Below are 70827 nucleotides of genomic sequence, written 5' to 3' on the forward strand. Positions count from 1 at the left end.
TAATTCCGTTGACTTAAAAGAAACTGATAATATGATAAGCATGTCTATGAAGGAACTCATTTTATAACATATTTGATTAAATTTCTCCTTAAACGTTTTTGGCTAAATGTGTTGGAGTTGAATCTTTTGACTGAAATGAATTAATAAGAAGAAGAAGTGAAGTGCTTTCAGGAAGAAGAAGCAAAAGAGGAATTGCAAGTTCCGGAGGAAGCAAATGTTCGTAAAGAGAAGAAAGAAAAAGAAGATGATAAAGAACAGAGAGTTTATGCCTAAAGGAACAAGATGAGCCAACAAAGGGAAAATCTGAGGCAAAGAGAGTTGTGTTATGACTTGTGACAACCCGTCCCGCGGACCCTAATAGCCCACTGCTAGCTGCTCCAACGGACCGTCTGTGGACCCCACTAGCCCACCGCTAGCCGGCCCAACAGACCCCAAGCTGGCCATGCAGGGCATCGATCCTAACCCATTACTGTGGTAATCCACATCCACCAGTAGGTTATTGGTGCGCCAGGCGTTCTTCGAACCCTGGTCCTCACCCTTTAACAACCTTCCCACAGGACAAGTTGCCACCAATTGATCAGCAGGTCAATTGGTGACAGCTTGTCCTGTGGGAAGGTTGTTAAAGGGTGAGGACCAGAGTTCGAGGAACGCCTGGCGCACCAATAACCTACTGGTGGATTGGGATATCCACAGTGATGGGTTAGGATCGATGCCCTGCAGGGCCTGCTTAGAGTCTGTTGGGCCGGCTAGCGGTGGGCTAGTGGGGTCCACGGACGGTCCGTTGGGGCAGCTAGCGGTGGGCTAGTGGGGTCCACGGGACAGGTTGTCACATANGGACCCCACTAGCCCACCGCTAGCCGGCCCAACAGACCCCAAGCTGGCCATGCAGGGCATCGATCCTAACCCATTACTGTGGTAATCCACATCCACCAGTAGGTTATTGGTGCGCCAGGCGTTCTTCGAACCCTGGTCCTCACCCTTTAACAACCTTCCCACAGGACAAGTTGCCACCAATTGATCAGCAGGTCAATTGGTGACAGCTTGTCCTGTGGGAAGGTTGTTAAAGGGTGAGGACCAGAGTTCGAGGAACGCCTGGCGCACCAATAACCTACTGGTGGATTGGATTTCCACAGTGATGGGTTAGGATCGATGCCCTGCAGGGCCAGCTTGGAGTCTGTTGGGCCGGCTAGCAGTGGGCTAGCAGGGTCCACAGACGGTCCGTTGGGGCAGCTAGCGGTGGGCTAGTGAGGTCCGTGGGACGGGTTGTCACATGACTCTACGCACAACAAACTGAGTCAAGAGGTAATTGACCATTGATTTGGTTTGTCCAATAAGGAAATTTTGTTGGTTAAAGACTGGCCAAGTGTTGGGCCCGGATTAAAGTATGTGTATGTGTGTGTGTAGTAAGTAGTACGAACTACTATAAGTATGTATGTTTGTGGTGAAATTGTGAAATGCATCCGAATCCAAGAATCCAATGTAGAAAATCAGTTTCTCTCTTCTCTCGTCCAAGTCGTTTATGTCTTTGTATATAGATCAATAATCTAAACCAAAACAAAGAAAAGAGAGAAAGATCGGGAGAAACGTCTCCTTTGTGCTTTTGTTTAAACATAGGACAGAAATAGAGCACAGTTGAGAATGATGGAGCTGACCTGGGAAGAGAGTGGAGACGATTCAAAAATATGTTTGTGTAACCTCAATACATCCATCTCTGGCCATAATCGTTTTTCTCATGATTGTTAAATTAGGGCTTATCTTGGGCTTCCAACTAAAAACCAATTGGCAATTAGTGGATTGATGCTAACCTTTTATATATTAATAATAGTCCCTCCAAACTTCCGATGTGGGACTTGGATTGTATCCCAACAATCTCCCCTTCAAACCAAGGACCACATGTGGGATCTTAACACGCCTCCTCAAGATGATAACTTTATCTTGAACCAATTCCACTTGAGGATAACTTCATCTCAAACCGATTCCACTTGGACCGATAAGAAACTCCTTTTTGGGCTCCCTTACTTGGGTTAACAAGAGGTATGTCCGTATCCACTTTTCTAGGTCCACTAGAACTTGAAAATTGGGCTCTAATACCATGTTAAATTAGGGCTTATCTTAGGCTTCCAACTAAAAATCAATTGACATTAGTGGATTGACCCTAACCCTTTATATATTAATGATAGTCCATTCAAATTTCCAATGTGGGACTTGGATTGTATCCCAACAATGATCTCATCCATTATATAACTATTGGCTAGTGTCTATGTTAAGTATTATATAATAATTAGCCAATGGTTAATAACCATTGTAACATCCGCAAACCAAATTGGGGATTTGGGGAAGGGGTGTCGATCGACACTAAGAAGAGTGTCAATCGACACCATCAATTTTGTTTCGACCAATTCGATTTGGATTGTTGATTTGGGCCGGTTTGGTTTAAGGAAAACTATTAAACCGAGAAATTTAAGTTTTTTTGTTGACAGTAGGGTTTTGGAAAAGTTTGGTTGTCGCCGTTTCTTTGTTTTTGAGAGAAAAGAGAGAAAATAGGTGTTCTTGAGGTTCTTGGAGGATTAGTGAGATTTCTTGGCTGTTCTTGAGAGATCTGAGGCTAGGAAGGTGTTAGAAGCTTGCTAGGGAGGGTTGGATTCGTTGTTGTTGGTCAGAATCTTCCTGCAAAGAGGTGAGTGCATGACCATGGCTGATCTAAGCCTGAGAATCTTTTGTTTTGCTTGTTTTGTGGCTGTTTTTGTTGTTTTCTTGTGTCTTTGTGGTTGGTTGTGGGGTTCTATGAGTTTCCAGGAGTTTTGGATGAGTTTCGAACGATTTGGAGCTTTTGGGAAGCGGATCTTCGACTTTCGGCTTCGTGCAGATCGTGTTGCAGAGTCGGTGTCGATCGACACCAAGTAGGTGTCTATCGACACCATGTTGGAGCTAGTGTTGATCGACACCAACTTGTCTGTTGCGTGGTTTCCTGGTTTGTTGTGTTTGTTTGTTGTTTGTTAAACATTGGATCTCAGTTGCTTGTGTGTATAGCCTAGTAGATGGGAGGATTGCCTCACTAATTATTTGTGATAATACTTACGCATCTCAATTGTTGTTTGTGGTGTGCAGGTATGTGACGTGGAATCATGGCGATGAGGAGGATGATGATCTAGGGTCTTGTTTGTGTGTTGTTGGATATATTGTTTATGTTGGAACCTTGGTTAGAGTTATTTTAGTTTGCTGGATAGAATGGTTAGGAATGTTATTGTATTGATGGTGTATTGGTTTTGTATTATTGGTATGTTTTCGCTGTGCATAATGGTTATTGTTGGTTTAGTGTTGAGTTGTGGTTTGGGTTATTTAATTAAATAGTATGGAATACTTAATTATATATTGTATTTATTATTAAAAAAAATGGGTCGGGTCGTTTCAGTTTGGTGTCAGAACTCTTACGGTTATAGAATGGTTAAGTGGATGGTTGTATTGTATGAAAAAAAAACAAAGAAAATAAGAGTTTGTTGTATTTGATAATTTTACTCTGAACTTTGCAGTTCGTGGAAAATTCAAATGCATGTTTAACAAAAATACCAAACTAAATCTTGGTAATTAAGTTTCTTATACATATAAAGTCAATATAAAGCCAAACACGTTTAGTTTGGTACAATAAAAAAAAACTTTAACTATTTGTTAGTAATAGAAAACCTAAAAGTCTAGTGGTCCGAACCGAACATATTAGAAATTAAACACTCTAGTTGCCGTATGTGGTGTATAGGACGGCTTTGGAAACCTAACCTTCTCTGACCTACGGAGCCTTCGCTTTTTAAAAACTTCAAAGTCGAATTTACCGAAATTGGTCGCCGCTCTACTAGCCGAACGATCAACCTTTATAATCCCAAGCTTGGTAAGGTCTTCAGACCATTGTGATCTCATCTTCCAACGATTCAGGGTGTTTACTCCCTGTAAGTCTTACTAACTTCTCTTCTTTCTTTTTTTCTTATTAATGATTACTTGATTAGTTTCTTGAAGTAGCTCTTGATTTATTTTAGGATTTTTTAGAGTGTCTCGTCGGTTGCTCATAATATTGGTCCAAGATTACAAGATCGAATAGCTAGTTACTCTGTAGCCTTATTGAATTTTTGGGTTTTCTATTGAAAAAGTTAGAGAGTTTTGTTGATTCTGTTTATGGATTAGATTATTCTGTTACATGAGTATAGTAATAGTTGGATTTGGACGTAGTTAGTGATTATTAAAGGTTTTAGGATTTTGCAAGAAAAGTGTAGCCTGTTAACCTTAGATTTTCAGAATTATTGAGTCGTTTGAGGGTACTTGCTTCTAGTGATCCATTGAGTGTAAGTTGTTGAATTTTGGTTTGTGATGCTAATTTGACGTTCTTGGTTAGGGGTTTTACAGAAGCAGAACCGTAACGCTATATAACAAGACGCCTATTCTTTAATATCTAGTATAAGGATGCAGAGTAGGGTTTTTCAGTTGGAAGAAGGTAAAGAGATTATTGTAGTTACTGGCGGCCGGACAGGACTAAACAAGGTGTCTCCTTCCAAGTTGCTTCCTCTGCTAGGATTTTTTCTAGCGTTTACTATTATTTTCTTATTCATTAGTGTATCCACAATCAAGTATTATGGTATCAAAAGTGTAGTGACCTCAGTCACTTCGAGTATTGTGCCTTGCAACGAGAGAAGAAATGATTTGGATAAATGGATTAAACGTCCTGCGGTTCTCATGCATAATATGAGCGATGAAGAGCTTCTTTGGCGCGCGTCTATCACGCCTCATAGAAAAGAGTATCCGTTTAATAGGGTGCCCAAAATCGCGTTTATGTTCTTGACAATGGGTCCTTTGCCGCTTGCACCGCTTTGGGAAAGGTTATTAAAGGGTCATGAAAAGTATTACTCAGTGTACATCCATTCACAAGTGTCTTCTTCAGCCATGTTTTCAGCTTCCTCTGTTTTCTATCGTAGGCATATACCAAGTCAGGTATTTACTGTTAATCTACTTTGCATGATTTTGGTTTTGTATATCTTGATATTGTAATTGGATTATCTTCATAATTGGGTAGGTTGCAGAATGGGGAAGAATGACAATGTGCGATGCGGAGAGGCGGCTTCTTGCAAATGCGTTGCTCGATATCTCAAACGAATGGTTTATTCTCCTCTCCGAGTCATGCATTCCCGTCTTCAACTTCACGACTATCTACCAGTACATAACCAAATCAAAGCACAGCTTTATGGGTTCATTTGATGATCCAAGTCCCTATGGCCGTGGCCGCTACCATGGAAAAATGTCCCCTGAAGTTACCATAGACCAATGGAGAAAAGGGTCTCAATGGTTTGAGATTAACCGGGAGCTTGCGGTTTCCGTTGTCAAAGATATCTTGTATTACCCTAAATTCAAAGAGTTTTGTACTCCCGCCTGTTATGTGGACGAACACTATTTTCCAACAATGTTGACAATTGAGAAACCAGCGGCCTTGGCCAACCGAAGTGTGACTTGGGTCGATTGGTCGAGAGGTGGTGCCCACCCGGCTACATTTGGAGCACAAGACATCAATGAGGAGTTCTTTTCAAGGATCCTCAAAAGTGATAACTGCACCTACAATGGTCGCTACACGTCCATGTGTTCTCTCTTTGCTAGAAAGTTTTCTCCTAGTGCTTTGGAGGCTTTAATGCAAATTGCTCCCAAGATTCTGAGTTCTTGAGTACGCAATGTCACTAACAAAACTCATGAAATGTATGTGTAACTAACTAACTAAGATGAATCATAGCTAGTAAGCAGAGATTGAAGGTTAGTTTTGGTGGGAGGAGAGACCATTAAATTCGACGTGTATTTCGGCGAAGTTATAACTATGTATGATCTTTGGTGATATAAATCTCGAGAAAAATGTAAAAAAAAACATGACTTATTTAATATTTGTCAGAAAAAAATATAAACTTTTTCATTGCCAAAAAAAAATATTCAAACTAATTTATAGCTGATAAAAAATACATGAAACATTCTAATTTTCTGATTTTCCACTTATCATGTTACAGTTTTTAACAACATTGATGCAATCGTAAACACCTTTATAATTACAATCTTATGGAGAAATTTTATTTTAAACATAGCTCTAATCATAACAATTTTTTTTAAAGATATTTTAACCTCAAATTCAATCGTTGTTTTCTCAATTTCAAAGTTTTGTTATAATTAGAAATTTAAAAGAAAGAATAAAGAGCTAACAGTGTATTCGATAACGTTAACATTGTTGAAAATCGTAACAATGATAGGTGGGAAATTGAAAATCGGGATAATTCATGTAGTTTTTTATCAGTTATAAATTAGTTTGAACAATTTTTGCAACAAAATAAATTAATTTTTTTCCTTACAAATATTAAATAAGTCATGTTTTTTTGGCATTTTTCTCATAAAATCTAGCTTAGTCGTATGTTGCTGTCTGGTTTTGTGGCAGTACATCAAACATCACTACCATAGTTTAAGTTGCTTTTGGTTTTGTGCCACATCAATAATATGAACTAGGTAACAACCCGCACATAGTGCGGTATAAAATAATTATTTAATGTTTTTACTGTAATTTCTATTTACAAAATCTATTATATTTATAGGTAATTGAAATATTTAAAATTAGATTGTGTAGTATATAACTATAAAAAATATTTGTATAATAATTAAAATTTAACCCGTGAGAGTTATTATAATATCAATCTTATATTATTATATCATATGAACAAAGAGTTCTTAAAATTCATTTTAAAGATTTTATGAAAATATAATTAAAGGATATAATTAAATTAGAAAGATAATATAAAAATTTAATTTTGGGTGTTAATTGTATTTTTGGAAAAATACAATGGTAAATAAATGTAAATATTTTTAAAAACTGATGACAAATAAATGAAAGAGTGTCCTGAGCTCTGTAATGCTGACACCTCAGCTTTTTTACCAAAATGTTCCTCTATTAATATATAAGGGATGCTCTTTCGTGAATGAGAAAATATTTTTTGAACTATATTTTCCCGCATGTTAATATATTAAATAATTTTTAATGTATATAGAATGTCTCAAAATGATATTTTATAATAAAAAAATTAAGAGTTAACCTGCAGGACAATATTTATTTATATATATATATATATTAAGTTATTAACGTTAAGTTTTTAGAATTTTTAAATCTAGTATTAATTATGTTTTAGATTTAATTTTTAGAGTAAATGTAATTTAGTAACTTTAGTATGTAATTAAAAATTAAAAGTGTCAAAGAAGATTAACACTTGTTTATATATAATAATAATGTTAAATTTATACAATTTTATTTACTATCAAAATTATATTATTAAATTTTTGGTATTTTTAGACTTCATCCATAGAACATAAGTAATTTAGTAGTACTAGGATCGGACCCGTGCTACAGCGTGGAGGAATATTTACAAAGATATATATGATTCGTAACATAATGAAATATGCTACATATTAATAATAGTGAAAAAAAAGAAAATCTCTCTCGATGGCGATTTCAAAGGCGATCCGTTTCCAGGTTTGAATGTTAGATTCCGACAAGATTGGGGGCGAGGAGTGGATCTCCTACGATCTCTGATTGGTAAGGAGGATCGGAATCAGATCGGAAGTCTGATTTTGTTCGGGCGAAGCTTGATTCTGTTGGTGGCAGATTATGGGTTTTTTGGGGGATTCTTTGTGTTATTCGATCTTCAGGATCCGCATGGGTGGATTTCATATACACATTTATGGGGGAATGGAAAAATGGAGATTGTGGTATTGATTGTGGTATCGGTTGGGGATCTGTGGATGGTTTCGGTGGAGCTCACAATCAGGGGATCTGAGGCTTTGCTTTTAAGTTTTGATATCTTAGTTTCGTTTGGTTGGAGTGGGAGTGAATTCACTTCTCCGGATTTGGGCAGGATTGTTTCTTTATTGTTAGAATCGGGTATCATTACAGAAAATATTGTTTTAGGTGGAATTGATTTATGGATTTCGAAGGATTTGGAGTACGAGGGAATAGTGTTTTTGGTCTCTGTTGGGATTTTGTTTACGTCTTGGGGGTTTAGTTCACGGGATTCTTATCGGATTCGGTTGGGGATTATGCTTTCCATATACTGGTTTGAAAGGTGGATTCTCTTGATTTCTTCTCACGATTGTTCCCAGGATTCTCAGCTAGAAAGTTCTGTTCTCAGGCCTGCAGGGGCATTGATGGTGCGTTTGGGGACGATCTGGTTAGTAATTGGAGTAGATATGCTTTGATTCGTTTTTCTCTTTGGCAAAGGGGTTGGTGTTGAGCTATTTAAGCAGAGGCTTGCGGTTTGTTTACGTATCATCTCACTCTGTTTTGGCTATTCGCTTTTTCTTGCTGGTCCTTTTTCCTTCAATTCTTTCTGGGGTTTTTTTGCGGGTGGTTCTACTCTTCTTTCTCTTGTGCGAGATATGGCTCAACTGGCCTTCAGCAAGAAGAATGCTTCGTTGGTGCGTACCGACACTGTGTCCATCTCCAATTCGGTCTTGGCTCAGAGAATTGAGCAGTTCTCGATGACCCTTATTGGCAGGCTCATGAATCCGGTGTGTCAGAACATGGAGGCCCTGTTAGCTAATTTCCCAAAAATCTGGAAGTTAGAGGAGATGGTGGTTGGCGCAGACTTAGGTCAGGGTGTTTTCCAGTTTAATTTTGAGGCAGAAGAGGATATTCTATCAGTCTTGCAGAATGGTCCATACCATTTTGATGGTTGGATGGTCTCTCTGGTTAGATGGGAGCCAGCCATTTCTTCCTCCTACCCTTCAGCTATCAATTTCTGGGTTAAGGTGTCAGGGATTCCAATGCATCTGTGGGAGGTAGCTACTCTTGAAGCTATTGGTAAGAAGCATGGGAGGATTCAAGAGTTTGATGAGGAAACGGGCAGTCTTTGTGTGTCAGTTAATGGGTTCAATCCGCTGATCTTCAAGATGGTGGTGCCTTTTGCAACTGGGGATGAGATTGTGGTCTCACTTGAGTATGAGAAATTGAATGGGGTTTGTGATCATTGTTCCCGGATCACCCACGATTCAAAGGTTTGTCCAGAGATTCTTAAGGTGACCACAGCCCAAGGTGTGGAAGTGCAGAGGGATAACCGTGGTAGTCAACGGCAATTTCCAATGGTAAAGCAAGAACAACAGCATAATGTTGGGGGTTGGGAAAAGCCTAGGAAGCATGCTAAGAGGGCTCTGAACTTTCAGTCTGTGGATTCTCGTGATTATGGGTATTTCCCTCAGCAACGTTTTGGTGGTAATAGTTCTCACGGTAATGGTTCTCACCGCTCTCGTCAACAAGAGCGTCTACATGGCCAGGCTTGGGGTCAGAAGAGGAGTTTTGGAGAAGTCGCTGGTCGTGAAGATGGTTCTAGTCGAGGTCCGCAATCAGGGCTTTGGGGAAGTTTCGGGTAAGGCTCCTGGTTTTATTTTAAACCGAAAGGGTGCTGGTCCGGCTTGGCCCAAACCTCTTTTTATGGTTAAACAGGCAGCTGTTGTGGAGCATGGGTCGCTGCGGTTGGATAATATTCTGGGGGATTCCAGCTCTAGTGATCCACAAGCGGTCAAGGAATTGGAGGGAAGTTCTCCTAAGGGCGATGAGGGGGCTTCATTGGCTATGGATTTTGAGGTCGATAATGATGATTTGCTGGAAGATGGAGAGTTTGACGATTTGGGTAAGTCTGTTCATAACGTGGATAATAGGGCTTCTCCATTTCAGGGCATTGTGGATAATACGGATCAAAGTTCTGAGGCTAATGTTGATCAAGGTATTGATTCCCAGGATGTGTATGGTAGTGACCCGCAAGGTAATTCTTCTACTTCTGTCTCGGTTGAGCTAGCTGTGGGGGTTGTTCATAAAGCTATGGCAGTATTTTCTATAGATGGGTCAGGTGATCACAAAAGGAAGAATTTTAATAAATATGCTAGGAAGAGTGTTAGTGGTTCTAGGGTACCTAATTTGGCTTCAGCTTCTCCTGCGAAACGTTTACTTGCTAAGGCTTTGTCTAAACCTGCAGGTGAAGGGAATAAACAGAAGTTAGTGGGGAAACAGGGTAACAGTACAGTTGGCGGCAAACCTTCGGATGGGGGACATCAAGGAAAGAAAGGGATGGGGGCTCTCCCGAAACCGCCGGCTAGAACGTGAAGATTCTGAGTTGGAACTGTCAGGGCATAGGGGTGGATCTACAGAAGGATATTTGGGAGATTTGTGGAAGCAGCATCGGCCAGATATTTTGTTTTTATCAGAAACTAAAAAGTGTTTTTCTTATTTACAAAAATTTCAAAAAAATTTTGGTTATAATAATTTGTATACTGTTGACCCCCATGGTTCTAGTGGTGGGTTAGCTTTATTTTTCAAGGATGAAATAAAACTTTCTATTTTATATGATAGTAATCGAATTATTGATGCTCACGCTTCCTTTGGTCAACAATTGGTTTATTTGTCTTTCGTTTATGGGGATCCAATCCCGCAAAATCGGGCAAAGGTTTGGGAGAGGCTAATGGATATTGGGTCTTTCCGGATCGATCCTTGGTTTTTGATTGGTGATTTTAATGAACTGGTTGGGAATCACGAGAAAAAAGGTGGGGCTTTACGGCCTGCTTCCTCTTTTGTGCCTTTTCAAACAATGATTCGGCACTGTGGTATGCTTGAATTCCCGTGTTATGGAGAGCAGTTATCTTGGAGAGGTAATCGTTGTAATAATCAGGTGGTTCGGTGCCGCTTAGATCGTGCTTTAGGAAATGAAGATTGGCATTGTTTTTTCCCAAATTCGAGGGTCGATTATTTGGAGATGGTTGGGTCTGATCATTGTCCTATTTTGGCTACTTGTCTGAAAACAGCCCCTCGCCAGTTTAGGCAGTTTCGGTTTGATAAACGCTGGTTGGGGAAGGATGGACTTCTAGGGGCGGTAGAGTCCGGTTGGGCGCGCACAAATAACTTTCGGGTCCCGGCTTTTGTGGATAAAATTAGGAATTGTCGAAACTCGATTTCGTGGTGGCGAAAAAATAATGTGGCTTCTGGTCCGTCCCTTATCTCTTCACTTAAGGCTGCCCTGCAGGAGGCAAAGATGGATGATTTGATTTCTCAGGATGAGATTCGGGACATTGAGAGAAAACTAAAAGAGGCTTATCGGGATGAGGAGTTGTACTGGCAACAGAAGAGTAGGAAATTTTGGTTACGGGTGGGGGATAAGAATACAAAATATTTTCATGCTTCGACTAAGCAGAGGAGGGTTCGGAATAAGATTGTTGGGTTATTTGGTCCGGATAATGTCTGGGATGAGTCACCTTTGGGAATAGAGACTATAGCCTCCAGATATTTTGAGGATTTGTTTAAAAGATCTGATGTAAGTGGTATTTCAGATATACTTCAAGAGATCTCACCTATCACTACAGATGCTATGAACCGAAGTCTAACAAGGGAAGTTACGGAGGCGGAGGTTCGGAAAGCTTTATTTGCTATGCATCCGGAGAAATCTCCAGGCCCTGATGGTATGACGGCTTTATTTTTTCAACGATTCTGGCCTTCTTTAAAAGGAGATTTGGTGGCCTTGGTTAAAAACTTTTTCAGGACGGGTGGTTTTGACCCTCGCCTCAATGAGACAAATATTTGTCTCATTCCTAAGGTGGATCAACCACAACGTATGACGGAATTTCGGCCTATCAGCCTTTGTAATGTGAGCTATAAGATTATTTCGAAAGTTTTATATTTTCGGCTGAAGCGGTTTTTACCGTTGTTGGTCTCAGAGACACAATCGGCCTTTGTGTCGGGCCGGTTGATTACTGATAATATCCTAGTGGCCCAGGAAATGTTTCACGGGTTAAATACTAATCCACGCTGTAAGTCGGAGTTTTTGGCTTTTAAAACGGATATGAGTAAAGCGTATGACCGGGTTGAATGGGATTTTTTGGAAGCGGTGATGATTAAATTAGGTTTTGATAGGCGGTGGATTTCATGGATTATGTGGTGTGTTTCTTTGGTGTCGTATCAAGTTCTCCTAAATGGGCAACCTCAGGGATCCATTTTACCAAAGAGGGGTTTACGTCAGGGTGATCCTCTTTCTCCCTATTTGTTTATTCTTTGTACAGAGGTCTTGATTGCGAATATTAAAAAGGCGGAACGGGAGAAGAGACTTACAGGAATTTCAATTGCTCGGGATTGTCCCTCGATCTCACATCTTTTGTTTGCGGATGATAGTCTGTTCTTTTGTAAGGCAGAGGAGTCTGAATGTAAAGTGGTAATGGATATTATAGGTAACTATGGGAAAGCTTCGGGTCAAGAGGTAAACTTAGAGAAATCGTCCATTATGTTCGGTAAGAAAGTGCCGGCTGATGTAAGGTCTCGGATTAAAATAGTTATTGGTATCTCCAGAGAGGGTGGAATGGGTTCTTATTTGGGTATTCCTGAGAATCTACAGGGTTCGAAGACTGAAGTTTTCAGATATGTTAATGATCGCTTAGATGATCGAGTTAATGGCTGGTCGGCGAAGATTCTATCAAAAGGAGGTAAAGAGATTATGATAAAATCAGTTGCGTTAGCTCTTCCGACACATGTCATGTCATGTTATAAATTGACACAGGAGTTAACGTCCAGTCTTACGAGTGCTATTTCAAAATTCTGGTGGAAGTCTAATGATAAGGCCAGAGGTATGCATTGGGTAGCTTGGGATAAATTGTGTAAGGATAAATGCGATGGGGGCTTGGGTTTCCGTGCTCTGGAAGAATTTAATGATGCAATGCTGGCTAAGCAGTATTGGAGGCTGATCCATTATCTGAATTCGTTGATGGCTCGGGTGATGCGTGGTCGATATTTCAGGAGAAAACATCCTCTATTGGCGACTAAACCTTACTCTCCATCCTTTGCATGGAGGAGCATTTTCTCGACAAAGGGATTAGTGGAAAGAGGGGCAAGGTGGCTCGTAGGGTCGGGGAGTAACATTTCGGTTTGGCGAGATCCGTGGATCCCGGATCATCAGCCAAGACCGGCGAATGGCAGGGGGAGAGTACTTCATCCTAACCTGATGGTAAACCACCTAATTAATCCCCTAACTTTGGATTGGCACTTGCCTATTTTCGAGGAGTTTTTGGATCCAGCAGACATTCAGCTTGTACGGAGTCTGACGGTCAGTAAGTCTTTGACTTCGGACAGAGTGATTTGGCATTACACTAAGTCCGGTAAGTATTCAGTAAAATCTGGTTATAGACTAGCACGGGAGTTACATAAGGAAGTCGTGTACGGGCCGACATGCACAGCTTTACGGGCACAAGCATGGAAACTTGATGTCCCCTCAAAGGTCCAACATTTTTTCTGGCAGGTGGCGTCTGGGACACTTCCTGTGAAGGAACGGCTCGCGCACCGGGGTGTCCGATGCGATGATATGTGTCTGCGGTGCGGTTCAGAGGTGGAGACTATCAATCACGCTCTTTTTAAGTGTGTTTCGTTCGTGTTTAATTTGGGAGTTATCTTCGGTCCAGTTGTCGCTGACTGGCTTTCCTTTTGGATCTGTGTACTCTAATTTAGATTTTCTTTACTCCAACACCTTTTCTAATTCTGGGGGTTCAGGCATTGGTTATAGGTTGCCTTGGATATTATGGACAATTTGGAAAGATAGGAACAACAAGGTGTTTCAAGGAATTGAAGCAGAGCCTATGGATATTATAAATCAGGCGTTAAACGATAAACTTTTTTGGGAGGAGGCCAAGTCTTTCTCTGCGGATTATTTGGTCCCCCAGCCTCCTCTGGAGGTAAGGAATTCTTCGAATTGTTGCCAGGTTGATGGCTCCTGGAAAGGTTCGGATCCTTTGGAAGGTTTGGGATGGTGGTATGGTACTAATGATGATAAGATTATTTTTTTGGGAGCTCGCAGTTTGCGACGTAGTCTTGATATGGGCTATGGAGTCTCTTCGTGCGGCAGGGATAGATTGTCCCAATTTTGAGTCTGATAGCTCAGAGTTGGTGGCGATGGTGCAGGCTCCCGACGACTGGCCAGCCTTCTCGCATTTGTTGGAAGAATTCCATTCGCTAAGTTCATCCTTCTCCTCCTTCACTTTGACCCAGATTCCGAGGACTTCTAATGTGCGAGCTGATTGTCTGGCGCGCTCTTCTAGATCTTTAGTTTTTGCACTTACTTTTGTAAACTCTTCACTTCCAAATTGGGCAACCAATTCTGGAGTCACCTTTTAATTTATTTAAATGTTTGGTTGAAAAAAAAAAAATATATGCTACATAACTATAATATATGGTCGATTATAAAGAATCATATTTGTGTAATAAATTTATATAAAATAGTATATTAAAAGATGAGTATATATTCGTAAAAAGAATTTTTTCAAAAGTTGTAAAGATTGCATTCGTACAAATTACACACTCACAATGTAAAGATTGCATTTGTAAAAATTACACTCACAATGTATGTTAAGGAGTAACATAAAATAACCCAGAGTAAGTAGATTGTATTAAAAGTTTATTCTTAAATAAGTAATATAAAAAGTATGATACTGTTAAGCTAAATTTTTTACATGTTTTGTCCCGTTGAAAATTACATATATACCTTCAAAAATGAATTTAAATTAATTAGTCCAATGATTTTAAGATGTTTTGACCCATTGAAAAACTACATATATATCTATAAAAATAAATTTTATTAACTACTCCAACAATATATCAATGATGGAGAAATCGAAATATGATTTGTCATAAAGAGCAAAGAATAGACTTAGAAAATACTCTATATCAGAAGAATTAATTTTTATATATTCATAAAAAAAAATTATTTGTGAACAGAAATATATTTATCACTGACTATATGACGGATAGTTTGGATAAATTACTCTACAATTAAAAACTGGATTTATGTATTCAATTAAATATTATGAATATTTTGAATTGATGTTTCAAACAAATACAACATTAGGAATGCATTAAATTTGTTTGGATCTTGTGATCATGGTCTCTCCTTTCTTTAACCCCCTGATTTCCTAGGGCATATTTTAAAAAGTTAACTATAACTTTAGATATAAGAAAAAATGAAAAGGATATATATATATATATATATATATATATAACCTGAAAAAATCAATATAAATTATAATTCAGTTTGAAAAAATCAAAGGATATATATATATATAACCTGAAAAAATCAATATAAATTATAATTCAGTTTGATAGTTATAATTTAGTTTCATATACGTATATATCCGTATCACATAAGAACATATGAGTTTGATATAATAACAATTTTAGATGTCCCTGCAAAATACTAAAAAACATTAATTTACATAATAATGGATTAAAAAAAAACTTATTGCAAACACATAGATGGGATGATGAAAGCTACATTATTAAACAAATAGCTATCAAAAATGCTAGAAAATTTACAAAAAGTTATTTTACCTTAAGAGAAATGATTTGCTCTACATGACTACACACCTGAAAAAGATTCTAAGATTAAAAAGATTAGATAAGTCATATGTACTAAATCCTAGGATCGGCCCTGTCTACAGACCTGAAAAAAAAATGAGATTAAAAAGATTAGCTACCCCATATGTACTAAACAGTAAGAATAATAAATCATTTGCTTGCAAATTAAAAAAAAAATTGCAAATGATAAATTCTCTATGATATTGATGAACAACTATGATAATAAAAATGATAAGCGTCGCTGTAAAGATGCAAATGATCGATTATCAATTATCAATTTATAGGCTAAAAAGAGTGGCTAATCATTATCACAAATTAGAGTATATTCTCTTAATATATTCTAATATTAATTTGTTGATTAATTTGGTAATCAAATTTAGAGATATAAAAAAATATTTAAGAAATTAAAATGTGTCATAAAGTTTTGAGAACACTCTTTGTTTTCTTACAGGATTTGTTTGTGTTACCAATTTACAATTACCAATCATTTTTTAATTTTCTTTTAATATTTGACATCACCAATCAGTTGTATGGAGTTCACATGGGTACTAATAAACCATCCCTATAAAAAAACACATTTCCAATTCACCAAAAACTTGTGCCGATGGTTCTCTACCCAATCACTATCAGTTTACACGTTTGCGCAGTTTTTGACTTTTTCTATTATTCGCTCACCGACTAATACACCAAACGGCGCCGCAACGGTAGTTGAGAAACAAACAACCTTTTAAAGGAGTTCAAAACCATGTGGGAACAACATAAACCGTCGATTACCAAAAACATGTGAAGGTCCAACACTAAAGAAGAAACAGCTGTTATTGCTTATTCCCCAGGCTGGAAAACAAAAACAAAAAATACAATTAGGACAGCCTGCCCTAACTCTTCTCCGCGTCTGCCCGAACCTCTTTATATACTCTCACCTCCACTTCATGTTTACTACAAAACATTCTCATTTCACTTCCTTCTTCAATCTTCAGCAATTTTTGAATCATATATTCCAATACTTAGAAAATGGCGATTTCCAAATCTTCCTTTGTTCCTCTCATGTTTGCGATGTTTTACCTATCTGTTACCATCGTCTCTGCTCAATCAGTTGAGTCTCCTGCACCTAGTCCTACTTCTGGATCCGGTGTGATTTTGCCTTCGTTCGTTGTAGCTGTCGCGGCTCTTATTTTTGGCTCTGCACTTAGCATCTAAAACTCTTAAGTATATGAGACTTTGATTCTATTTCTGTATACATTTTTCTCTATGAGACTATTGTTTCCATTTGTTGACCATTTTATTTATTTATGTGGATGTTTGCTATGTATGAGTTGATTCTCTAGGATTATTATAATATATCTCGATAATACTAAAACTATAAATAATTAATATTGTAATTGAGAACCTCTCATACGAAGGAAAAACGGCTTTTTCATACTTTGACATTTCCAATATGTTCGATTCATACATCGGACTATTGGGTATGCGGAAACATACATTGACTCTTAAATTATTTGAATTACATACTTGAATTTATAGTTTTGTGCTTAAATATACATAAACGTGATTAATTAGTAACTATGTTAATTTTGCCATTAGGCCAATCTGACGGGAATCCGTGTGAAGAAAATATCAAAACGACGTTTAGACGAACTACTTAACCAGTAGGAAAATAACAACTTTTATAATTTAATGAACAAAGAATCATTATATTTTGTTTCTTCTTCTTTTTCAAGAAAAAAAATACCATCGTTCATTTGCTGTTCATTTTAACTCGAGAACAATGTTCTTTTTTTGTCAACCATTGGGTCACAACAGGCTGGTCTATTAGCAAAATCCCTATATACGTATGACTTACCATTGGTCACTGCACTAAGTTCACTTCACGACTCGAGAACAATGTTTTAGATCCAGTTTTTTTTTCTCTCTCTCTTTTAACTCTTTGGTTTTCCCAGATCTTCATGGAGGGTCTGAGTTATCGATGGTGCAGCGCTTGGCTTCTCTGCAGTGGTTGCTAGTTGTGGTTATTTGTGAATCAGATCTGTAAAAGAAATTGATGATTGGGTATCTAGGAATTTGTTTGTAACACCCGCGAACCATTTTTTTGGTATTTTGGTGAGGGTGTCGATCGACACCACATGAGGTGTCGATCGACACTGATTGTTTCTGGTTCGACCGGTTCGATTTAATTATCGATTTGGACCGGTTTGGTTTAGGGAAAACCACTAAACCGCGATATTTAAGTGTTTTGTCGACCAGAAGGGCTTTGGGGAAGTTCTTTTGTTGCCGCTTTGTTGTTTTTGAGAGAAAAGGAGGAAAAGTGTGTTCTTGAGCTTTTTGGTGATTTTTGGTGAGATTCTTGGCTGTTCTTGAGAGATTGGAAGCTAGGAAGGATCTAGAAGCTTGCTAAGAGTGAGGGAATTCGTTCTTATTGGTCAGAATCTTTCTGCAGAGAGGTACAAGCAAAGTGTGATCGTGAAATCAAGGCAATGAAGAGGAGGATGTTCTAGGGACTCGATTGGATGTTGTCTGGTATTGCGAGGTTGCTAGAGTTGAGTCATTAGAAACATTGCTAGGTTGCTGGTTTCATGTTTTCTGATGATTGGTTATTGGATTATTGATTATCTTGTTATTGGATATTGCGATGCTATAGTATTGGTTTATTTATTGGATATTATTGGATATTGTTATTCCGCTGTTGATTGTGAATGTGGTTAGATGGCTAGTGGGTATGGGACCACTAGTTATAGTTTAATTATTATATTAATATATTTATTATTTGAAAAAAAAAAAGGTCGGTCTTTTCACTTTTCTTATGAAATCTAAAAATTAAATTGGAAACAAAAACAAGCTTGACCATATGGATTTAGTAGCCCTAATTCATTTTCACCCTCCGTCTCCGTCTTCATTTTAGTAGTTCTCAGTGCCGCCACCTCTGAAAAGTAAAGTGAGAAAAAGGTCACCGTCAACCATGGAGAAATAGGAAGAGGAGAAGAAGAAGAAACACAAAATACGATACATTACATGTTTACTAAAAGACAACAAATGGTTAATGTCATAGCGGTTAAGTACCTCGCTAGATACTGATCGAGTCCAGACTTCTACAATTTTGTTTTTCCGAATGATGCCATTTTGGTATTTTCTTCACAACATCAGATTGGTCTAACAGCAAAATTAACAGAATTACTAATTAATTACGTTTTTGTATATTTAAGCACAAAATTATAAGTCCATATATGTGATACAAATATTTTAAGAATCAATGTATGTTTCCTCATACCCAATAGTCAGATGTATTAATCAAACATATTGAAATTATCCAGACATGAAAAAACCGTTTTTCTCTCATACGAATCACTTAAATTTTGGTCTCACGGCATCTGTTAGTGTTATTAAATTTGCATTAGATCCTGTTTCTTTCTTTTTTTGTTGGCTAATATGCGAAGCATATTCTGCACTCTATTTTCATTGTGGTTGGCGATAAGAGATAAACTCGGTGAACCAAATGAAACCAGAAAATATCCTCTTTCAGAAAAAAAGACCAGAAAATATATCATTTTAGTTTGCCATTAATCTTGTACAGTTTGAACCAAATTTTGTGGTCGCTTTCTTGGAAATATAAACACACTAGATTGCTCAATTTTTAGCTCGATAGATTTAAACAGCGAATGGGTAATAGTAGTACATAGAAGATCGACTCCACCAAGACTAAATTGTTACTTGTAAGATTTTTGAGAGTAGTTAAAAGTTAGAACTAAGAAATGTTTTGGGCTTTTAGTTACCAAATAAAACAAATAACGTAAACAATATTAAAACGATTGATTAAACCATAAGATAAATGTAACATGTTTCAGGAAATTCATTAGGAATAAATTAAAACTAGAAAAATAATTCTTGGATTAAAAAACAAAAACTAATTGGTTGGCAAAATAATTTCAAAGTTGGTATATTTATCTTGTATGAAAATGATAAAATGAAACTAGTACGCCTTTGAGTTTGGTTCAGTTTGGTTTTCGTTGGATTTTATTTTTCTCATCCCATGACTTAATGTAGTATATAAAAAATAGAAAAATATCTTAAAATAACAATAAATATTTATTAAGTTTGATCATCTTTAACGAATAACTAAATTTTTTCGGTTCTCTCTAAAAACTTTTTCTCTCCCTTCTCTCTAAAAAGTAAATTTCATATCTGAGTTCATCGCCTCTCCGGTCTGCCCTTCCGGCGCCGGAGAGGGCTCCTTCCTCTTCCTTTTAGCTTCTTTGTTCCTCCCGACAGCGCCTTTCTCATCTGTAAGGTGGTCCTCCGTTTTTCTGGCCACTCGGGTTGGTGGTTTTCGGTGAGTTGGTGGCGCGTGAAGCGAAGCCTCCTTTGGTGGTGACTGCTGGTGAAGGTTCAGTGAAGTTGCTTGAGGACGGCAATGAATCTGTGACTAGATCTAGCGGATCTGGTTTGGAGTACTCGTGTGTCAGTCTTCTTCCCCGATGGGTTCGATGGCTTTAGATGAGCAGAGAAGTTTCTTCTCTTTCCAGCAAAAGCGGTGCTTTGCAGGTTGGGTTTGGTGTCGATGTCAGGTAAGGAGGGCGGCGCTTAATTGAAGGTTTTGGATCTGCTTGAGGAACGCAGAGGTGGGTAGATCTCTTCTCCGGCAACAGAGGTGTGGCTACGTCTCCCAACCGATGCGACTGTGGCTTCTTGTTTAGCGGTTCGAGAAGCTTCTGATCAAGTCGCGGTGGCTCGCGGTGGAGCTTCTCGGGGTTCAACCGCCCATTCAAAGCTGCAGTTCGCGGCGGAAGTCGGCTGGGAGTCAGGAGGGTTAAGTTGCGGTGTTTCAGTGGTTAACTATGGAGGTTGGCAGCTTCTGGGCTCTCGTGGGATTCCGAGATACAGAGGATGGATTGGACCACCACCGTCTGTAAACCGCCACGATTCTTGTCTCCACCGGACCGGATTGAAGAGTTGCTACCTGAAGGAAGCGGTTGTCGCCGGAGCTAGAAGGAAGGTGTTAGATCTGATGAAGCAGGTTGCTAGGAATGGGACTTGACTTCGCGGAGCCTGAGATTGGACGTTGGAACTGGCCGGAAGATTTGTAGCAGGTCAGGTGGGTTCGCCGGAGAAGAGAACCTGATGGATCTTGGTTGCTTCCATCAATGGTCTCAAACTGGTGAATCCGCCGCAAAGCCGTCGATCCAACCACCAGTGTTACTGTTCAAGCATCCGTCTCAGGTCATTCAGCAGGATCCGATCCTTCTTTCCGGCAAAGGCTTAGATGTCGTTTTTCTTCTTTTGTATCTGTTGGACTTTAACATGTAATCCAAGGCCAAGCCCTTTTTTTGGGAAGACTCATTTAAAAGTTATAAATATAATGATAATTAAAAAAAAAAAAAAAAAAAAAGTTTGATCATCTTTATTTGTTTTTTATTCAATACAGTAGGTAGAACCGTAGAAGACACTCCTTACCTATGGAGTAAGTAGAAAGATGAGACATGAAGATGATCTTGATGGGCATAAAGTGGTTTGGGTTTTTCATGCAAGCCTCTTCCTGAGTTCCTGTGGTGGTTGTTGAAGGAGAACTTCTAGTGAAGGAGATCTTGGGTTCTTGGTGGTGTCTCTTAAGAACGACTGGTACCATAAGTGTTGTAAGTTGATTCATAGCTTAATCCTACAAAAGAGAAACCGAGAAGAGCTTAGAAGAGTAAGTAACAGAAGAAGACGTTGAAGGGAAGAAGAAGCGTTGGTCGCAGGAAGAAGAAGAAGAAGAAAGGAGAAAAAGGCCTTTGGACCATAAAAGTGTTGAAGCCCAATGTTAATGGGTTTGGTTGTTTTATCCAATGTGTTTAGGTTAGAAGTAGTATTAGTATAAATATGTTGTATTGTTGTAAGAGACATGCATGTGAGATTAAAGAGAAAGAGGTTGTAGTGGCTAAACCTAATCTCTAAGAGATCCATCAAGAACAAGTAACAATGTAGACATACAAGAGAGATCTCTCTAATTGTTCTAGAGGGTTTGTGAGTGATAAACAAATCAAGAACAATGGAGAGATGAGATGAATCTAACCTCTAAAGAGAAGTGAGGTCAAGATTCCACCATCAGCTACCACAAAGAATTTTACATCGTACCTTCAAGAGCATCCAAGAAGGCGAGGAGGTCTCTGGAAGAAGCTGTGGAGATAGTGCGGATGTGAAGACAGAGTTGTGGGGTGATTTCTTTTCTTGTTCTGACATGGTGAAGTGAAGCTTGAAGACGCTTGTAGAAGTTGAGAATCTGTGTGGTTCTCCAACTGAAACAAGAAGAAGCCAGAGGTTAGAGTAAGACTAAAGCTAATATAGGTGTAAGGAATCAAACAAACAAAGTCGGACAGAGCCGAGGTTGATGATTCAAGAAACCAAAAAAAAAGGCTAAGATTAGAGAAAAACCTTTGTGAAGAAAAAAAAAAGGCTTGCAGCAGAAGAAGCTGAAGCAAAAGAGGAAGAGAGGCACCACATCAATGGTGTCAAAGAAGAGTGGGGCTGAAGTAGAGAAGAAACTCAGTCACCAAGTGAAAGAAACTGCAGCCATGGAAACAAATTCTCATCAGGTTAGTGTGCATAAAACTAGTGTTCAAAGATCAACAATACTCAAATTCAAAAAGAGATGGATTGAGAAAGAAGGTTGAGGCTGAGAACAAACCTATGTAGCATCAAACCATGAGGGAGAGGGAGATTGTTGTGGCTGAAGCAGAAGAAGAGAAGCTCCACATCTGTGATGAAGGATGAGAACCGCAAAGGTTCAAATTCTGAAAGGGATAAACCAGCATCAAGATGATCTTAAACCTGCAACGGGTTTGAGAAGAAGGACTTCACTTTGAAAGGTCTAAAGCTGATTAATGAAGAGTATTCTTCTGGTGAGAAGCATAGAAGCTCAAATCAAAAGAGAAACTGAACCTGTTGAATCGAAAAGTCGATGACATGGCTCAGAGTATTGAGAAGCAGAAGACTGTGAGTGAAGTTGAAGATCAGAGAGGTATGCTCTAGTTTTTGGACATGTCATGTTTGATTAGTAAGGTTGTGCTAGAGATTCTGAAAAACCAAACAGACCGAGGTTAGTGAGAGCTTTAGGTGATGGTGGAGAGAACCAAACAGACTAAAGTCAACCGAAGTGATGGTTCACAGAACGCAAAAGACACAACTTGGTGATCAAAGTAGACTTAAGGTAAAGAAAGAGAGAATGCATACATGTGGTTGAGAGAGAGGCACAAACTACTGTTGGATAAGCAGAGATCAAAGTAAAACCAGAAGGAGTGCTCACCTAAGAGTGAAAGGGAGCAACAAACTGGTTAGAAAGAGAAAGATCAAAGCTGAAACCAAACAGAAGAACAAAGAGAGGACAGATATATTTGCAAAAGGAGGAAATTGGATCCACAAAGATTCAGACTAAGAGGGAGATTCAAAGAGCTAGCTTGCGAATGAGCTAAGTCGACATTGTGAAAGAAGAATGATTGAAGATGTCGGAGGAGAAGCAAAAGCAAGGCAAAGCAAAAAGAGAGAATCCACTCCAAACACAAGAGAACGAAGAAAGCTCACCTGGAAGGGAGCTGAAGAAGGCTGCAAGGAATGGCCTATGAAGACGTAAGGAAGCTTGCGGAGGAGTCGTGATGAACGGTCATGGATCAGACTTGCAGGAGACGGAGATAAAGCCACAAGGCTGAATTACCTGCAAGAAAGAAGAGAAACATGGAGAGAAAGCGAAGGAAAACTGTCAAGAGGTGACAAAGAGATTCGCAAAAGAATAAGCTTACCTGAGAGGAAGCAGAAACAAATTGCAGAAAGAAGAGAAAGAGATCGACAGAGGCTACAAAGGAAAAGAGACACAAGAGAGTTTCCGCCCCATAGCGCCTGCAGAAGACGGAGGAAAGAAGAAAAAAGCTCAATACATGGAGAATAAGAGTAAGAGGGAGATCTAAGGCAGAGGTATGCACAAAATAAAATAATCTGCAGGGAAAGAGTCTCAAATTGAAAAGCTCATGAAGAATGAGACGATGAGGGAGCAAGTGAACTTACCATGAGCCTTGCTGATGTCGTGAGATGATTCGTCCAAGGGATGAAAGAACTTTCCAGAGAACAACCAAGAGCGAAAGAGAGAAGGGATTCAAATCCCTAATTTAAATTTTTGAGGATTAAGCAAATAAATCAAGAGGGAGTGTTGGAAGTTGATTCATAGCTTAATCCAACAAAAGAGAAATAGAGAAGAGCTTAGAAGAGTAAGCAACAGAAGAAGACGTTGAAGGGAAGAAGAAGCGTTGGTCGCAGGAAGAAGAAGAAGAAGAAAGGAGAAAAAGGCCTTTGGGCCATAAAAGTGTTGAAGCCCAATGTTAATGGGTTTGGTTGTTTTATCCAATGTGTTTAGGTTAGAAGTAGTATTAGTATAAATATGTTGTATTGTTGTAAGAGACATGCATGTGAGATTAAAGAGAAAGAGGTTGTAGTGGCTAAACCTAATCTCTAAGAGATCCATCAAGAACAAGTAACAATGTAGACATACAAGAGAGATCTCTCTAATTGTTCTAGAGGGTTTGTGAGTGATAAACAAATCAAGAACAATGGAGAGATGAGATGAATCTAACCTCTAAAGAGAAGTGAGGTCAAGATTCCAACAATAAGCCAGATGCTTTGAGATCTCTATCAGCGACATTGTTGTCGAAATCAACGTAACTGAGTCCGAATCTTACTGTAAAGCCATTGCAGGATTCGTAATTATCCCCAAGACCAAGCAAAGTATCCTTTCACGTTGACACCCTTCTCCCTAAAAAAAAGAACAACCATTAAATGCTTGCGTCTGACTTATCATACTGACATGTATTTGTTATATATGTAAAGGAAAATGGAAGAAGAATATGATTCACTCACTTGATGACCTTACGGAGAAAACATAGATGACTGCATAGATAATCAATCCGCTTGTAATCGTGAAATGCCTCTGTAAAGGTTATGTTACAGTTCTCGGTGACATATATTAAAGGGTCACCGTATTTGATTTTGAAATACTCCATTACGTGATAAATGCCTTTTGGGTGGTAATAACTGCCGTTATTGAACTGAGAAAAGGACGTATATCTTATATGTTATATGAGAAAGTTTTTTTCTAACTTTTGCTAAGAAGATGATATTTGGCTTACTATATTTTTGATACCTGTATTTTTTGTTTGGACCTAATTAACTATGGTTTGGACCTAATTAATTAACCACAGGTCCATAAACCAAAAAAAAAAACCATCAACATTTTCTTCCTCCCTTTTTTAATCAGAAACATATGTAGCCCCAAGAATCTACTAGAGCCATCTTATATCAGTCTGTGGTTGGTTTCATCTCTGAACTATACCAACATTAAATTAAATTTATAGGTTTTGAATTTTTGGATTTAATTTCTATGTTTGAATTTTATGTAATTTTCACGGGACAAGCGGAATCAAATTTAAGTAAGATGGTGGGATCGTATTATTTAAGTAAATTAGTTTAAATTTTTTTTAAAATTGTTTATATAAAATTAAATTTTTGAACTTACTTTCTGGAAAATTACGTAAGATTGTGAGATGGTTTTGATCGAATTCTGTAACTATTTTGTTCGATTCACACTTATTATTTCATACGTTATGATATTTTTGAATTACATAAAATTTATAAGTTTTCATATATATCAGGAATTTCAGAATAAATTATGAACATACTCAATTATGTTTTGATTTAAAATAATACCATCATTTTATGCATTGTCTTATATCTACCCATTATTTTCCTCAATTTTCATTTTTTATATTACTTCTCATTTTTAACTTATTATTTTGAAACACTTGCGAATTTATGATCATTAATATTTTATTTCAATCTCTTCTCTCTCTTAAAGGCTCAAACATTCTATAAAATTTAGTTTTCTAAAAACAACCTTTTACCATACAAACACATCCTCTTTCAAACTATTGTGAAAACTAAAACATTTACTTTCTATTCTATCAACGATTCAATCTCCAACGAACAACAAAACACCGGTAACAATAGTATCGTTGTTTGGATCATTCGTCTTTGGGAAGTTCCTAACTTTAGAATAAATATTATCTTATTAAGTCTTGAATATTTTTTCCACAAATGTAAATTATTTTTACTATTGTTCATCTTTTGATGATTTATGCAATCATTTTAAAATATCTATAAAAGAAAATAAATAATTTCATGTGTATTTGATTTTTAAAGCATTTTTATATATAATGATGTTGGGCATCAGATTCTTACAATAATAGATGAAAGAAACCTTACTATATTATATCATCTAATAAAAAAGTAAAGTTTTATTTTGGAAAGCTCCAAAAGATTGTCATTTGATGCTCTCTTCTTTCACAAGTCTCATTTTGTTTCTTTTAATTTTTAATGTAACAAACTTATTCAATTGAATTTACATAATAAAAATTTTGCTTAACAAATAATTTGATGATTAAATAGTTTAAGAATATAAGATTATAATATTTGGGTTGTATAGGATAATGTCGAGAATAATTGGCTGTTTTATTTCCACACTTTTATATAAATAATTCACATGATCTTGATATTATATTATTTTATTTCATTTTCAATCCATTTAACATAAACTAAAGTATATTTTAATAATATAATTTCTAAATAACTAATTGAGAATTGAATAAAATTTTTTGATAAAGAGATAACTGTATATAAGATGAATATATATTTAAATTCATGATTTAATTAGCTAAGTTGCCCGTTCATAGATCTATATTTATAATATATAACTGATATAAAGATTAGTGCATTTATTATCTAATTAAATAATAAGTTTTCCATATGCTCTTAACTACAATTTTTCTTATAAATAGAAAGATACACATTTTACTAACCTTCATATTAAAATTTTACATAATATTTTTGTTTAATTAATATTATTTTAACTAATAATCTTCAAAATTACAAAACAAATATTCAAAACCAATGTAAACTACGCACAGAGTAACTACTAGTATATAATATAAGAAATCAGTTGAATGTTATTTTCTATTAGAACAAAATGAATGAAAGAATATGGGTGGATTATTCATGCATACCGTGCAAACGACAAACCTGGGTATCCCAAACATTAAGTCCACGACCTCTACCACCTTCGATCTAAAATAAAAAGAAAAAAACCATGCAACGTTTGATTTAGTGTTAGTGGGATATTCTATACGTCAACAGTGGCGGATCCAGAAATTGTTTTTGGATGGGGCAAAAAATATTTATAATTAATAATAATAATATTATATAAAAAATATATTTAATAATTTAACTTTTTATTTCTAATATATTTAAAACATGAAATTCAAAAAGTCATCAAATTTTAATGTAATATTATTTATTTTGATTTTAAAATATATTGTCATTAACCGCATCAGTTCAATAATAGACTTATACGATGCGTTACAATGAATGCCTAACGATGTGGTTCTCCACTCGACCATATACAAGATCTTTGACTATCGTTTATCCGCCACTATTTGTTTTAATGTCTTTTTGATGATAATTTACCAACTTAATGAAGCACTCACTAGATAAAATTATTTTAAATGAATAATATTTTACATTCAAATAATAATAATAATAATAGTCTACATATATTAGATATTTTTAGAAAATTTTATCTCCATAATTTCTCAGTTACAAATAACAATAAACATGTAATTTATATGTAAAAATTATTATTTGAATTCACAAATGTTTAATAATATATTGCCATTAACCGCATCAGTTCAATAATAGACTTACGCGATGCGTTACAATGAATGCCTAACGATGTGGTTCTCCACTCGACCATATACAAGATCTTTGACTATCGTTTATCCGCCACTATTTGTTTTAATGTCTTTTTGATGATAATTTACCAACTTAATGAAGCACTCACTAGATAAAATTATTTTAAATGAATAATATTTTACATTCAAATAATAATAATAATAATAGTCTACATATATTAGATATTTTTAGAAAATTTTATCTCCATAATTTCTCAGTTACAAATAACAATAAACATGTAATTTATATGTAAAAATTATTATTTGAATTCACAAATGTTTAATAATATATTGCCATTAACCGCATCAGTTCAATAATAGACTTACGCGATGCGTTACAATGAATGCCTAACGATGTGGTTCTCCACTCGACCATATACAAGATCTTTGACTATCGTTTATCCGCCACTATTTGTTTTAATGTCTTTTTGATGATAATTTACCAACTTAATGAAGCACTCACTAGATAAAATTATTTTAAATGAATAATATTTTACATTCAAATAATAATAATAATAGTCTACATATATTAGATATTTTTAGAAAAATTTATCTCCACAATTTCTCAGTTACAAATTACAATAAACATGTAATTTATATGTAAAAATTATTATTTGAATTCACAAATCTAAACATATTAGACAAATTTTAACTCTAAAATATGAAATGAATTACAAAATAGATAATATATCATTACTAAGTTACTAATTGTACCAAAATTTTTAAAATTCAAATGTAAAATGTAATTTTTACTATTAAAATGACGCATTAAAAATTTTCAAGAGTTAATTAATAAAAGTAGAAGTTAATGTACTCAATCATGATAAAAAAATTTAAAAACATGTTGGAAAGACATAGGACGTGCCGACGTAGTAAAAAAAGGAAAATAAAAAAATAAACTGAAAGAAAAAGTTAGGCATCGAACTTGGGGCAAGAAGATTAGCATGGGGCACATTTTAGCCAAACGAGCTAGAAGACTACAATTGGCAATCATCAACTAGAATTTGTTTTAAATTAGCATGGGGCACGTGCCCCACCCTATATCAACATAGATCCGCCACTGTACGTCAATTGTGGGTTATCTGAACAAAATGAGTGATTTGCATGTTACATACCTGGTAAGCAGAAGATGCAACACCGAAGATGAAGTCTTTATCGAAGTTGAGTCTGTTGAAACGATCAGTTTGGCTACATGTGAATGGCTCATTCTCCTCGCAGGTAATATCTTCAGCTTTGCAAGTCACCACAGACAATAGAAAAACTTATTTGAGCCCAAGAAGCGTCATAGTTAATATGTTGCATGGAAGCTTTGTGCCAATCTAGGGTTTATATAGCCATGTAAAGAGTGGCATAAGCAAGGATGTAAAGAAATTTGTATTATTTTTAGTATTATTAAAAGATAGAGACACTCAAATGAGTATTTGCATTGAGTTTGCTCTTAGCATCTTGGGAGGTTTAGGTGACATGAATCACGTGGGACCACTTACTATAAACTCTCTCTCTCCGAAAGACAAAATAACATTTTTTTTGCCTTTTTAAATTGTTACTATATAAACTAGGACTTAGAGGAGTGACCGATCTTCTCTACGCTCCTTGGTGAGTTCCAGGCTATTAGTGTCTTCTTGCCTCCTTTCACTCTTTCTAAGATTCCACAGATGTTCAATGTGAAAGTTGATTGTTTAACTCGTTCTTCTAAATCGTTAGTGTCGGAAATTATCTTTGTAAACAACTTTGCTCCGGTTTGAGCAACCAATCAAAGAGTTTTATTTTAGTTATTTATTAGGTTGAAAAAAAAAAACTAGGACTCAGACCCCCGCGATCGAGGAAGTATTTCAAATAAATTAACTAAATTTAATTAAGTTTAAAATAATATATTATTAATTTATTTGAAAGTAATAGAATAGTTTAAGAGTATATGATTTTTAATAAAATACAATTATTAAAAAAAGAGAAAATAATAAGTAGTACTAAAACTATATAAATATTAAACATAAAGTGTCTGTAAAAACACAACCATCAAAACAAAAACCAAAAATATTTTTTATGATAAAAAAATATTCTGGGAAAGAGACGTAACTCTAAAATAAATTATATAATGAAAAGTCATACTGAATCGAGACAATCTAGCCAAAAATATTGTTTAATGTATTATAAATATAAAATATTTTATCAAGAATTATGATAATTAAAGAGTTGCAACCATCATAACAGTTATTAATATTTATATATTAAAAAAACTATTATGACAAAGTGATCTTAAGTGAATATATCTAACAAATATTTTTAATGAGTAAATGTAACTGTCTAATAAAGCAATTATAAATATGAAATATATTTAATTTTTAGTGAAAGTATATCAAGGAATATTATAGTAAAAATACACATCTTAAAATAAAATACATATTCTACGAAGAGTTAAGATAGATAGACGCAACTTTAAATTATATACTTAAAACTGTATTAAATATTTTTATATTGTTATAATTATTTTAAAATATTTAGTTAGATTATAGGATAACATTGGATATTGGATATTAATATATTAATATTCAAATTATTTTGATTCAACATTAAATAGAAAATATGTTTCAATAAAAAATGATTTGTAGTCATTAAAGAAGAGACAAATATATATATATAGTTCAAAAGACATGAGTATTGAATAGAGACAACTATTAAAACGAAAAGTAGTGATGAAAAAATAAAATATGGTGAAAAGACACATCTCAACAAGTGAAACCATATAAATTATTATTATTTTTTAATTACAACATTTTTTTTTTACGAAAATGTACTGCAAAAAGTTATAACTGTTGTTAGCATTTATTCAGATTTCTATTATTATATAGATTGTATCTTTGGAAGTGCTTTATCATCTGAAAATTTCATAATTTCATAGTGCTTTAAATTTTTGGTTATTTATTTTTAACCAAAACAAATTTCATTCCCATGTCAATATATCATCAGACCAAGCACGGGTAATTTCATTTTTCCGCCATCATTGGTGCTATAAATCTCAGAACCTTGAAGACTCTATGTAACAACTAGCTTGGAACCAGAATTTGGAATTTTATGAGTTTGACTCGAGTCGAGCCACAAGGTTTATTTTATATGTTGGATTATTTTTTAATTTTCAGAACCATATTTTGCTTTATAATAATGAAATTATTTTTTGACTAAGTGTTAATCACAGTTTTGAGTGTGTTTTTGTGGGGGTTTTCTTGTATTTTTTTTTAATATATTTCATGCATTTTCATCTATTTAGAGCATGTTTAGAATATATATGCATGTATTACATTCGTCATTTATAGGTGTTGGAGCATGTGTCATGAAGATTAGAGTTTGAAGAGGGGGTATATGGAGCACACAAAAAAACAAGAATTGATGAAATGAGTTGAAGAAGAACCAAAGAAATAAAAAGAGAGGGAGAAAAAGACACATTGGGTATTTGCATCGACATAGGTACCTTGATGTGGAATATCGTTTTGAAGACGTCAAACCTATTTGTAAATACATTGGAATCCTGCATCAACGTTACCACCCTGGTGTGAGACGTTTTTCCCCAAAGACCCAAGTTTCAAAACCAGATTCGACTTGGGTAGTTTGAGGTGGATCTAAGGACATGTCCACTGGTAAGTACTAATCAACAAGGTTGCTAATATAAATTAATATAATAATGAAAGAGAAGAAATAAAGAAGAGAATCGTTTCTTGCTTGTGGAAGCAACGATTCTCAACAAATATAAACAGGTGTCGACTTTTGAGTGGTTACTATTAATTATAATTAAAATAATAAAAAAAAAATTTTTAAAGAAATTTTGAGAACGGTGCTGGGCTGGTGATGGTCTAAGGATTATGCTTTGTTTTAGGGATCAAATACTTCTAAAGTTTTATTTCTAATTTCTTGTATAATTTTTTTTTATTTAAGCTTTAATATCAAATATTTCTTCTAGATCTCCAATCACAACCTATAATAAATATGTTTGTGGGGTGGTCGAATTTTGTGTAGACATACATAGCCGTAGACGAAAACACATATATATGTTGTCGTTGTGCATGCATAATAATTATCTCGTAACTAATACTAAAAATTACTAATATATAAAAATATATCTTATATGTTTTGAAGACAACAAATTTCGATAAGACGACTCCAGTGACGTATAAATTTTATAGCTTACGAGACCAATACATTATTATTCATGTTACACCAAAAAACTATGGGTTCGCAAAGAATTTATTCATGTTACACAGGAAAACAACATTTAAATCGTATAGCTTAGACTAGCCCTGGGATAAATCATAAATATCCGAACCAATTTGTCTCAAGCGAGATTTGAACAAATCGATCTGGATTCAGTTATTGGCACAAAACTGATCGACAGTAGCAGCTTTAGAAAAATAAGAATCAGTAATTAAAATAGTTCGGTTGGGTTATCACCGAACAGTAAACCGAAATGTAACTTTAACCTACCACTAGCCTACTCAAACACCAACTCTAGTTTTCGTCTTGTTTAACTTGCAGCCTCCCATCTTTTGCATGGGATTTAGTTATCATAGTTCAGAAAATAATAACACTTAAGTATTGTGCCACATGCTGAAAAATCTCACGGAAGCTCTTTTTATAATATAAACTAAATTCAATGTAAATTGTATCATAATTTAAGCTGTACATATATTAAGCTAATATAGTTTAAGCCCAACTATTTTTAAACTACTAATGATTCAAGCCAACTAACAAAAAAGTTAAAAACTCAAAATCTTTCTACATATCTATTTTTTTTTTAAATCGGGACTTAAACCTAGTTCATTGATCGACAGCAATACAACTGCATCATATAGAGAGAAAGTTCTTTTTTTCTATTTTGATTGTTTCAATTATTATTTGTGTCCTCGGTAATCGTTTTATCCAATAATATATAAGAAAATTTTTCGCATCCTCTTGTTTATCTGACTGTTGAAGTTGGTTTTAAATTTACCTGTTGCCACTGCTACAGTCGAAAGATACTTTTCTGCGATGAAAATTGTAAAAACTACCTTACTAAACTGAATAGATGATCAGTTTTTAAATGATTGTATGGTTTATTTTATTGAAAAATAGCACTTAATAAAGTGACGAATGAGATAGTGATAAAAAGATTTCAAAATATGAAAGATCGTAGAATATTTTTTATAAGATTTCTTAATATGTTTTTGTTATGACAATTTTTAAATGTTTTATTTTTTTGTTTTGGATTTTTAATATTATTATTACTATATATTAATTAATTATTTAATTAATTATTTTGTGTCTCATATTAAATAAGTTTCTGGATCCGCCACTAAGACTGGGTGATGTTGTGCAGATTGGTTTTGTCGGGTTCATTCAATTTTGTGCAGATTGGGTTTGCTGGGTTCTTTCCCTTCCAACATAATATAATGTCGTAAGCAAAAGTCTTTATTGACATTAATCATCTTTTATTCAAATACAAGAAGCTCCTTTATCTATGGAGCAAGTAGAAAGAAGAGACACGAAGATGATTTTGATGAGCATAAAGTGGTTAGAAATCTATCATGCATCTGCGAGCCTCTTCCGATCACGGTTCTTGAAGGAGAGGCTAGAGCGGAGGAGATCTTGGTCGGCAGGGTCATTGGAGCTAATGAACTGCTGGAACCATTTGCCAGATGCTTTGAGGTCTCTATCAGCGGTGACATTGTTGAAGTCAACGTAACTGAGTCCAAATCTGACGGTAAAGCCATTGCAGAATTCGTAATTATCCCCAAGAGACCAAGCAAAGTATCCTCTCACGTTGACACCCTTCTCCCTAGAAACAAGAACAACCATTAATTATTAAAGGCGTACGACTGATCATATGTAAAGAAAAATGGAAGAAGAGTAGTATCCACTCACTTAATGACCTTACGGAGAAAACAAAGATGACTGCATAGATAATCAATCCTCTTGTAATCGGCCATAGCCTCTTCAAGGGGTTGATCACCGGGGCTACTAATTCCTAATATGTACAAGTACACAATCTTCATGTAAATTTCCTGGACCAACTCTGAAATACATTTAACTTGTATAAATGTGTAATAGAGTAGAACTAACCGTTCTCGGTGATATATATTAAAGGGTCACCATATTTGTTTTTGTAATACTCCATTACGTCGTAAATGCCTTTTGGGTAGTAATAGGCTCCTTTACTGAACTGAGAAAGCGAATATATATTAAAAAAATCAGAAAAGTGCACATGGGTATTATTTTCCATTAAAAAAGAATGAATAGGGGTGGACCATGCATGCATACCATTGGACCAATGGGCTCACCCTTTGCATTTTCATCTGCAAAGTACATATAATTGATAGTCACAAAATGTTGTAACTGAAAAAATGTAGAAATGTTGTAACTAAGTGTGGGAATAGATTGGTACATGTGAGAATTGCTTTTGGGTCCATCATAGCAGTGTGGTTGGCCCAAGGAACTACTGTGTCATCGTTTTGGGCATACTGAGTGACGTAATAGTTGAGACCAAGAAAATCATATGAACCCTTTACAAGTTTGGCTTCTGTCTCGGTGAACTCTGGAAGCCGTTCACCCACAAGTTTCCTCATGATGTCTGGGTATTTACCCTTTGTTAGCGGCTCCATGAACCTGATATACATGCATACTTTTCAATACTTTTTATATATACTAATATACAATATTGTATAAACAATTTCATTCGTGGATATGTATACCATCCATGGAAAAATTCTTTAGACCGATAAGTTGCCTCTTTGCTCTCTGGAGTGTCATCAAACGGAAGAAACCCTCTAGTTATCATCACAGGTCCAATCATCCCTCCTTGGTCCTGTGGTTACGCAAATATATACACAATGATAATATAATTAGAATCACATGCATGTTACGTTAGACTACACCTTCTACAAATTAAATGGAGACCTAGCACACCTTATATTTTGTCCTGTAAAGATCCACGACCGTGGCATGAGCAAGAAGCTGGTTATGTGCAACGATATAGGGTTCAGTTGACGAGTTTCCGCCGTAACATCTTATATCATGCGTAGGAGAACATCGACCAGGTGCATCTGTTCCCAATGCATATCCTCGCGTAGGTACTGTGTAAAGCTGGTTGATTGTTATCCAGTGCTTTACCCTATCACCAAATTTTTCGAAATATAGATCCGCGTAATATTTGAAATCATCTCTGCACGTACGTATTATAGTTAGATTTCATTAATGTACGATCATATCGTTATATGCTTTCGTCATTCTTAATAAGCAGCGTAGCATGAATGACATACATGATCGGTCTGTTCAAGAAACCTTCATACTCATCTTGTAGTGTTTGAGGAAGGTCCCAGTGAAAGAGGGTAACGAACGGCGTTATATTCCTTGCTATGAGGCCGTCTATAAGACTGTTGTAGTAGTCAATACCATCTTGGTTCACTCCTCTACTCCTCTTTCCTTCTGCTCATATATATCATATATTTACTCTTCCAAACAACTACAATCGAATATTATATTTTATATATATATATATATATATATATATATTTGGATCAATAATGTATACATACGTGGAAGGATTCTTGACCACGCGAAGGAGAATCTGTAGCCAGTAGCATTGAGTTGGTCCATCACGTCTAAATCTTTCTACAGTTTATATGTATACAATCCACACATATATAGTTAATATAGATAATTCATTGATTACATTAGCAAGCATATATAATGAGGAATTAACCTGCCAATATGTATATGCGTCACAAGTAGTGTCTCCATTCTTCAAATCGGCTCCTCCTTTCTCTGATAGCGTAATAATGAACCACTATGAATATATATATATATATATATACATGCATATGGCCAACATTCTTCACGTATAGCTATATATATAAGCTTTAATATATTGAGACCATTCAAATAACAAACCTGGGTATCGGTGAGTGAATCCATCCCAAATGTTAAGTCCACGACCTCTACCACCTTCGATCTGAAATGAAGAGAAACAACCATGCAACGTTGGATGATTTTTTATGTTTTTTAATGCTCTCTCAAGACGTCAACATAATGTGTGATTTGTTACATACTTGGTAAGCAGAGGAGGCTACACCGAAGATGAAATCTTCGCCGAAACTTTTACCATTGAAACGACTAGTTTGGTTACAATGGAATGGCTCGTTCTCTTCGCAAGTATAATCTTCCTGGCCTTTACAAGTCGCCACAGCTAATAAGAAAGCTAAGGCGAACCAATGAAACTTCATGGTTAATTTGTAGTTTGTTATGTTTTGTGTTGCATGGAAGCCTTGTGCCAATATAGGGTTTATATAGCCTGTGTAAAGAAGAGTTACGTATACATTACCTTGTCTTAGCACATGACATGTTGAGAGGTTTACGTGACATGAATCCCGTGGGTTTACTTTACTCTAGCTTAACATTAACACATTTTGGTTTATATTTGTAGTTTTGTTTCTACTTTTCAGACTGCCTTGCTCTCTTCAATCGACCATTTCATTAAGGAAACTGTTGCATTCTTTTATTCAATTGTGAATTGGTGTTTACTATATATCGTTATCTCTATAGAACATGTGTTCCTTACCGGAACACCATTAATTGTATTTACTCAACGTTCGCACAAAACCAGAACTGCATGCATCAAGATTCGTATTAGTTTATATATGTCCAAAGTCTCTTAACTCTTAAGTCGGACTTGAAGTTAGAATTCACGGCATAACGTTATTGAAAAAAACTTGACAAATATGAATATATGATCAAGTCGGCAATGAGTAACAACGCCTTTCTTTAGACAATAACACTAATTACATTAATCGTAGGCCCATTCATTCGCGAACATTATGTTGACGGCATAACGTTAACATTATTTGTGTTAACATTTCGTATTAGTTTATATATGTCCAAAGCCTCTTAACTCTTAAGTTGGACGGCATAACGTTATTGAGAAACACTTTAGAATTATGATCAAGCCTGCAATGTAGAGTAACAACGCCTTTGTTAACACAAATAATTACACTAATCGTAGGCCATTCCATTCACGAGCCTCGCCGCTTACGGTCACAGCATATATCTTATTGATACTTTATCACATGAAACTAGAGACTGTGTATCCAAAAGAATGAATAAAAAAATAAATCAACCGGCCTTTTACATTTTCTTATCGTTAGTAAAAAAAATATTAGTGGTACTTTATCATTTTTATTACTCAAATTACTAAGATTGAGATCCCCGCGAATCACGGGGAAGTATTTTTTAAAAGCTTAATTAAATTTTAAATTATATATTATGAAATTGTTTAAAAGTAATATAATAGTTTGAATACATATTAAACTTAAACTGTTAGTAAAAACACAACCATCAAAATGAAAAATTAGAATAAAAAAATATTTTGGCAAAGACACTCAACTTTGCAAAAAACATTGTTTAAAATATTATAAATAGAAAATATTTTATGTAAAATTATGGTAAAGAAAACTATTAAGACAAAGTAATTTTAACTGAGAATATTGAACTAATCGTTGTAATGAGTAAATGCAATTTTCTAATAAATAATTCTAATTATAAAATCTATTTAATAATATTGAAAATGTATCAAATAAAAATTAAGATTAAAATACACAACTTCTAAAAATAAAAGAAAATAAATTTTAAATATTAAATAGTTTTTTTTAGCGAATGTTACGATAAATAGACGCTAGTGTAAATTATATATTAAGTTGTATTAATTTTCTATATTGCTATAACCATCATTTTAAAAAATTTAGTTAGATTATAGAACAATGTTGAATATTGACTTTAATATTCAAATCAAAAGACATGACTATTTTAAATAAATACACCTATTAGAACGAAAAGTTGTGATGAAAAAATATGAATAAAATCTGGTGAAAAGACATAGCTCTACAATGAACATATACAACCGTATAATTTTTAAAAGAAATATATATATAAACAATGTTTTTATGAAAAGATACAACGAAAAATCGCAACTGTTGTTCACATTTATTCAGATTGTTATTATTATATAGATTAGAGTTATTTTTTACAAAAGTACGGGTAATAAATGAAGAAAGGATATTTTTGTAAAATAATATAGAAAAATATATTTGTGCAAGTAACCCTAATTTATATGATATTTAACATACATAACCTAAAGATTTTAGGGTAAATTTCATATATTAGCCATTGGGTGAGTTTTTTTTATCTCTTGTGGTCAAAATCAAATGTTTCTTCCACAGTTTAGTCAGCAGCCAAATTTCGAACGGAAATGCCTAAACCAAACTACATGCAGGCTGGTTTGTTACATTTGTGTCGTTAGTGTAACCAAAATTTAGTCAGTTTAGTTCGCTACAATGTCTTCATTTTGGAATTTATTCTGTTAAGTGAAAAAAAATTAAATATAATAAAACAATAATACATGAGAGCTAGTATAATAATTTTTCTTTTCTTTTGTTTTCCATTTTTGCTGTTTTAACATTTATAATTTTATTTTGTAGTTTAAGTTAATTTTAATTTTTTCTATCTTTTATGTTCCATTTTTCTAATTTTTCAAATTATATATATAAATATATATATATATATATATATTTATTCTTAATCTTGTCGTTCGAAACAGATATTACCATTATCATGCACACACATGGTAATGACTTGTATGTTCATATGTGTAACCATTATCATGAATCGGAATTTCAGTTTGGGATGTGCATCGATCGATGCAGGTGTTGTATCGGTCGATGCAAGGCTGGTTTGTCGCGAAGCGATTTAAGTTAAATGTTGCGTTTTGGAGTTAGGGAAATCCTGGAAATCGAGTATAAAAGGAGACACTCGTGGGTTTGGCCGAGTTTGGCCGTTTTTGAGAAAAAGAGAAGGGAGGAAGAAGTTCTTGCGTTTGGTGAGTTTTTGGGAGATTCATAACTGTTCTTGAGAGATCTAAAGCTAGGATCGTGCAGGAAGCTTGCTAGGAGTGTAGATCTGTCTGTGTAGAGTCAGAATCTTCTTGGGCAAAGGTGAGTGCAGGCTTATCTAAGCTTGATATTTCTCTAATTTTCTTATTTATGTGTTATATGGTTGATTCCTTGGCTTGTTAGAACGTTGTTGAGTCACATGAGGCTCTGGGAGGCTTCTTTGTGGCATTGGATTGTATTTTGGTGGTTTAGGGACAGAGATCCGGCGAGGAGCTTTGGGAAAGATGATGCCCAGCATGTGCGTCGATCGATGCACTTTGTGCATCAGTCGATGCAAAGCGAGGATGACGCGATTTGACCTAGGAGCATCGCTCGATGCAATGTGGAGGCGTCGATCGATGCAATTAGGGATTTCGTGAAATGTCAAGCATGCATCGATCGATGCAGTGTTGGCGTCGGTCGATGCAGGTCAACCTTGCATCGGTTGACCCCAGTTGGTGTCGGTCGATGCATGGGTTAGTGTAGGTCGATGCAGTTGTCTTGGTTTGTTGTTTATTGTTGATTGTTGATTGATGGTTAGAGTTATCTCAATTGCTTGTGTGCATAGCCCAGTAGATGGGAGGATTGCATCACTGAGTGTTTATAAAATACTCACGCATCTCATATGTGTTGTGGTGCAGGTAAAGACAAAATGTGATCGTGGAATCAATGCGATGAAGAGGAGGATGTTCTAGTGGCTCATTGATGTTGTCTGGTTTCTGTTAGGTTGCTAGCGTTGGGTCATTAGAACATTGCTAGGATTGCTGGTTTAATATTTTAGGATTCTGTTGGTGGTTTGTTATTGCTATTGAAGTATTAATTAATTCTTTATTGGTTATTGGTTTAATGTTATCTGTTGGTTTTTCGCTGTTTGGTTTGGTTATGGTTAGGTGGCTAGTGGGTATGAGACCACTAGTTAATTATATATTTTAAGAAAAAAATAGATCGGGTCATTTTAATATGTACGTACACATTAATATATTTTATATTAATATTAAAAAATTTTAGTAATATGTATGTTTACAAACTTTCAAATATGTACGTACAAAAGTTATTTTAAAGTATGCACATATGAACGTGTACATATGAACACACAAGTTGTTTACAAACAAAACATTCAAAACATGTACGTACACAAGTTACTTTAATATAACATTAAAAAAAAAGTACATGCATTCAAAACGTGTACGTGAGAGATGTGATGGCAATCATCATAAAGAGAAGTAGAGAACTATGTCATTCAATTTTGTTTGAAACTAATTAGGAAGATATATAAGTGAAATAATCACTCCTAAAGATCTGTATAACGGAAAGGTGCAATATCACATTTATCACCATATTCTCACAATTACAAATAGTAAATATCTTCTTTTTATTATGTAACATGAATAGTAAATATCTCATTTTTATGATTTTGTGTCAAGAAGGATTAGAGATCTTCTTTCTTCAGCTCTCAATACAGAATAGTTTCAGAAAATAAAGCTTATGTCTCTGGAGGCCAAGCCTCTAACTTAAATATCAAAATAAAACCCTAAAAGACGTTTTAAAACAAAAAAAAAGGAAAACTTGAGTCGGGGACATGATCGGTCGATCCAAAGTGAGATCGGTCGATCCTGTCTTTTCTTGCGCTTAATCCATCTGCTTGCTAGTCCGATCATTCTTTACCAAATTGGCTCCAGATGTATATTTTCATCTCCAAAACACTCATTTTCCTTCCAAAGTAACCTAAGACCTATACATACTCACAAAAGACAAAAAAAGACTCTAAAAGCACATTTTGACTCAATAAAAGACTCAAAACAAATGTAAAAACCATAATTAAAACCCTATAGAATATAGACACATCAGTCGATCGGTTGAAGTCTGGGGGTCTGATCAAGTCTAGTCCATGTTTGATCGATCGTCTAATCGACCAGATGGTCGATCGTTCTGTCATGTGGCTCAAGTCTTCGTTCTTGTTGTATATATGTTCACTAAAACAGGTATAACTCTTTACACGCACATCCGATTGGCCTTAAATCACCTTCATTGCAAATATAACTCATTTTCCAATAATGTTGATAGAGAACTCTGAAGCTAAATCCCAAGGAAAGATCTTCGTACGAGTCGAAATTTGATGGACTACAGACTGGTCCCGAATCATCAATCATTTTCTTTGCATCCAAATGTGTGTTTTCCATTATATAAATCTAAAATGGTTCAAAAGACAAACAAAACACACCAAAACATAGACAAAGACACTGTAGGACCTCTAAAATGCAAGAAGGCTCACTTTGACACTAAATGCAACAAAACACAATGAAAATGCTAATGAAACACAATATAATGGAACATAATAACCATGAAAAACAGTAAATATAGAGTATATCATAAGTCATTTCCAAGCAATCCAAGGAATCTTTCTTTTACCATTTTCCCGTCCTCACCAGAAGTTCGAGATCACCCTTGTAATCTCATTGCATATAGTAATCAGTAGTAAGAAGCAATTCATTGGATACATTGGGAGAGCAAAAGCTATGGACTTAATAACAATCTCATTGCCTGCTGCAGATAGATATTTGTAGTTCCACCCTTCTGTTCTTTCTCTGACTTTCTGGACAATATACTCGAAGAGCTCAACCTTTTTTCTTCCAAACTGCTCTAGTAAACCCAAATATTTTCCTACACCCCCAACATTATTAATGCCCAGAATCCTTTGGAGTATTCGACTTTTGGCCTCTGGAATCTTGACACCAAATATCACAGAGGATTTTGTGTAATTTATTTGTTGACCTGAAGCTTCCTCATATTTCTTAAAAATAGATGCTAGATGCTCACAATTCTGAGTAGTAGATCGATAGAAGAATAAGGAGTCGTCGGCAAATAAAAGATTAATGATAGAAGGAGAATCTCTTGCCAATTTTATTCCATGGATTTGCCTATTTCTCTCTCCTTTGCAAAGCATATTACTCAACATTTCATCAACAAAAAGAAAGAGATAAGGGGAGAGAGGGTCACCTTGGCGGATTCCTCTGGATGGTTTGATTCCCCATACGGCCGAGCTAATAATTAGAACTTCAAAAGAGACCGTATTAACGCATTCCATGATCTGCTTAACCCAACGAGAGGCAAACCCCATTTCCTGCATAACTTTTTCTAGGAAATTCCATTCAACTCGGTCGTAGGCTTTGTTGATATCTGTTTTGATAGTTAAGTAAACAGTATGATAATCCCGTCTTGACTTCAAAGAGTGTAGGAGTTCATGAGCCACCAATACATTATCTGAAATGTTACGGCCTGGAACAAATGCCGCCTGAGCATCGGTAATGAGATGATCAAGACACCCTTTCAGTGAAATGATCATTATATTAGAGATGATTTTATAACTGACTGTACATAGACTGATAGGTCGATAGTCTGACATGTGTTGTGAAACATCAATCTTTGGAATTAGGCAGAGCTGGGTTTTGTTAATGGTAGGATGCAACTCATCATAGTAAATAAATTGACGGACCATGAAGCAAACATCATTACCTATAAACTACCATAACTTTTGATAAAAGTTGTTGTGAAACCATCATACCCTAGAGCTCTCTATCTGCTCCTATGCTGAAAACTGCATTTCTGATTTCTTTATCTGTAACTGGTGCAAGAAGATCTCTGTTCATATCTTCAGTGATTCGGGGTTCAATGTCCGAAATAATCTCTTCCATATTTGTATTATGTGTAGTAGAAAATAACTTAGTTAAGTAACTTTCAGCCACTTTACCAATTGCAGTATCACGGAAATGCTCCACATCTCGATCATCTAGCACATATTTGATCCTGTTGCGTGCTTTTTGCATCATGGTAGTGGCATGGAAATATTTTGTATTGCGATCACCAAACTGCATCCACTTATTCCTGTTTTTTTTTGTCAACCATTGGGCCATAACTGGCTGGCCTATTAGCAAATCCCTACATTCGTAGGAAGCGGGACTCGATCTCTGGTGTGATGGTGCCTTCTACAATTGGATTTACCATTGGCCACTACACTAAGGTCACTTCACTTATTCCTGCTTTTTAACTTCTAGAAAACTTCTTCTTCTCTATAAGCTTTATTTAAATCGAACCTGAGTTGTGAAACCATTGAATGCGGTACAGAGTGATTCCTCTCTACAGCGTCCACCTAATGTTTTAGGACCTGAGTTTTCTCAGCTGAATTAGTCTTCATTCTCCTTTTCCAGTTTAATAACTCTCGTCGACAGAGACAAAATTTGTCTTGGATTCCTCCATGAGTATCAGTTTGACCCTATGACCATCCAACCGCATTTACAAATTCTTCTATAGTAACATGACACATCATATTTGAACTGAACACGTTTGACAACATTCTCTTCTTCGATATCAATGATGACTGGCGCATGATCAGAACCAGCAATAGGTAAAAATTCAGTTTCAGATTCTGGATAAGAAGTTTGCCAATCAGTGTTGATGAAGACTTTGTCTAAACAAGACTGAATTGTCTCCCTTTAGATTTTAGATCCTTCATGTCACAACACTCAATCATTATTGTAAAATTATTTAGACTGCTCAAGCTTCGCTGTCTTCCACATGTTTTCTCATGTAGTTGCAAGATCTCATTAAAGTCACCACACATCATCCAAGGACCCGTTCTTGAAGTGGATATTCTTTGAAGTTTTTCCCAGATATGATGTTCTCACTTGGGATTGGATGGCCATAGATGCAAGACAAGTAGAAATTAAAGGATTTTTATTCAATATATAGATCTACAAGCCTTACATCATGGGAAATAACTTGAACTGAAACATGCTTTTGCCAGAAAACAGCTAAACCTCCACTTAACCCTCTAGGTGAGACAATACACATATCATGAAAACCCAAACTTACACCCAAATCTCTGATGTAGTTGTCTTATTGCTTTGTTTCCAATATGAACAACATGTCCAAGAGATATACATGTTGTATCTCTTCTAGATGTCGAACTGTAAGGCATTGTCCCATACCTTGATAGTTCTAAAAGCTAACTCTCATGGATCTGGTGGTATAACAGGCCCCACCGCAGCTATATACTGTTCAGTAGTACTAGTAGTCCCACCTGATCCCTTTTCTTCATTAACACCAAGCTTGTTCTTCCTAGATGAACCCGAATCTTTCGATTAGGGCCAGTCCTCCCATAAGGCGAATGAAGCAGTCGCTTTAGGCCACCAATAACTTAAAATTTTAGAGGCTATGTTTTGTTACTTTAGAACACTAATATTGGCCGATTTCAGTCAGTCTCTCTTCTCGTGTTCACGTACTTTTATTCATTTATTAAGATTTCCTTATTTCTTGTGTTGTTTTGAACAATATTAATTTATTTGTATACACTACATCAGTATTCGATACTTATATTAGTGTTTTTATCAAAACAAGCTTAATTTTCAATATATGCAAATATATAAATACCACCATATTTCTAAAATATGCTTTAGACAACTGAATCTCTAGGACCGGGCCTGCCTTCGAGTCTGACACTTGCTTCAGTTTACGGAGATCATGAAACAATGACTCAATTAAACCTGAGTCTTCACCTTCATCCTTTACGAAAGAAGGAAACAGGTTAAGCAACTCATTCTCAGCATTGGCCTCTTCACCTTGTGACTTACCTGATAACATCATTATTTACCCATATTAGCTATAGTTTTCATATGTATTTAGGAAGAGTTTGATAAGATTTCAAGTATAAAAGGTCAACTATCAAGTATTTCAGGTTTTAAGAAGGTTTTACAGGTTTTATAGCAAAAATGACCAAAAGTCAAGGAAAACATGTTTCATGACAGATTCAAAGCTCTATAGTACGGGCCACTTTTGAAGAACTTTCAAAACTATTATAATATCTTGCTTGGTGACTATGGAAAGCTGGAAGAGTCATATTTCTCCTCGAAGTAGAATCAAGTCAATCCATTCTGCCATCAGAAAGATATGCCCGATTTACCGAGATGTGTGATAAACCGACGTAAAGAGAAGCATCGAGCCGATGGGCTTTAATTGAAGGCATGACTAGAAACCATAACGGCGGTCCAGTCCAAGCCTTCACCACGTTCTAGAAGACTCTTTCACCGCCCCTTGTCCTGCACTCAAGAAGAAAATACGCTTTTGCCCTTACAAACTCTAATTCAAGACAAAATCCTATAAATATTCTTCAAGACCTAGGGTTTCATGGTTCTTCCTTTTGTTTTCGTTATACATCCATCCATGCCTCCAGCAGCATCCCTAGAGACGAACAGAGACTCCTCTACAATCACCGTCAAAGCTCGTCCTCTCTCAGCTCCTCTTGGAAGCTGTAACATCCCGGATTTTGACAATTGGGTTTTGTTACTAAGAACAGCCCACTAAAGGCCCAATTGAAGTTAAAGCAGAGGAGAAGAGGGTTTTGGTGTGTGCTCTCATTAAGCCGCAAAATAGAATCAGGGATTATCAAACCTAAAACCAGCAGCCACCGAGAGTGGCAGAGACGAGAGACAGCGGAGCCATTGTCGTTGTTGTTGTTGCTTCTTGGTGTTGTGCTTGAAGAGGTGAAGGAATCCGAGAACGTTGGGAAACGAGGTCGTTGCCGTTCACCGCCATTAGCAGCCACCATGAGTTACCATTGGAGTTGCAACAATGAGTCACTAGAGATGTCAGCCGTTGTCACCGGAGTAGTCGTAGTCATCGTCAAGACCGTTAAGGGTAAGGAAACCTAGATCTTCTTTGTAACTTGTGCAGGAAGTTACTGGCTTTTTGTCTGATTTGTCGCTTTGTGTTGTTCTATATTGTTGTGGCATGAGGACTTAAACCACCGTGAGCTTGATCCGCCGTAGTCCGTAGACGAGTATTGCCACCGTGTTAACAGTGCGTCGAGACTAATCACCGTGAGAGGTAAACGATGAAGCGTTACGTCTCGTCTTGTTGTTGTGTTGTTTGTAAATTGCTAACCAGTATTTAACCAACTAAACCAAGAGATTTACGTACACAACCGAAACTTGATTATCGAATCGTACGTCCATGAGTTGATTTGTGATGTTGTGCATGGTTACGTGTGTTGGACGGTGATGTTGGTTAGTTTAATATTGTGGTTGTAATCGGTTAGTGTGGCTGGTTTAGGAATTGGTATGATGGGACCATGTGATCGTACGTGGACTAAATCGTGGAGTTATGAATTATTATGAATTATTAGATTGTTGGTTTGATTTAATTATTAAACTACATCTAATTAATTATTGGAAAAGCACCAGCATAATTAAATCAGTTTGGTTATTAGATTAAATCAAGCATTATTATTGGAATATAATTTTTGATCGGTTAATCTAAACCGTTGCAGGCCAATATTGTTTTTGAAGCGGATTTCTGCTGTTGGTAGTTCTAAACCGAGGATTATATTCGTGTGGCCAAGGTGAGGACTAGTTGGTGTCGTCTACATATTCAGATTTGTTTGGATAGCTATTTAGTATAAGGTTAAGCTGAGTATATATATATATGTTACATAATATATAAGTAACGTATATTTGAATGAGTGTATATCTTGTTTATATAAAGATAAATATATATTTATTATAATATATAAGAACTAGAATATAATGAGAATAGAAAATGAATGTGTGTTGATTGATATTGATATGGTTGCGTTAGTGCATGTTGTGGTTGTAAAATAAGTGCTTGTGTGTGAGGAGATAGGTGCCAAGGCCACGTAGATGCGGTGAGTCGTAGAGAGTCCTGCAAGGAGAATTCCTTGTAGTTGTGTGGTGGTCTACGGGAGCGGAATGCGGGTAGATCAAGATGGCTGACTAGCCGACGTGTGTGCAATGCTAGGAACAAGTGCAAGAGGCGCTTGGGGTCCGTAAGCATGAGCACGAGTGATTGATGCTAGGACGAAGTGCATGAGGCATGGAGGTTCCGTAAGCATGGTGCATGAAGAAGTGCGAAAGCATGATGGATCTGATAATGCACGAGGATAGCGTATGATGACACGTTGTATCCGACCTGTCTTTAGGGCGGTTATGGGACGTAGTTCCATTTGTGTGATGTGTGCATATGTTTGTGTGTCACATGATTTAGGACACAGTGATTGCTGTTTGTCTTAGGTTTAGCCTTTGTGATTGTCTAAGCGTGTTTGGATGTGGAGACTTCGGGAGCCCTGAAGCTTTCCCTCACTGAGTAATTATCAATTGCTCATTCCTCTTTCTTTTGCAGGTTATTTAAGTTATGAGTTTGTTTTGCAATGTTAGCTGGTGGTTTTGCATTTAAAGAGCTTTTGGGCTGGGCCAGGAAGTCAACCGTTGGACATCTCTGGATACCGAATTAGGGTATTAAAGAAGCCATCGCCATTCACCTTGGAAGTCACCAATCTCTATTCTTTCTAATCTCTTTCATACTTTCATCGCTTTTGAGATACAAGTTACTTTTGTGACAACTAGAGAAGTTTTCTTTGAACCCCTTTTGTTTATTGATTCATTTTTGATGCTATTATTTATAATATATATGTCGATTCTTTGCATCATGAGCGAGTAGTTTTCTTTGTTGGGTTTTATGGGATGATTCAAGGGGAATTCATGATCTTATTTTCGGTTCTATATTAGAGTACTTCTTTTGGGACATCTTATTCTTAATGCATGTGCTTGGATTGATCACCAAGTGCTGATCTAAAGAACGGGAGCGTTAACCACGTTATCCTACTTCTCCGAACTAGTGTTATACCAAAACCTCGCGTTGTAACCTGCATAAGTTGAGTTGCAGAGTTTGGTTAATGTATCAAACTTGTTTTACTAGCTGGTTGACATGCGTCATTGCCTGTGTAAGTTGAGTAACAGAGAATAAAGACTTTAGACTCTCATTCTATGATAATAGCTTGTTAGTTCATTAGTGTTTCGAAGTTGAGAACATAGGCTGAAATTAGTAGTTACTTGTTAGATCTTGACACTTGATATTGCTTATAACCATGAAAACCCTAAGATGACTCCCAAACGCCCAACGCCCAACGCCTTAGTTTTATAGTTTTAAACCGCTTTTATTTACGCTTTCTTTATTTGCAATAGATATTAGGAAAACCAAAAACCCCAATCTCTTATTTAGTCTTAGCCATAGTTCTTTCTCTTTTAATTCAATTGGTCTTAGCTATTACTCTCTGTGGGATCGATCCTAAAATACTACATTGATTAACTGTGCACTTTCAGTCGTGGTGTGGTTTTTTCATGTAAAAGATTTAGAGTGAAAAATCACACACATCATGACCCAGAAGAGATATTATCCAAGGCATTATGGTCTGGGTCGATATCAGAGAGCTCATGTTCCCTTGCAGGTGCATCTACGTTAGGTATCTCCACATGGATTGCATTGTCTTCATCTTCATGTTCCCAATAGGGTTTCCTTCATCATCAAATTCCTGTAAGTGAAATCCCGTATTTCCATGTAACTCCGGCTCATCACCATCATTGTCGTGACCATCAGAGTTATCCAGACCATCATTCTGGATGAGACCCCTTCCGAAATCATATCTCAACATCCCACACACTTCACAAAGTCCTCTTAGTCGTTCATAGAAGAATCCAAGCACCGTATTGACTCCTGGAGAGAATTGATAATTCCTCTGGAAGCGAAGGGGCTTATCCAATTTCCAATTAATATGCACGCTCATGAACTGGACTCGGGTTATAGATGCTTCATCCAAATCGATACCCATAGTATCACCCAAGGATCATGCAATACTATCAATCACACCGAGATTCAAGTACTTGGATGGGGATTCCCCTAATTTTGATCCAAAAGGGTATGAAATTGAGGGAGAGTGGATCCAAATTAGCGTGCTAGCGCCGAAGCATAATCATACGATCAGTAAAAGACCACAAACCTCTTCTCAGAATCGTCTCCATTGATTCTTCAAAAGGGCAGATGAATGGAAACGCCGTTAGTCCGAAATACAGCCCCGGATAAGACCGACTAGACCACACGAGCGCTAAAGGGCTGAGATGAGTTGTCGGAGATCTTGCTTCCTTGGCATTAGAGGAAGGCCTATTAGGCAGAATAGGTTCTCATTCGCCGTTTGTTGGACGATTGCTTGAGGGAGAGCAATCAGAGCATCATCGATTCCAATATAAATGTTTTAGGGAGCACGACAGTTGTTATCAGCCATTAGAGACCAAAAATAGAATCTTAGGGGATAAAGATTTGAAGAAGTCAAGTAATCGATGTGACTGATAAAAACCTCAATTTGATCCCTTAATAGATCTGAAGCCATGGATGCTCAACTACTACGTAGTGTAAAGTCCCCACTTTGTTACCGGAAAAAACCACTCAAACGTGGGGATAAAACCAACCGACTCCAGCACAAGTAACCGTCAGAAACTTTGAAAGACGATGACAATAAAGTAATTGTTGTATCGCCTCAGACTCGCCATCAGAGTGTTTTTATCCGATCTTAATCTTATAGACAAAATTATCAAAACTTATCTATGAGAGATTATGAGATACCCTTTAAAACCTTTAGGTTTCATATTTTAATTGGTTGTAATTTTTCTTTATATGTGGCTAAAATTTTTGGTTTGATAAAAATCAATCGTAAGACAAAAAACGGCAATGTGAATGTAGCTTCTTCTTCAGATGCTGTTTCTTCTTCCAATGATAATTAATACGTCGGGTTGGGTTCTTCTTCACAATGATGCTACATCTTCTTTTTCACAAGTGATGCTACATGTTCTTCTTCATAGTGGAAGTTAGGTAAACTCTATGTCCGTCTATCATTGATTAGGAGAAGTATATATATGGTACAATAGAGTGTTCTAGAATACCTTTGTGTATCTCACACAATATTTACATATTATACATATTCTATATATGGTCTTCTAACACTCCCCCGCAATCGAAGCGTCGGTGGACTGGATGGTGAGATTGTCTCGGAAATCAAGAAAAAATGGAGATGGAAGACCTTTGGTGAAAATGCCGGCATACTGGTAAGCAGACGGAACATGCAACACGCGAATGTGACCCATTGCAACCTTTTCCCGAACAAAGTGGATATCAATCTCGATATGTTTTGTTCGTTGATGTTGAACTGGATTAGAAGAAAGGTAGATCACACTGACATTATCATAGTATACGACTGTAGCTTTAGATAGTTGTATCTTCATTTCAAGAAGAAGTGTGTGAAGCCACGTCGCCTCCGACACTGCATTAGCTACGCCATGATACTCTGCTTCAGCACTAGAACGTGAGACCGTGTTCTGCCACTTAGATGACCAAGAAATCAAATTATCACTGAGAAACATGCAGTATCCAGAAGTGGAACGACGAACAGCAAGGCAACCAGCCCAGTCGGCGTCAGAGTACACCGTAAGTGAGAGTGAGGAAGATTTGGTCATACGAATGCCATGGGAGATTGTACCTTTAATTTAGCGGAGAATCCATTTAAGAGCTTGAAAGTGAGATTCTCGGGGATCATGCATGAAGAGACAAATATGTTTGATGGTGTAGGAGATGTCGGGTCGAGTGAATGACAAGTATTAAAGGGCCTGCGAGACTGCGGTATAATGTAGGATCGGAAACCGGCGGACTTCCATCAGGAGCAAGCTTTTGTTTCGTATCAACCAGATTTAAACACGGGTTAAGATCAATCATGTGTGCACGATGAAGTAGATCAGCTGCATAGTTTTGTTGATGGAGCAAGAGACCAGTAGCGTCATGGCAAACAATGATGCCAAGAAAGTGATGAAGGGGACCGTCATCAGACATTTCAAATTCAGAGCTGAGGCTAGTGATGATGCACTTCAACAAGCTTGACGAGGAGGCAGTAAAGATAATGTCATAACCGTAAAGAAGCAGATAGGCGAAGTCAGAACCTTGATGGAGCACAATTAAGGAGAGATCTGAGAGGCTCTGCTTGAAACCTAGACAACGCACATACGTAGCGAAGCGGGTGTTCCACGCACGAGGCGCTTGCTTCAATTCGTAAAGAGAGCGGTTGAGACGACAAACATAATCCGGTTTGGTTTTATCCACAAATCCTAGAGGTTGATGCATGTAAAAAGTTTTGCCAAGGTCGCCGTTAAGGAAGGCGTTTTTGACGTCAAGCTGATGGAGAGGCCAATCATGAGCCAATGCGACATGAAGAACTGCTCGAATCGTGGTCGGCTAAAACACATTCAGTCACATGAGAATCAATGTAAGCAAGGAGATCGGCTGTAGTCTTCAGCTTTTGACAGTAGTCATGGATAGAGAGGTCACCGATCACCATCGTGGGGAGATCGTTCTTGAGTTGGAGAGCTCGTGCCTCCTTGTTGTTTCGGAAAAGAGTCTCAATCGAGAGCCATAACTCATGAGCAGTAGCGTTCTTTTGTAGAAGAGTATCGAGGATGGATTCAGATATGGTGTCGTAGATCACTAGTAAAAAAAACATGTATAACCACAAAATTCTTAGTGGCTGAGGTTAAAATTTCGTGGTATGCTGTAATAATCACAAATGGTCACCAAAAAAATTCTTGGCTACAGCGTTGTGACTTTTTTTTTGGTGGCTTTTACGTAAATGTGTAGCCACGATTTAGTTACGCGTATTTCCTAACTGAGTTGTCACGGAGTAGCCACTTAAATATTCATGGCTCATTGCCATGAAAATAATTATGACTAGTTCGTGACTTTTTATATAATTTTAATTAAAAACAAAAATTAAAAACAGAAAAAACAATTGTTAAATTAAATCTGAAATGATTTATTTATAAAAAGAAAATTATTTACAAAAGCATAATTACTTTAATTAATAAAATAAATTAAAAATGCTTCAACAGAGGCGATGCTTCTTCCGTCAAGCCTCTCCGGGGGTCTTGTGGCTTCGGATCTGGTGTGGCTGGAGATAGAGGGTGAGGGTTTTGTTGGGAAGCAGATCTAGGATATGAGGCCTTCTTGTTCTTCTTTGTAAAAGTGGTGGTGGCTAGATGGTGAGGGTTTCCTTGGAAAATGGATCTAGGATTTGAAGCTTTCATGTTCATCTTTTCTAAGGTGGTAGTGGTGGAGGGTGATGGTTTCATCGTTGTCTTTAAAGCAATTATAGCAAACGGAACTTGGATCGAACTACATCACTATACCGCTGAACTTCTCCAAAGTTGTGCTTCTCACTACGTTTGTGGTGGTGGTGAACGACGGCTCAAAAACGCGGTCGGAGGCTCGAATAGCTAGATCTAGAAAAAAAGAAACAAAGAAAATATTAGTTATCGGAAATAGAGTGAAAATAGAGAAGAAGAAAATGAAAGAGATGTTTGCCAAGAAAGAAAAAAACAAAAAAAAAAAAAAAGAGAAGAAGAAAAGAAAGGGTCGTAAGAATGAAGAAGAGTATTTCTGTCCATTAGATTTAGTGTTATCAATGGTGGATGATCAATTATGCAGTGATCCTCATCTATGTAGAACAACCAATGAAGAAACTAGTATCTTGTATTCAATATATTTATTAATGATTTATGGTTTACAGTTATAATTTATAGAGTGGTGATTAATATTTAAAACTTAATTGTTATATAGCTAAGTTATTATAATAATCATATTTTTTGTTTGGGGTTAAAAATTGAGTAGATTTGAAATATTTGTTTGGCTTTAAAAAAAATGATTTTATGTAAAGTATACATCTAAATGGTTTTAAATATTAGTTTCATGTGAATATAATGGTTTAAATTTTGGTTGTATGGTTTACAAGTGTTGGATTTCAGTTTTAGGGGATACTTTAGTAATTAGATTTTTGGATTAAATTTGGATCTTAGAGTTTGTGTTTAAAATTTAGGATTTTTAAAGTTTAGATATACTTAATATTTTTTTTTTGAAAAATTAAACAGTCACTGAAATTTGGTAATTTTTTTGAGTTTCACATGAAACTGAAACAGTCTCAGTTTCGGTGTTCTCGGACACCTCGATGGCCTTGTGAAATAATACAGTCACTGAAATTAAACAGTCACTGAAATTAGCCATCGAGGTGTCCGAGAACACCGAAACTGAGACAGTGGGTTTCAAAGAGTTCGCGCCACTTTTCGTAGTTGAGTTTGCTCATGTCGAAAGGGATTGGAACGTAAGATTTGATCTGCGCAATTCCGAAGGGTTTGTCGTTAGAGAGAGTAGAAGCAGTCATAGTTGACAGAAACTGAAGAAGAAAAGAGTACAAGAGGGGAACAGAGAGAGAAGGAGAAGGGTTGAAAAGAGAAAGAAGAATGGCAGTCTATCTCTATGTGCTTGGTCTGCTCATGAAAGACAGGGTTCGTTGCTAGATATACCGCTGATTTGTTATCGCAAAATAACTTGGCAGTGTGAACCTCTTTGATCCGGAAAGCAGAGAGAAGTTGTTGGAGCCAGATATCTCCGTAGTTGCATCAGCCATGCTACGCTATTTGGCTTCCGTACTACTCCTGCTGGCTGTCTTTTGCTTCCTCTATTTCCAAGATATCAAAGAAGTGCCCCAAAAACACAATAACCAGAAACAGAGCGTCGAGAATTACGACAAGCTCCCCAGCTAGCATCACCGAAAGCATTCAAGCAGTTTTCTGTAGTGGCAAAGTAGAATAAGCCAAGACCTGGGTTACCTTTGATGTACTTCAGTATCCTATGGGCCGCATGTAGATGAACGTCAGTAGGAGCTTAAAGGAATTGACTGAGCTTATGAACAGCATAGGTAATATCCGGTATTGTTAACATCAAATACAAAAGCCTCCCAATCAACTCTCGATAAGGTGTTGCAGACTCCAAAGGTACACCTGTATCTTGGGCAAGATTAACATAAGGATCCATTGGCACATCACTCAGCTTGCAAGCTAAAAGCCCTATATTCTCCAACAAGTCCAATGCATATTTTCTCTGGCAAACAGAGATGCCTTTAGAGATCTAGCAATCTCCAACCCAGAAAAAAAATCAATTGACCGAGATCCTTGATCTTAAAAGCAGCATGTAAAACTCCCTTAATGGCTGCTAAATCCTCAGAGTTACTACTCGCTATTACAATGTCATCCACATATACAAGCAGAGCAGTTATCCCATTCTTCGTAAACTTGAGAAATAGAGCAGTATCAGATGGACAATGTAGAAAACCATCATTGTGCAAGATGAAAGTAATCAGTTTGTTCCATTCCTAGACGCCTGTTTAAGTCCGAAGATGGACTTACGAAGCATGCAAACAGGATTCGGAGGAAGGATTTCATTGGTAAATTGATCAAAGGTCAATTAAAACCCAAAGTACACTCAACCACGATCTAGTGGTGTCGTCGTAGCACTTTAGGGTCGAATCCACAGAGACCAAGCGATGCACTATGAAATTGTATAGATCAAATATAGCTAAGGCAATGAGAAAGATTGTGCTTCAAGTAACTGGTTAAAAACAGAAAATAAATAAGAGTTTTGAAATCAAGGAAAGTTATTGGGTGCAGGGAATTAGTTAGGGGTTTACAATCACAAATTTAGATGATAGATTGGAATGCATTAAGAAGCGTTCTTGAACTCAAATCACCATTATAAAGCTAACCTACTTCCGCAGTATTAGCTAACTTTGCAAAGAAATAACTAGATCCTAAACTTCTGTTTGAATCTAGATAAACAAGCAAGCATTAAAGTTCAAGTTTGATTTGTTCACAAGGTGCCTCAACTTCAACTTCCGTTGGCTAAGGTCCACCTTGCTCACCTATGTTCCTTTCAAGTAACTCAACAACACCTTCGGTGCCACGATGAATTAAACCTAAGATCTTAATCTAGGTGATCAATCTAGCTTAAGCATTAAGAGCAACAATAGATGAAGAATAAATAGATCTATCCCAAATCTAACAACCTTAGTTCAGATAATCATAAAACCCCCTTTGAAACCCGAAACCCAATAGTAAAACTACTCAGACATGGAAGTAAAAGAACAGCAAATCAAAGATGAAGAAATCATAATCGAATTGCAAAGAGAAATAAAAGGGTTCAAAATTCTTCTCCAAAGGGTTAGAAAGGATAAGAGATCTTCTCCCAAAACTTACAAGTGCTCAAAGGCTGCGTAGAATAAAACTTGCCTTTTTAGAGGTCGAGCCTCGTGCTTAAATAGTAAAATAAAACCCTAAAAGTCGGTTTAAAACATAAAAGGAAAAGTTGCTTCGGGTTTGGGACTGGTCGATCTCAAATGCGGATCAGGCGATCTCGGATGCTTTTCTGCGTTTGCTCCATCTGCTTGCTAGTCCAACCGGTCTTCAACCAAATTTAGCTCCAGATGCTTGTTTTCATCCCCAAAACACTCAGTTTCCTTCCAAAGTGACCTAGAACCTGTAAAGACTCACAAAAGACCAAAAAGACTCTAAAAGCATATTTGGACTTAAGAAAAGACTCAAAAGAAGTGTAAAAACTATGGTTAAATCCTATAAAATACAGACACATCAGTACCTGGAGTGTAACCTTGGGAAAGACTCATGTAAATCTTCTCTTCCAAATCATTGTGTAGAAAAGCATTTGAGACATTCATTTGTGATAGTTCATATCATTCTCTAGCTGCTAATCCCAACATCAGTTTCACAATGGTCAATTTAACGAGTGGAGAAAAAGTTTCGATATAGTCAACGCCTTTGACCTGTGTGTAACCTTTAGCAACCAAGCGAGCCTTATATTGCTCTACAGAACCATCAGAATGGTACTTAATAGAGAAAACCCACTTGCAACCAGCCTCATTCTTACTAGGGGAAGAGAAACAACATCCCAAGTATGAGTCTGCTTCATAGCCGTAAGCTCATCATTCACAGCACCAGTCCATTTTTCAGAAGCCATGGCTTGTTTAAACGTTTTCGGTTCTGTTTCTTGAGAATATGCAAGAAGATTGGCACAAAAATGGGTGGAGAGCTTATCATAGGACAAGACAGAAGAGAGAGGATAAGGTGTGGTATTATTGAAAGGTAAAGATGGATAAATTTGTGCAAGTGTGTAGTGGTTCTCAGATAAGTAACTAGGGGCTCTAGTCTAACATTGTGGACGCCTTAGAGGTAAAGAAGATAATGTCCTAGCAGGCACTACAGGAACACTATGCCTAGTATCAGTATGAGATGATGAATGAGATGGTGATGATAGTGATGAATAAGTCGATGATGAATGATGACCAGGGATGACAGGTGTAGTAGTATGTGAATCATGTTCAGGTATAGTATAAGGAGAATGCATTGTACTAGATGATGATAGAGGAAACGAATGATCATGAAAAGGAGAAGGATCAAGTAATGGAACAGATAATATAATATTTGAAAAGAAATCAGAAATAACCGAAGTATCAGTCTTATGTGGAAAAACAGTTTCATGGAAAATGACATTCCTAGTGATCGAAACACAATTAGTATCTAAATCAAGTACCTTGTATCCATTATATCCTGGTGGATATCCTAAAAAGATAGAAGGTGTAGCTCTAGGAGTGAATTTATGTCTATCTATTTGTAAAGTACTAGCATAGCACAAGCAACCAAAAGTTCTAAGTAAAGAGTAATCAGGTTTTTTGTTCATCATCTTTTCATAAGGGGATTGATTGTCTAATAATGGAGAAGGTGTTCTATTGATTAAGAAAACAACAGTACTCACACAATCACTCCAGTAAACAAGAGGAACGTTGGACTGAAACAACAAAGCTCTAGCAACATTTAAAACATGTTGATATTTTCGTTCGGCTACCGAGTTTTGTTGGGGCGTGTATGCACATGAAAAATAATGAATCATGCCATTTGCTTTAATCAATTCATCAAACGAAAGTTCTGGAGCATTGTCACTATGAATAGCCTTTATTTTTGCCTTATATTGAGTTAAAAAAATGTTTTATATAATTTGAAAAAACAGTCGAAACATCATTTTTATTTCTTAAGAAGTATATCCATGTAACTCGAGTACAATCATCGACTAAAGTGTGGAAATACCTATAACCTTCTACAGACTATGTGGAAAAAGGTCCCCATTTATCTAAATGGACAAGATCAAATGGATGGGAGTACATATGATTGTAAAAAGATAAAGACAAACGTGTCTGTTTAGCAAGAGGACATACATGACAATGACTATCATGAGACACTTTCAATTTTGGTATAGACAAAGCTTCCGAAAGAACATGTAACTTGGAACTTGACGGATGTCCAAGGCGATGATGCCAGAGAGTCGCATCAGATGACAAGGATCCACAAAAGAACTCAGAAGAGGAAGACTCAGGAACTTCGAGTGATGATAGGGATTGTAAATCAAGAATGTAAAGATGATGCATGAGATGTCCCCTACCAATCATCAAGTCCTGAGAAAACCCCTGAAGAAGAAAAAATGTAGGATAGAAGTGAGCTGAATATTGATTATGACTAAGCAAACTACTCACACTAATCGGATTAAAATGGAAATCAGGAACATGTAAAACATCATAAAGAATCAATGATGCAGACAAATGTATGTTTCTAGAATGATAATTGAGCAGTTTGATACCATTCGGCAATGTAACTGTAATGCCATATATGACATGTACTTCTTTAAACCTAGACAAATCACAACATACATGACTTGTTGCCCCACTATCAATTATCCAAGAACCACTAGGCAATGCAGTTTGTAGTGATTAAAGACAATGATGATGAAAAGTGAGAGAATGGTTTTAATATCTCAAGTTAGTAGAAATTGTGAAAACATTACCATAAGTCGAATTAACAGCCATGACACCTTTTTCAGAAATTGAACTGGTAGTCTGAGAAGTTGGAGCCAGGCTCTGAAGCAGCTACTTGAGTGGACATCTGATTCAATTCATGGATAAGACCATGGACTTGAGAATGGGAAAATTTAGTAACATCCAGATTTATTGGAGAAACCGATGGAGGAGGATAATATGGGAGATTTTCAGAAGAAGGTGCTCCAGTAAACACATTAGCAACAGTCCGTTGTTGCACATTATTCTCAGATGGTCTAAAAGTAGATCGTGGAGCTGTGAAAGTCTGACCTCGAGGAGCAAAAGAATTAGCAGGCCTATAACCAAAACTATTACCAGCAGTATTGCCACCATTGTTGCTATTATAGTGTTTATATCCAGGAGGATAACCATGTAGACGGTAACACTTCTGCACAGTATGCCCCATCTGACCACAGTGAGTGCACAATGGCCTGCTTCCCCGAGGTCTATAAGTATTGTATGAACCAGCAAACTCATTAGACTCATACATTGCTCCATCAAAAGACCCAGTCGTCTGGAAAATCACATTCTCAGTCTTTACAATTGGTTTGACATTTAGCTGTCTTTCATCTTGTTGAACCTTGTTGAACCATGTTGAATACTTCCTCAATACTCGGAATAGGTTTGAGCATCAATATATGCCTCCTAGTTTGATCAAAACCGTCATTAAGACCCATCAAATTTTTTTTAACTCTACTCCTTTGTAGTAATCTCTCCCAAAGAACTGATGCATTACATTCACAATGCCCACAAGTACAAACAGGAAGCTCTATATAGTTGGTATATTCCTCCCATAATGTGGCTAACTTAGTAAAGCAGCCACTAACATCCATTGAACCATGTTGTATTGTACCTAAGCGTTGTTCAATCTCAAAAACACGCAGTGCATCATCCTGCTTAACCCGAGATAAAATACTCTTCCAAATATCAGCAGCAGTAGACATATTCAATAAACTCAGCCCAATTTTCTTAGAAACGGATCCCATTAACCATGTCATTACAGCGTGACCAAGAACCATATGAAGGATGATCAAAAGAAGGCTGAGAAATAGTACCATCAATGAAGCCGAGTTTGTTACGCACATTCAACGCCATGCGAACAGATCTTCGCCAAGAATGGAACTCAGCTCCAGTATTAAGTTGATCTGTGACTAAATGAAGACCAGCATGATCGGTACTATGCAGATAAAATGGATTTTCATAAAGATCAGTGGACGAAGACGAATTCATCATCGGAGTCACCGTCATACATGATAACATCATTATTTTACCCATTTTAGCTATAGTTTTAGTATGCATTTAGGAAGATTTTAGTATGATTTCAAGCTTTTAATGTCTATTATCAAGTATTTTAGGTTTCAAGAAGGTTTTACAGGTTTTATAACAAAAAGGACCAAAAGACAAGGAAAACATGTTTCAGGACAGATTCAGAGCTTTACAGTACGGGCTACTTTTGAAGAACTTCCAGAACTCACATTTTGAGGAGCTTGGTGTCTATGGAAATCTGGAAGAGTTATCTTTCTCCTCTAAGTGGAATCAAGTCAATCCATTTAGCTATCCGGAAGATATGCCCGATTTACCGAAATGTGTTATAAACTGACGAAAATATAAGTTTGAAACCAAGTGGACTTTAATGACGGCCCGATTAGCAACCATCACGGCGGCCCGGTCCAGAGGAATCACGACGGTCCAGAACCTTCTTCATCTGCCCATTGTCCTGCACATAACAAGAAAAGACGTTTTTACCCTTACAAAATCCTAAGACTTCAAAACCCTATAAATATTCATCTAAGCTCTAGGGTTTAGAGTGTGCAATCATTGGAGCAGCCAATAGACACGATCAGAGGGGCAGCCGACGACCAGAAGCTCTTTCTCGTCCCTCTCCTTGAAGCTTTGAAGATCCACCAAACTGTTTAGTTTTCTATTTGCTTTGTTCTTTTTTTTTTTTTGAATTTAATGTTAAACTATATTCAAAAAAAAAAATAATCGTTTGTATAACTTGTGCAACTTTGCTAATGGACTTAAAGCAGAAGAAATTTAAGAAAAAATTTTGGTGCTAAGATTTAGTCTTGAAAAAATTTTGGTGCTAAAATTTTGATGCTAAGATTTATTTGCTTTGTTCTTTGTTTCCAAAAGAAGAAGATCCTACACTTTCTTTGACAATCATTGAAGTAATATCTAAAACCCTTTTCTTTATTTATTTTTTTTATGTTTATGAATTGTTTAAACCTTGCTTTGATGATTCCCTTAAACATGCTAGAGTAGTTTTCTAGTTGGGTTTAAAGGGATAATCAAATGGGGGAGATGATCTTAGTTTATGTGGCAATTTTTAGGGTTGGTTAGATTTATTTTCTGTTTATTCTATACTTTAATTCTAAGTTTTTGCTTAATGCTTTAAGTTAGCCTCATGAACTAACTATGATCTAAAGTGTGTGTGTGTCGCCAAAAACTTGCATATGTGCTTGACCTAGCTTAGATGTATGTCGTGTCATAGGAAGCACATACCACTTACCTATGGAACTTCATGGATTAGAATCAAACTTGTTTTAAATGCTTTGATCTATGCGTCGTTGCCTGCGACAGTTGAGTAACAAAGTATAGGGATCTTAGACGGTTAGCTTGTGACCTATAAGTTAATGGTTCTTTTGTGTTTCATAGTCCGAGTCTTAGATAAACAAACTAACCCTAAACTTTCCTAGATAGATAGATCATCGATCCCCTGCGATTTTCCTTGATGCCCAATGCTTTTCTTATTTATTTTATTTGCTTTTATTTACGTTTTTGCTTACTTACGACCATGACAACCAAAANTCTAGTTGGGTTTAAAGGGATAATCAAATGGGGGAGATGATCTTAGTTTATGTGGCAATTTTTAGGGTTGGTTAGATTTATTTTCTGTTTATTCTATACTTTAATTCTAAGTTTTTGCTTAATGCTTTAAGTTAGCCTCATGAACTAACTATGATCTAAAGTGTGTGTGTGTCGCCAAAAACTTGCATATGTGCTTGACCTAGCTTAGATGTATGTCGTGTCATAGGAAGCACATACCACTTACCTATGGAACTTCATGGATTAGAATCAAACTTGTTTTAAATGCTTTGATCTATGCGTCGTTGCCTGCGACAGTTGAGTAACAAAGTATAGGGATCTTAGACGGTTAGCTTGTGACCTATAAGTTAATGGTTCTTTTGTGTTTCATAGTCCGAGTCTTAGATAAACAAACTAACCCTAAACTTTCCTAGATAGATAGATCATCGATCCCCTGCGATTTTCCTTGATGCCCAATGCTTTTCTTATTTATTTTATTTGCTTTTATTTACGTTTTTGCTTACTTACGACCATGACAACCAAAACCCTATTTTTATTGAGTCCTAGCCTTACATCTCTTCCGACGGATTCTCTAAACAACAACTCTCTCTCTGTGGGATCAATCCATAAATACTACTACCGATTAGCTATGCACTTGCTGCCGCCGTGTGGTCTTTTTAAGGTAAAAGATTTTGAAGTGAAAAATCACACGCTCATCAATACCATTCAGAATCGCGGAAGCTGTATGAGACGTACTCGGGAATGAAGAATCGAAGATTAACCAAAGAAATCGAGTCGAAGAAGAGAATAACAAGAATCAAGCTCGATTAGGTCAAAGAAAAGGAAAAAATCAGATCAAAAGAGACGCAAACACAAGACGAATCGTTGCGAAGAAGACAATGCAACAAAAACTAACAAAATCCATAAGAAATTGAATGAGAACAAGATCAATCCGAGAACCACTCATGATCAGAGTAGCTCTGATACCATATCATTCAATCCAAAAGAAATTGAATGATACCATATCAGGTTGTAACAAACTTGGGATTGAGCTGAAAGAGTAAAGTGAAGAATTTATTCTGTTTCTCATTAATTGTAAACTGTACAGTATTGTTTCTTTATATACATTATATAGCTTATGCTAATGTAAGCCTAAAAATAGCATGCTATCATGCACAAGTGAGTAAGAATACTCATTATAAGTTTCTTCAAATTAATTTGAAACTGAACGTAGTATTATTTTAATCACCAGATACCTAGTGGGTACTCTAATAAAATCAGTTTGGTTGGGTTCTAATATACCCAAACAATAAACCACCAAACACCAACCCTTGTTTTCTTCTTATTTAAATTGCAGCCTCCCACCTTTTTCCACAAAACCACAAAACCTTGTTCGGTTCATTCAATTTTGTGCATATTGGTTTTCTCGGGTTCATTCAATTTTGTGCAGATTGGTATTGTTGTGTTCTTTCCCTTCCAACACAATATGATGTCGTAAGAAAAAAGTAATTATGGATATTAATCATCTTTTATTAGGTGTTTTATTCGGTACAGTACAAAAACGAGGACTGGGTGATGTTGTGCAGATTGGTTTTGTCGGGTTCATTCAATTTTGTGCAGATTGGGTTTGCTGGGTTCTTTCCCTTCCAACATAATATAATGTCGTAAGCAAAAGTCTTTATTGACATTAATCATCTTTTATTCAAATACAAGAAGCTCCTTTATCTATGGAGCAAGTAGAAAGAAGAGACACGAAGATGATTTTGATGAGCATAAAGTGGTTAGAAATCTATCATGCATCTGCGAGCCTCTTCCGATCACGGTTCTTGAAGGAGAGGCTAGAGCGGAGGAGATCTTGGTCGGCAGGGTCATTGGAGCTAATGAACTGCTGGAACCATTTGCCAGATGCTTTGAGGTCTCTATCAGCGGTGACATTGTTGAAGTCAACGTAACTGAGTCCAAATCTGACGGTAAAGCCATTGCAGAATTCGTAATTATCCCCAAGAGACCAAGCAAAGTATCCTCTCACGTTGACACCCTTCTCCCTAGAAACAAGAACAACCATTAATTATTAAAGGCGTACGACTGATCATATGTAAAGAAAAATGGAAGAAGAGTAGTATCCACTCACTTAATGACCTTACGGAGAAAACAAAGATGACTGCATAGATAATCAATCCTCTTGTAATCGGCCATAGCCTCTTCAAGGGGTTGATCACCGGGGCTACTAATTCCTAATATGTACAAGTACACAATCTTCATGTAAATTTCCTGGACCAACTCTGAAATACATTTAACTTGTATAAATGTGTAATAGAGTAGAACTAACCGTTCTCGGTGATATATATTAAAGGGTCACCATATTTGTTTTTGTAATACTCCATTACGTCGTAAATGCCTTTTGGGTAGTAATAGGCTCCTTTACTGAACTGAGAAAGCGAATATATATTAAAAAAATCAGAAAAGTGCACATGGGTATTATTTTCCATTAAAAAAGAATGAATAGGGGTGGACCATGCATGCATACCATTGGACCAATGGGCTCACCCTTTGCATTTTCATCTGCAAAGTACATATAATTGATAGTCACAAAATGTTGTAACTGAAAAAATGTAGAAATGTTGTAACTAAGTGTGGGAATAGATTGGTACATGTGAGAATTGCTTTTGGGTCCATCATAGCAGTGTGGTTGGCCCAAGGAACTACTGTGTCATCGTTTTGGGCATACTGAGTGACGTAATAGTTGAGACCAAGAAAATCATATGAACCCTTTACAAGTTTGGCTTCTGTCTCGGTGAACTCTGGAAGCCGTTCACCCACAAGTTTCCTCATGATGTCTGGGTATTTACCCTTTGTTAGCGGCTCCATGAACCTGATATACATGCATACTTTTCAATACTTTTTATATATACTAATATACAATATTGTATAAACAATTTCATTCGTGGATATGTATACCATCCATGGAAAAATTCTTTAGACCGATAAGTTGCCTCTTTGCTCTCTGGAGTGTCATCAAACGGAAGAAACCCTCTAGTTATCATCACAGGTCCAATCATCCCTCCTTGGTCCTGTGGTTACGCAAATATATACACAATGATAATATAATTAGAATCACATGCATGTTACGTTAGACTACACCTTCTACAAATTAAATGGAGACCTAGCTCACCTTATATTTTGTCCTGTAAAGATCCACGACCGTGGCATGAGCAAGAAGCTGGTTATGTGCAACGATATAGGGTTCGGTTGACGAGTTTCCGCCGTAACATCTTATATCATGCGTAAGAGAACATCGACCAGGTGCATCTGTTCCAATTGCATATCCTCGCGTAGGTACTGTGTAAAGCTGGTTGATTGTTATCCAGTGCTTTACCCTATCACCAAATTTTTCGAAACATAGATCCGCGTAATCTTTGAAATCATCTCTGCACGTGTTATAGTTAGATTTCATTAATGTACGATCATATCGTTATATGCTTTCGTCATTCTTAATAAGCAGCGTAGCATAAATGACATACATGATCGTTCTGTTCAAGAAACCTTCATACTCATCTTGTAGTGTTTGAGGAAGGTCCCAGTGAAAGAGGGTAACGAACGGCGTTATATTCCTTGCTATGAGGCCGTCTATAAGACCGTTGTAGTAGTCAATACCATTTTGGTTCACACCTCTACTCCTCTTTCCTTCTGCTCATATATATCATATATTTACTCTTCCAAACAACTAAAACCGAATATTATATATTATATATATATATATATATACATGGATCAATAATGTATACATACGTGGAAGGATTCTTGACCACGCGAAGGAGAATCTGTAGCCAGTAGCATTGAGTTCGCCCATCACGTCTATATCTTTCTGCAGTTTATATGTATACAATCCCATGTCAATCCACACATGTATAGTTAATATAGATAATTCATTAGCAAGCATATATAATGAGGAACTAACCTGCCAATATGTATATGCGTCACAAGTAGTGTCTCCATTCTTCAAATCGGCTCCTGCTTTCTCTGATAGCGTAATAATGAACCACTATGAATATATATAAACATGCATATGGACAACATTCTTCTCGTATATATAGCTATATAAGCTATAGTAGTTTGAGACCATTCAAATAACAAACCTGGGTATCGGTGAGTGAATCCATCCCAAATGTTAAGTCCACGACCTCTACCACCTTCGATCTGAAATGAAGAGAAACAACCATGCAACGTTGGATTATTTTTTATGTTTTTTAATGCTCTTTCAAGACGTCAACATAATGTGTGATTTGTTACATACTTGGTAAGCAGAGGAGGCTACACCGAAGATGAAATCTTCGCCGAAACTTTTACCATTGAAACGACTAGTTTGGTTACAATGGAATGGCTCGTTCTCTTCGCAAGTATAATCTTCCTGGCCTTTACAAGTCGCCACAGCTAATAAGAAAGCTAAGGCGAACCAATGAAACTTCATGGTTAATTTGTAGTTTGTTATGTTTTGTGTTGCATGGAAGCCTTGTGCCAATATAGGGTTTATATAGCCTCTGTAAAGAAGAGTTACGTATACATTACCTTGTCTTAGCACATGACATGTTGAGAGGTTTACGTGACATGAATCCCGTGGGTTTACTTTACTCTAGCTTAACATTAACACATTTTGGTTTATATTTGTAGTTTTGTTTCTACTTTTCAGACTGCCTTGCTCTCTTCAATCGACCATTTCATTAAGGAAACTGTTGCATTCTTTTATTCAGTTGTGAATTGTTGATTACTATCGTCTATCGTTATCTCTATAGAACATGTGTTCCTTACCGGAATACCATTAATTGTATTTATTCAACGTTCGCACAAAACCAAAACTGCATGCATCAAGATTCGTATTAGTTTATATATGTCCAAAGTCTCTTAACTCTTAAGTCTGACTTGGAGTTAGAATTGACGGCATAACGTTATTGAAAAAAACTTAGAAATATAAATATATGATCAAGTCGGCAATGAGTAACAACGCCTTTGTTAAGACAATAATAGTACTAATTACATTAATCGTAGGTGATATATCATGGTTTTTACGATTTTTAACCATGATATAAGTGTGCTTTTTGAGTCTTTTGATTTGTTTCTAGGTTATTTTTGAGTCTTTACAGGTTATCTAGGATTTTGGCACGGATGGAGCAATATGGAACAATTTGGATCATTTTGGAGCATTTTACCGAAGGAAATCAAGTTGGAGTCAGATCAGAGTCAGAGCATCGATCGACACCACCTAAAAGGACATCGATCGACACTCATGTTTACCCGACGAGAGAACAAGAAATTGAAAGTTTTACAAATTTGCCCGAAGTCTTCTATAATTGCAACATAAGCCCCTGGACGTGTTTTAGGATGTATATACAGTAGAACCTCTATAAATTAATACTCGGTAAATTAATAACCTCTATAAATTAAGAAATTTCTTCGGTCCTAAGTTGGGACTAGTGTAATTTTGGATACTATTCGATAATATAATAAAATAATATTTTTTTTGAAACTCCTTTGTAAATATATGGTCCCATCAATAATATAAATTAATAATTATGTAAAATTATCTAAATATATGTATATATCTACTCATTAATTTTTATTAGAGTTCATCTTTAATTCATTAATTTTTATTAGAGTTTATTTTTAAAATTTTTACTATATAAAAATCTTTGAATGCTATCTTCAAAGCATGGTAATTGTTATTTTCATTGTAATTGATTTTATAAAATATTAGTTATAAAGATTAAATCATGTTTTTAATATATTTTTACCAAATTAGGAAAGTCTCTATATAAATTAATAATTATTAATTTATCGATAAATTAAAACATCTATAAATTAATAAAATTTCATGGTCCCGACTTTATTAATTTATAGAGGTTTTACTGTATATTGTTTTTGGGTTTTAGAAACCTTTAAGTTATCTTCTAGCAGTTTTTGAGAGAAAGAATATTGAGAGCTTTTGGGAGAGATAGATATGAATTCTTTGTAGAGAGAAGATTTCTTGAACTCCCTCTTTTACTTTTCAATATCTATTGCATGTTATTCAGAATTATGATTTGTGCTTTATTTAACATGTTTGAGTAATTTGCTTGTTAGGTTTAGGGTTTTTCATAGGGTTTTTATGATTTATTAGATCTGAGATTTTTAGGGTTCTTAATCTTTTATGATCTTCATCCTTGGTTGTTTTTCACAATAATTCTTGATTGATCACCTAGCATTGTTATCTTAGGGAAATAAATTAATATGAGAATATAATTGTTTTCCTGATTAAACCATTGATGAGCAGAATTATTTCCTACAAAGAGATTTGAATTAATAATTCTGTGAACTTATCTAAACCTGTTCTTAAAGCTGATTTTTAACTTGGAATTTTATAAAGAGATTTGGATTTTCTGGTTTTAAATTTAGAATATAATTGCAGTGAGAACTGATTATTTTACCAAAAGTTTAAAGTTCTAGATCTGATCTTTATTGCTTGAACCTTAATTATTTATCTGATTTAATATTTCATAATTTCCTGAAAAATTCTTTAGACTTAACTCTTTTGATTTTCTGAATTTACAACACTTTCATTTAAATATTTGAATTGCTTTTATTTTAATTCAATTTAATTTGTTTAGCGTAATTTACAAAACTCTATAATCTATTGTGTTTGATGTCTATGTGGATTCGACCCCTAAGTACTGCAGTAATCTCTTGTTTGAGAGAGTAGCTCTAGGGATTAATTTGCCTATCAGTAGGCCATTCATTCACGAGCGTAACCGCTTCCGGTCACAGCATATCTCTTATTGATTTCGGCCGGTCGATACTTTATCACATGAAATTAGAGACTCTCTATCCAAAAGAATAATTAAAAAATCAATCAACTGGCTTTTTACATTTTCTTATCGTTACTAAAAAATATTGGAGGTGCTTTATCATGCTTTTATATTCAAATATTAAAAACATAGAGTTGTTTTCTATAAAAGTGCTTAGAAATACAGACATAGATAGAGCCTATTTGAACCAGATATTACATTGACTTGTGTGTTGTCTGTGCCGTACGTTCCTAATGTTAAAGCCATTATTGTTTTGGGAAGAAAAAAAAATGCCATTTGAATACTTACTTTTTACAAAATGCGAAATATACTGAATGTTCGTCACTTAAATTTTTAAATATCAAACTATTTTCACTCGGTTCCGAGTTAAAATTTGTGAACTTGACAATTAACACATGTAGTTAACAACCATAACTAAAAATTTACATTGGATTTTTCTAACATTTGCGCTTGGTTCGGCAGGATGTGCGACAAGTATGCTTCGAACATCATAGCGTAGACTGCGTAGTATCTTACAAATATGATTCAAGTGTGCATGGTCCAACTTACTTGTTCCTTGTTCTGTAAGAAAAGACATATTACAGTAATGTCATCAATCTTCGTCGATTTAAGCTTCTTCTTCCAAGTAGCTTCAGCCGCCTCTGCCACCGATTTAGCGGCCGCAACTTGCTTTTTTCCGGAACTCCATATTAGTGATACAACTTCATCATTGCTAAGCATATCCCAAACCTGCAATGACAAATTTTAAATACCAAGGAGTTTCATTCAACTTTTTGAACTGGAAAAAAGAATCAATATTTGAATCATTTGTGCTACCCCACCCCGTCTGTAGCGAGTACAAGGAACTGGTCTTTAGAAGTTATTCGGTGTTGAAAAACCTCTGGAACGGCAATAACTCCGTGGTCTTTGAGCCTGAAATCTCCAAAAGCTCTTGACATGGCTAATCCTGGTATGTCTTGTTTTGGTAACCACACCCTTTGGCTGCACGGTTCTGTTTTCATTGCGAAAACACGACCTTTGCACATCCTGATCCTCTCTGCTTCACCTGAAACGCTAGAACTTGCTAAATAAGTATCAACATCATCCCTTAAATGATACAATATTTCTTTTGCCAAGAAGAAAGTAAAACAAAACATTACTAGGGACATCAGGTGTTAGGTCCGATGTTAACTGCACTGCCCTTATCTCACCGTCTTCGGTCATTGTCCCCAACACTGCCCTCGAATCACCAAGGTTTGCTATCACGAGATCATCTCCCTAAATCAATCCAATAAGAAGCTCCGGGTAGTAAAATATTTAGGTTTTGAATGGTGGCAGTAGAAAAAAAAACATAATAATTTGTTCGTGGTTTGGTCCATATTGGTATGCGTACCAAGGACCACTATAGTCTAGTCTGTCGGCCACAATAATTAACGATTCAAAGCCTTTAATGTTACGGAAAGACAGAGAAATAAATGCACCTGAGTTATGGCAACAACACCAGTGGAGCCACTGAAAGAGCAATCAAAGACTTGGAGATTAAGCTCTCTATCAATGAGTCTGAAAGCTGTAAAACAAGCTTTTTCCCATTTATGACCTTCGTCACAAACATTAGATTCTTGGTTTAGCTCTTTCTTTAGTGTTAACAGAACCGATGGCAATCTGTTCCTCACCATTTTGCTAACCATGTGCCCATTTTTACCGTGCCCATCAAACACTCCACATAGCTCTGTATCTCTTGTTCCATATCCCTACGCCATTGAACAATTTCTACTAAAATGCACATTTCGTTATACTCAATAAGCACATAAATGTCTACTAATGTTGCACTATGCCAACAAATTATTTTACCCAAAAATATGTTTAACGTTAAGTTACACCTAGCTTGAAAACAGAATAATGCGACGTTAAATATATTTTTCTAATCTGTGTAAAAAAATGTCAAAGTTATTGTGAACCGGAAGGAACAAAAATGTTAACTTTTAGGTTTATATGAAATGGAAGCTTTTATTCTAAATATAAATCACATGTAACACAAAAGTAGAGATTAACATTTGAATAAGTTTGGCCGGATCATAGATCTTGCTAACTGTTTATGAAATGCAACCTCTCAATGGTATGACAGCCCATAACCCCAAACGAATATCTCATTCAAAATAAGATATTTCTACTAAAGATGAAAGAATCAAAGAAACAACACATGTTTTTTGACTGTCCTATATAATTTAAGAAAACAAAAATTGGTTCACCATCTACCCCAAAACTTAGTTAATAATTTGTAGAAAAAAGAAAGAATATATAAACAAGCAACTAACAAAAAAATCAAGGTGGTATACCAGGTTAAGAACAGCATGATCTTGGTTCAGTCCTTTGGTTCCTTGTATAGAGCAAACCGAACCAAGACGATGAACCGGAAGGTCATGATCTAAACCAAACTGATCTTCTCCATAACACACCACTGCATTACCATCACCGTGCTCATTCTCCTCATGAATCTCCGATGATGAAGACGGCAACGAAAAGCAATGACCCATATAACCTGATCAGATTCTCACCAAAGTCGCAGACTATTCCAAACTAAGAAATAGAAACTTATTATGTTAATCGGATCGTAGATCTTATTGAATATTTGAAAAAAGCCTTTTCTTGAAGGTGAAGATTAGATAACTTATAAAGCTGACTTTCCATAAATAACAATATTACTGTTTACGTGGCACCAACTTGAGTTCCAAGTGTCAATGAAATGAATTTATTATAGGATTATAATACATGTATATAATATACGTTTTTTTTTGTTAAAAGGCATTGTATATAATATATAATATACGTTGACTTGTATGTTCTGTAATAATGCATATACACGATTATGTTGTTGCCTGTGTTTCGCTTGAAAGGGCAAGTTCTTATCCTGGCACTAGTTTGACAGAGCATTCCACTTATAGATTCACACCCTGATTTGTTTTACATAATATTTTCTATTAATTAAATATCTTACATAAGAATTATTGCGGAACTTTGAATTTTATTTGAATTCTAATTGTAATTAATCGAAATCTCATCTTCAACTAAAGCTATATCGAAATCGTAATGTCTTCTAGGCTATTTGAATTATAATATAATGGATATAATGAGAAACTTTTTTAAATAGTACTAAAACAAGTTTTATGAACAATTTTATAGCACATGTTTCACAAATTTCCAAAAAAACATAATTATTTACTATAATTATAATATTTTAAATTATTTTTTTAGAATATTTTTAGGTTTGAGTTCTCTATCTTATATTTAGGGGCTGCTATTGGATAAATGATTTGTAACTCCATATTAAATTCTAAATTACGAAAATCAAAGTACATAGATTTTCAAATAACATTTTTTATTCCTGGATTTTCTATTTTTCACTTTCAAATCCATGCAAATCTATTTAAAACATAATGTGGATTCTGAAAAATCTAAAAACAAAATCATGAAATGAATAACATGGGATTTTAACAAGTATTTATAAATTATAGAACCAATAACACATAATTTTGATAAGTATTTTAAAATCAATACAAGAACATATGATTTTTGTTTGGATTTACAAATCTATTAAAATTATATAACCAATAATCTATTTTTACCTTCGCATTGGCTTGTTTGAGTCAATCTTATAAGCTGTTGTCAAAAATAATAATAATAATAATAATAATCTCTTCTTAGTCTATAATTTTGAGAGATAGAGTTTAATATTTATAGTTTAGATTTTATTTTAAAGATTAATTTTAAAACATGGTACTATTTTTGGAAGTTTAGATATAGTATGCTAAATTTAGAAACAAAAATTATTTTTGTTCTGTTTATGAGTAGGGGTGTCAAAATGGGTAACCCGACCCGACCCGACCAATACCCACATGGGTTCGAGACTTTTGTGGGCGGGTTCAACCCGACCCATTTATTATAATGGGTTGAATTTATATATCCAAACCCAATAATATAAAACCCAGTGGCTATGTGATATGATAATGGGAAGCAATGAGGATGATCAAGTGGAAGCTGAGCTTGTTCCTGAGGATGCTATGCTTGTACCAGTTGGACCAATGACAAAGGCAAGGACCAAACAGCTTGCTGGAGCTGTTCATTTGATATTTGAAGATATTTGGAGCAAAGAGAACATGGGAATTTCTATTGGAGATGATATCTATCAAGTCCAGCCCACTTTGAGCCTATTACAAGCCCAAGAAAGCCCAAAATAATCACTTTATTTTGTGGTCAAAGAAGAGTGACGAAAATAAGAGATACATGCACCAAAAGTCACTTTGGAAGAAGGAAACATGCACCAAGAGTTGGGTCTTCATTCAACTATCTATCTTTATTGTCTTTTAGTTCCAAGAATAATTAATACTTGGCTTTGTTACCAAGTTTT

At 35.9% G+C, this 70827-nt stretch overlaps 5 protein-coding genes and 1 pseudogene across 6 annotated transcripts; 2 read left to right on the plus strand and 4 right to left on the minus strand.

The window, feature by feature from the left end:
• Positions 3727 to 5872, plus strand: LOC104771079. 2 transcript variants are annotated; one of them, XM_010495553.2, is made up of 3 exons: positions 3727 to 3938; positions 4379 to 4971; positions 5054 to 5872. In XM_010495553.2, the coding sequence occupies exons 2-3, from the start codon at positions 4447 to 4449 to the stop codon at positions 5690 to 5692; spliced, it is 1164 nt and encodes a 387-aa protein (XP_010493855.1). In that variant the 5' UTR covers positions 3727 to 3938; positions 4379 to 4446; the 3' UTR covers positions 5693 to 5872. The 2 variants fall into 2 exon arrangements, with proteins under 2 accessions (XP_010493855.1, XP_010493856.1); XM_010495554.2 differs by having other exon boundaries at positions 4390 to 4971.
• LOC109131210 lies at positions 10503 to 16618 on the plus strand. The gene is made up of 4 exons (XM_019241899.1): positions 10503 to 13506; positions 13565 to 13810; positions 13869 to 14077; positions 16430 to 16618. The coding sequence occupies exons 1-4, from the start codon at positions 10503 to 10505 to the stop codon at positions 16616 to 16618; spliced, it is 3648 nt and encodes a 1215-aa protein (XP_019097444.1).
• LOC104772613 lies at positions 20980 to 24721 on the minus strand (annotated as a pseudogene).
• LOC104771080 (myrosinase 1-like) lies at positions 32626 to 35497 on the minus strand. Its single transcript, XM_010495555.2, has 12 exons — positions 35283 to 35497; positions 35125 to 35185; positions 34937 to 34998; positions 34770 to 34845; positions 34494 to 34659; positions 34141 to 34396; positions 33927 to 34039; positions 33620 to 33840; positions 33496 to 33530; positions 33298 to 33397; positions 33100 to 33202; positions 32626 to 33013 (listed from the first exon to the last, which is right to left on the minus strand). The coding sequence occupies exons 1-12, from the start codon at positions 35454 to 35456 to the stop codon at positions 32761 to 32763; spliced, it is 1620 nt and encodes a 539-aa protein (XP_010493857.1). The 5' UTR covers positions 35457 to 35497; the 3' UTR covers positions 32626 to 32760.
• Positions 61265 to 64116, minus strand: LOC104771081 (myrosinase 1). The gene is made up of 12 exons (XM_010495556.2): positions 63902 to 64116; positions 63744 to 63804; positions 63566 to 63627; positions 63397 to 63472; positions 63129 to 63294; positions 62780 to 63035; positions 62566 to 62678; positions 62259 to 62479; positions 62135 to 62169; positions 61937 to 62036; positions 61739 to 61841; positions 61265 to 61652 (listed from the first exon to the last, which is right to left on the minus strand). The coding sequence occupies exons 1-12, from the start codon at positions 64073 to 64075 to the stop codon at positions 61400 to 61402; spliced, it is 1620 nt and encodes a 539-aa protein (XP_010493858.1). The 5' UTR covers positions 64076 to 64116; the 3' UTR covers positions 61265 to 61399.
• LOC104771082 (probable protein phosphatase 2C 72) lies at positions 66714 to 69144 on the minus strand. The gene is made up of 5 exons (XM_010495557.2): positions 68759 to 69144; positions 67904 to 68173; positions 67583 to 67700; positions 67265 to 67488; positions 66714 to 67172 (listed from the first exon to the last, which is right to left on the minus strand). The coding sequence occupies exons 1-5, from the start codon at positions 68954 to 68956 to the stop codon at positions 66969 to 66971; spliced, it is 1014 nt and encodes a 337-aa protein (XP_010493859.1). The 5' UTR covers positions 68957 to 69144; the 3' UTR covers positions 66714 to 66968.

This window comes from Camelina sativa, chromosome 20, assembly GCF_000633955.1.
Source record: "Camelina sativa cultivar DH55 chromosome 20, Cs, whole genome shotgun sequence".
NCBI classification, from domain to species: Eukaryota; Viridiplantae; Streptophyta; class Magnoliopsida; order Brassicales; family Brassicaceae; genus Camelina; species Camelina sativa.

Excerpts from the sequence above, each read along its gene's own strand:
- LOC104771079 (XM_010495553.2), top strand. The coding sequence starts at position 4,447 with ATGCAGAGTAGGGTTTTTCAGTTGGAAGAAGGTAAAGAGATTATTGTA. Across the intron at positions 4,972-5,053 it reads GTAGGCATATACCAAGTCAG|GTTGCAGAATGGGGAAGAAT; the intron begins GTATTTACTGTT and ends ATAATTGGGTAG.
- LOC109131210 (XM_019241899.1), top strand. The coding sequence starts at position 10,503 with ATGGATATTGGGTCTTTCCGGATCGATCCTTGGTTTTTGATTGGTGAT. Across the intron at positions 13,507-13,564 it reads CTGGCTTTCCTTTTGGATCT|GCATTGGTTATAGGTTGCCT; the intron begins GTGTACTCTAAT and ends CTGGGGGTTCAG. Across the intron at positions 13,811-13,868 it reads AGGTTCGGATCCTTTGGAAG|TTTGCGACGTAGTCTTGATA; the intron begins GTTTGGGATGGT and ends GGGAGCTCGCAG.
- LOC104771080 (XM_010495555.2), bottom strand. The coding sequence starts at position 35,456 with ATGAAGTTTCATTGGTTCGCCTTAGCTTTCTTATTAGCTGTGGCGACT. Across the intron at positions 33,841-33,926 it reads AAAGAATTTTTCCATGGATG|GTTCATGGAGCCGCTAACAA; the intron begins GTATACATATCC and ends CATGTATATCAG. Across the intron at positions 33,203-33,297 it reads AATATATATCACCGAGAACG|GAATTAGTAGCCCCGGTGAT; the intron begins GTTAGTTCTACT and ends TGTACATATTAG.
- LOC104771081 (XM_010495556.2), bottom strand. The coding sequence starts at position 64,075 with ATGAAGTTTCATTGGTTCGCCTTAGCTTTCTTATTAGCTGTGGCGACT. Across the intron at positions 63,473-63,565 it reads ACGCATATACATATTGGCAG|AAAGATATAGACGTGATGGG; the intron begins GTTAGTTCCTCA and ends TATAAACTGCAG. Across the intron at positions 61,653-61,738 it reads TTTCTCCGTAAGGTCATTAA|GGAGAAGGGTGTCAACGTGA; the intron begins GTGAGTGGATAC and ends TCTTGTTTCTAG.
- LOC104771082 (XM_010495557.2), bottom strand. The coding sequence starts at position 68,956 with ATGGGTCATTGCTTTTCGTTGCCGTCTTCATCATCGGAGATTCATGAG. Across the intron at positions 68,174-68,758 it reads ATCATGCTGTTCTTAACCTG|GGATATGGAACAAGAGATAC; the intron begins GTATACCACCTT and ends TCAATGGCGTAG. Across the intron at positions 67,489-67,582 it reads CCTAACACCTGATGTCCCTA|GTGAAGCAGAGAGGATCAGG; the intron begins GTAATGTTTTGT and ends CTAGCGTTTCAG.